General features: G+C 38.2%; 1 long non-coding RNA gene across 1 annotated transcript; it reads right to left on the bottom strand.

Annotated features, from left to right (window-relative positions):
• Window positions 1-7815: 7815 nt before the first annotated feature.
• Window positions 7816-17540, bottom strand: LOC140001417 (uncharacterized). The gene is made up of 4 exons (XR_011806636.1): window positions 17278-17540; window positions 12999-13098; window positions 12434-12544; window positions 7816-10083 (listed from the first exon to the last, which is right to left on the bottom strand). It is a non-coding gene; the product is annotated as an uncharacterized lncRNA (long non-coding RNA).
• Window positions 17541-60948: the final 43408 nt, after the last annotated feature.

The following is a 60948-nucleotide window of genomic DNA, read 5'->3' as shown; positions in this document are numbered from 1 at the left end:
TCCCTTGCTGAACGAGGTGGGTGTCCCCCCCCCCCCCCCCCCCCCGGGACTCCTTGACCCTGGAGGGAGGAGAAGGAGTCTGGGAAGTGGAGATGTCTTCCCTTGTTGACTAGGGAGTGGTTTGGGAGCGTCTGAGTGGGCTCAATGCACACAAATCCATGGGTCCTGATGGGATGCATCCACGTGTGCTAAGGGAGTTGGCAGAGGTGATGGCTGAACCACTCTCTATCATCTTTGCAAGGTCCTGGAGAACAGGAGAGGTGCCTGAAGATTGGAGGATAGCCAGTGTCACTCCGGTCTTCAAGAAGGGCAAGAAGGAGGATCCAGGAAACTACAGGCCAGTCAGTCTCACCTCTGTCCCTGGAAAGGTGTTGGAACAGCTTGTTCTGGATGCCATCTCCAAGCAATTGGAAGAGAAGAAGGTTATGAGGAGTAGTCAGCATGGATTCACCAAGGGCAAGTCGTGCTTCACCAACCTCGTTGCCTTCTATGATGGCATCACCAGCTGGGTAGATGAGGGGAGAGCGGTGGATGTCATCTATCTTGACTTTAGCAAGGCTTTTGATACTGTCTCCCATGACATCCTCCTAGCAAAGCTGAGAAAGTGTGGGATAGAGGAGTGGACAGTAAGGTGGATTGAGAACTGGCTGACTGGATGAGCTCAGAGGGTGGTGATTGGGGGCACAGAGTCTGGCTGGAGACCTGTGACTAGCGGTGTTCCCCAGGGGTCGGTGCTGGGTCCGGTCTTGTTCAACATCTTCATCGATGACCTTGATGAGGGAATAGTGTCTGCCTTCAGCAAGTATGCTGATGACACAAAGCTGGGAGGAGTAGCTGACATGCCAGAAGGTTGTGCTGCCATTCAGCGAGACCTGAACAGGCTGGAGAGATGGGTAGGAAGAAACCACATGAGGTTTAATAAGAGCAAGTGTAGAGTCCTGCACCTGGGAAGGAACAACCACATGTATCAGTACAGGCTGGGGGACGACCTGCTGGAGAGGAGCTCTGAGGAGAAGGACCTGGGGGTCCTGGTGGACGACAGGTTGACCATGAGCTAGCAGTGTGTCCTGGTAGCCAAGAAGGCCAATGGGATCCTAGCATGCATTAAAAGGAGTGTGGCCAGCAGGTCAAGGTAGGTGATCCTCCCCCTCTACTCTGCCCTGGTCAGGCCTCACCTGGAGTACTGTGTCCAGTTCTGGGCTCCCTGGTACAAAAAAGATAGGGATTTTCTGGAAAGAGTCCAGTGGAGGGCCACAAAGGTGATACAGGGCCTGAAGCATCTTCCCTATGGAGAAAGGCTGAGAGACCTGGGTCTGTTCAGCCAGGAGAAAAGAAGACTGAGAGGGGATCACATCAATGTGTATAAATACCTGAGATGTGGGGGACAGAGTGATTTGGCTTACCTCTTTTCAGTGGTTTGTGGGGACAGGACAAGGGGTAATGACGACAAGATGGATCACAGGAAGTTACGCACCAGCATGCGAAAGAACTTCTTTACAGTGAGGGTGATGGAGCATTGGAACAGGCTGCCCAGGGAGGTTGTGCAGTCTCCTGCTATGGAGATATTTAAGGCCTGTCTGGACGCCTATCTAGGCAGCCTGCTGTAAGGAATCTGCTTTGGCAGAGGGGTTGGACCCGATGATCTTTTGAGGTCCCTTCCAGCCCCTTCAGTTCTGTGATTCTGTGATTATTTTCACATGTACTAAGTAAGAACAGAAGACAGAGAAATGCAAAGGAGTTCAGGAGATGTTGCAAACAGAAGACTGTGAACTGCAAAGGAGTGTCTAACATGTTCACATTTAACAAAAGGATAACTAACATGTTAAATGATATCCAGTTAAAATCAAATAAACTCTAATGTATTGTACATGACCAAAGATAAAAACAGTCCAGTTGAAAAGTAGTCTTTGTGATGATTATCGCTATGACTTACAACAACAAATAAGCCAGATTGGGAAAACAAATGTTCAAAAGGGTTAAACCTGTGGAGCCAGCTGTTTTGCTAAATTATCCTCATCCTCTTCTTAACAGTGTGCTGTGAAACCATGCTTCTTTTCCAGACCTCAGACCTGCTGGTTAAATGAGTTGCACAGTAGTTGATTACAGAGTGTAATCAATGTGTTGCAAAACTGAGTGAATAATTCATAATGTGTCATTTATCTGACAAATTTTGCCTCTGTTTCTGTTTGCCAGTTGTCAATGAGAAGATTATGATGTTCTCAAATGCATCCTTTATTTGAATTTATTTGCTGAATAATTTCCACAAATGATTCTTATTCTGTACCTCATCTGCAGGCAGTTTGCTGAGTTAAACACTGGAAGATGCAGTTGTTTTTATTTTTTTGGGCATATGGATCATGTGATGTTCCTCTGTTTCCTGAACAAGTAACAACTAAAGATCAAAACTCTATATTCATTTTTCTACCAATATGCACTTAAAATTTATTTGTTAAACCAGCATGCCTTACTAGTCTACAAACTCCAAGCACAAAAACTGGGAGATTGATCCATTATTTCTAAGCTCACCAAAAGTCACAAAAATAATGCCAAGATATTCAAGTTCACTTTTGTTTTTTACTTACTCTTCAGTCATTCCAGTACATTCAGATTTCAGTTGCTTCACCTTCTGCAAAATATCTATGGATAGATAACTCTCCAATGGAAGGCTATACTCAAGGGGGATCTGCTAGGAGAGAGGGATCAATACATACCCTGTAAGAACAGCCAAAATGTTGGGTCTTACAGTTAGAGACAATACTGTTTCTCCATGTCCCAGTTCTTTTATTTTTAGATGTGCAATGGCCCATTTTCTGTAGACGAAGAGCTTCTCATTCTCTTTGAATTTCTCCCAGAATGTTTTAATGACTCCAATATATTTTCAGGTTTTCTTTTAGATTTTGCCAAATGGATGGTAAAAAAAATAAAATGGTATAAAGATCTTTCTGCATCACTGAATATGTCTGACTAGTTATAGCTACTCTTCCAGGAAGCATCCAGCTCAACAGGATTATGTCTAGAGAAGCTAGCTTTGTACACAGGCATCTCTGCAATGCAAGACCAAATGGATCATTTTATATAACTTAATCGGGTTTCTTTGTTGTCTTAGAGGAATGTATGTGCAGGAAGATGAAGTTAAAGAAGGTTTGATGAAAATGTAATTGGACATTTCTGGAAATATATATTTTATATTCACCTCTCTTTAGAGTTTTATAATGAGCTGTAGTGGTGGTGTGGTTTAGTCCCAGCAGCCTGCTCAAGACCACACAGCTGCTTGCTCACTCTCATATAAATGTTTTACACACACACACACACACACACATATATATATATATACATGTATATATATATAACATAGGTATGGAATATCTCTTTGGTCACTTTAGGACAGCTGTCCTGGCTGTGTCCTCTCATTGTCTTGTGCACCCCCAACATCCTTGATGGCAGGGCAGTATGAGAAATGAAGCAAGAGTGCTTGGCTCTATGCAAACACTGCTCTTCAACAATTAAAAATATCAGTGTGTTATCATCACTATTCTGAGACTCATCATAGAATTGTGTGAGTCTCTATGAAGAACATTAACTCTGTCCCAGCCATAACCATGACAAATGGCTTAATTGAAATTGTTTGCTTTAGGAACAAAAGTCACATGCCACATTTTAAAATTATTTCTAAAGTATAGCCAAATGTGGTAAAGAAGAAGGAAGAAAAAATGACATGAACATTGTATTTCTTTTTGTTTAAGACTCCAGATGCTGATGACTCACCATAACCACTCCTGCTCTCATCAGCACCACCATCACCACAGGTTTAAAACTACCTACTCTAGACCTAGATAAGCAGAGTTGGCATAATGGGTTGGCATAACACCAGGAAAATGGGTAGAAACTAAGTGTGTGTATTTTAATTGAATTGTTTATCTTTCTTTTTATATAATTGCATCTGGGCTAAGAGTGTAACAGAAGACAGAGGCTGAAATGACTAAAATTTTTAACAAAAAAAGAACTAATTTATAAGTATCACGAGGAAAAGTTTGGTATAGTAAAGCTGAAAAGTTAAAGAGGTACTAATACATTCTTCACAGTAGTTTCCTAGAAGCAAATAATCCGCATTAAATTCCAAGGGAAAAATAATAATAATAATAATAATTAAAATTCTGCCAGAATGATGGGTGTAAAATATAAAACTGGTCACAAATATTTTAATGTCTTCTTTGTGCCTTGGTTTATATACAGATGATATAAGTGGCTGTTTCCAACATACGTAGCCTTCTGAAATTGTTTAGAGTATTGATTATTATCACATTTTTATCTTTACATGATCCTCAAAGGAAAAAATGAAAAAGAGACTGATTTCTCCAAACACATTTTTAGGTATCTTTCTAGCTCCAGGATATGGACAGTTAAGCACAGGTGTTTTGAAAAGATCTTGTTAATTGTCCAAGATAGCAGAATTTATGAACAGAATGTTTTCATCTCCCTAGGAGAATTTCCTTTAAAAAAATTCAAAATACTTTCCAGCTAAATGAGAAATAACTAGTATAACAAGATTTGACATGTCACAACTTGCTCCTTCACCCGAATCCAAAGCTGTAGATTTCACAAAGTTTGTAATGTGTTTAAGTATGCAAAAGAACTCAAAACACTCAAAAATATTTTCCTGGTTTAAAGCATGTGCTATCTTCATCTCAGCATTCAAAATATCAAAGTAATGAACCTGTAAAGTGCATCTCTTGAATAATAACTGATACTGATAATGAATTTTCTGAAAAAGTATAGCCCAAAGTATTTTTTTAAATGTAGTCATATTATTTCTCAGACAAGATTACATGGTACTTTGTAATATAAAAGTGTTTTTATGGATGTTTTAACACAGAGAAATAACATTCTTAAAATGTATGCTAGCACTGTATATTCACAGATAAAAAATATATACATTTTGTTAGTAGAAGGCATAGAGAAATTCTAGAAAAAATACTACAAAATACTACAAAAACACATATTCTATGAACATTTACTTAAGTATTTCATAAACATAACTGTGAATGACAATACTCTTAAAATACATGTATTTTTATTTTTAACAATTTTAACAACGATTACATGAAAAAGTGATTGCTAAACTATCAAATTTTCAGCAATTCAAAAAAGTGGCATACAGTCTTTGTGAATAACTGATATTTCAGTACATTCAAGACTACGAGTGGTGAAAAATCAATTAAAAACCTTCTAAATTTGACATATACCTGTTCTTCTCATGATGGAAAGAAAGAAAAAAAAAGTCATAAGTATTTTTTCCAACACTTAAAAAATATAGGAAAAGTCAAGGGAGTAAGTACTGCATTTTAATAACACTATAGGTACTATAGCTATTCCAAATGCAGTATTTCCCCTTTTTGTTCAGGTATCTTAGGGTTTACAACATTCATTAAATATGTTTGGAACCTAACACAGTGAAGTTCTGGTTTAGGTACACTTCTAATATTCTTATTTAAAAAAAATTAAAAAATTAAAAATTTCCAACTGTAGTGGAAGAAAAGGAAACAAAAATGCCTCGTTCAAACTGAAAGCATTTAGACAACTTAGAATGACAGAGCACCTAATAACCTAATATAAATAAAAATCCTCTGGATTTTACTTTCATCTGGTTTGTTTGCCTGATATAAAATTAAAATGAACATGTCCTCTTCTTAAGACACATATTCCTTCATTTTTATTTATTTTGTAGTTGTCATTGTTGTTGCTGTCAGTTTCATATTGTTAACATTAACAATAATGTTAAAACAGTAACATTAAAGGTGTTTTAAAAAAGCTTCAAATTTTTGTTTTAGAAGCTGGTTTTAGTACTTCCTTTATCCAGATAAGTCAATGTAATATAAAAGATAAAACTCTTTAATAAAGCTATTATTTTATAGTCATTAATGTTTAATTTAAGATGAATACCCATACATTACAAAGAACCAGACAATATTTCTCAATTGAAAAAGACAAGTTATATAAAAAGACCTGTGTGGCTTTCTACAGACAGTTCTTTATGGATAAGTAATTTCTTCATAACCACAGTTCTAATAGGCCATCACAGAGGAATCTGTTTAACTGTGTTACAGTCTAATCAGATGTGGCATCTGTCAAATGTGCCTGATTTAGCTCTAACAACTGCTAGACTACATATCAGGATACAGGTTGATCAGTTAACAACAAAATGAAGTCCAAATTGTATTGTATGCAGGCAGTAGACCAAAAGACATGGAAAAAATCACAAAGTCTGAAAATACAGAGGTATTTATTTAAGTATAAACTTTTTATTATTTTCACAGATAAAATTCCAGGCTACTAGCTAAACTTTATGCTACTGTCATTAACCTACCATTTGAAGGGAAGTATCATTCCTCTTGTATGAATTTCTGAGGACATACAAGCAAGACATGGGGAAAGAAATTCAGGAAGCTAAGATTGGGTGGCTGTTCTGTAAGAATAAAACTATCATTGTGAACCCATGTAAAATAACCTTACTAATTTTAATGTCTCTTTCTTTTCCATGAACAAATAGATTTTGCTGAAAAACTGCTGGTGAGATCTACTTTTCTCAATATTTTTCTGAGAGTCAACTAGTGAATCAGTTTGGTAGACCAGGAACTGTACTATGTATGTGAGTCTTCCTGCATTTACTAAAGTATTTGCATGCATTGGGAAAAAAAAAAAAAAAAAAAAAAAAAAAAAAAAAAAAAAAAAAGTAGATAAAGTAGATATGTAGGAATGTAGTGTTGAAATTTTCAATTTTCTGTGTAACTGTGATGTGATTATAACATATCTCAAAACAAAGAAACAAACAAACAAAAAAACAACCTTCTTGGATTGGGTTTTGCCAATAGACCTTAACTCTCACTGTGACTAGCCACCTCTAGAGGAAAGATGTCTTTTTTCAAGTCTTCAAGACCATTTAGAAATTGGCATCTCTGCTTGTATTACCACACAAGGCTGCCAATTAATGTCATTTGCAATGTGGATTCTTGTCCATTAGGAATGGGACTAACACCACTAAATCATTTTACACAAACCCCTGAATAGCTGTCTGAAGGTAACACTTTCTGTCACTACTGATCTGGTATGGATGTGAAGAAGTGACCTAGAGGTGTAATGCTCTATCTCATTACCACTTATATGGGTGATCCATCCTACTTAACTTTAACTATTTACTCCTGTATTACACTTTTTTTTTTTTTCTTTCCTCTTTGTGCAGGAAGAAATGCCCTCAATCTTCAGTAATTGTCAAAGACAATTGAGCTATTTTGAAGTATAATATCAGGCCTGTATATTAGGGAAAGAAAGCTAAGTTTAGGATTCTTCTTCTATTTATGAATCTAAGTTACATATTTTATCTTTTATTTTGTGTTTCATTCTGTTACATCTCCTTTTTCTCATTCTCAAATCTTTCCAAGTGTCAGAATAAAAATGCTATAGCACATAAGAGGATGCAGCCATTTGACTGAGGCTGTTGTAGCTCAGGATTCTAGCTTTATTTGAGGGCAGACTTTGATATCTTGATCTCCTCATGTAATACACTAGAAAAACAAGAACAACAGAAAAATGGGTGGTATGTTTGAAAACCTTTGGGATAAGATGCTTAATTCTAATCATTGTGATTTTCTAACATTCAGATAATGACCTCATTCCTCACCTAGCACTATTGTAGCAAGTCATTTTATTGTGTTTCAAATAATAATTACACAAATAATAATACTAATCCATTAATAATAAAAATAAAATAAAATAAAAAATAATAATAAACAAAATTTTGTGTTTTCAAAAATTTGCAAAACCCCCTTTAGTTAAAATTCTACTGAATACTGATTAAAGCTCTGAAAGACAAAGAGATGGATTACTATTTTTCTAAAGGAAAAAAGAATGAAAGTGTGGTTGGGTGGTACTGATGAAAATTATGTCAGTATAGCCATGAAGTAACATCTGCACCAGTGAAGAAAAATAGGAGCCTATAGGACTATAGCAAAAGTACAAGCAGACACTTCAAAAGAAAAAAGTCACAGGATGTTATCAGAGACCACAGAGGTATAAAGGTAGATCACAAATGTGTTAATTACTGATAAATGCTACTTTGAGAGCTGTGCAGATTCCATGTTTGGGCATAATTTGAACATGTTTGGAAAAGTGTCACAGACTACTGCAGGCACCTGTGACTGATAGCATAAACAGAATAATCTTTAAAATATCTACAGGATAACAACAAAACAAGCTAAATGTAGACATGCCTCTTCCTCGTATTCTGCACTGGTACTTAACTATCTCACTGTTATCATGAAAGTGAACTGTACGTCTTTTTCTTGTATTGGTACAAGTACCCCACCTCTGAGACTTAGTTATAGGTGACAACTCAGTCTATGTCATATCCTTATGGTAGTAATATATTCAGCACTCTTTACAGTAGAGTAGAGTTCACTGGAAACCAGACAGAATCTGGAGCCTGGCCAAACCTATGACTGTTTTGAATTTGATTTTCCATATTTTGAATGTACACAATTAGTTATCCACATTTCTATGAATATTTATTTAGTTAATATATAAATACATATATATAAATATATTGCATTTTCTAACATATAGAACAGGACAAAAATCAGCAAATAACCTGTGAATTAACAGGTTATTTGGTAGTGAGTCATCTGCTCTATGTGCACTTTTCAGACTGTGGCAACAGAAAATAACATGACTTTGTTTACCAGTAAGCCTAGGTTATTTGATATTAACATCTGTTTATTATTTTATATGTACAACGCACCAAGAAAGTACAGACAGGTATTACAATGGATAAATGGTGATCTAATAAGCAATAATAATTTTACACATATCTGAGTCTTATTTTTTATTGAGATAACATAATTGACATTTACCATCTTGGAAAGTAATAAAGTTGTTACAAGCACATGCATAATGAATTTTTGTGTACTCTTTTTCAACACAATTTAGACAGAAATATAGTGTAAACATACCTGTTTTGATTTTACCATGAGGTATCTGTGTTAGGATTTTCAGTTGCTTAAGACTCCTACTGAATTTTTTGAGATCTTTGAATGTCAACATATTTCAATAAACTAAACAAAAACCTGCATTGACAAGTGCTCCAAACTTGGCTTTTCTACAATTTGACCATCTGTTTGTGCTGGACCTGGATTCCTGTGATACTGGCAATGGCCAGTATTGTCTCAGGTGGTGAATGGACGAGAAGAAATGGTGACATATGGTAGCAGGATGCTTAATCCAGCCAAGCAAAAACAAATTGTACTACATAAAAGCAATTACAGATTATATTCTTTGCACTGAACATACTGAATGGTATTTAAAAGATTTTAGTGACTTATGCTTTTTAAGACTTAGTCAAATGACTAAATCATGAAATGAATTTAAGCTGAAAAGAGATAAAATTTTGCAACCTGCATTCTGATTTGTAGAGTAAAAAACCAACCAACCAAACAAACAATCAAAAAAAAACACTCCCTGGGTAATTAATTTATGTCCTGAAAATAGGTCCAATAAAGAGTGTAAAATGTTTCAATTGATAGTCAATTAGTCAGTACCTCAAAAAGGACATTTAGAGCTCCTGATTTAATTTACAGATGCCTTCCTTAAAATACCGTTAAAATTCCTTTAAAATACCCTTTATAGTCTTCAAAGTAGAGAAGTGGAAAATTAATGTTAAATATTCTTATCTCCTTGTAAGATTCAATTGTTTTAAAATCCATAGGTTTTGGTTATCCACAGTTTTGGGGAACAGGATATGGAAACAGGCTTTTTTAAATAACAGAACTGGACTTCCAGAATTGTCAAATTACAGAGAAACAGTTTTACCTCTCATATCCTATAAAATTGTCAAATTTTGCACAGCAATGCAAATTAAGAACATCTTATGCGGTTGTGCTCTGTTCTGTTCAAGATAAATGGTCTTTCTTTTAATGAAATCTTCCCTCTGGATACTCTATCAGTCAAAGCAAACCATATCCAGAGATTGATGTGGTCATTTAGTTTTGCAAATACAACAATTCAAATAATGAGTGGAGAAGTCACACACCTTGCCTGGAAGAAAAACAAAACAAAACAAAAACAAACAACAACAACATCAAAAACAAATAAAAAAAAAAAACACTCCAAATCTTACATTAAAGTCAAAAGAAAAAAGATCTGTCCAAAGTACAATCCCTTTTCTACAATCAATCTCTGAAAAAGGTTAATCTGGTTAATGCATAAATTCTGTAACTGAATTAATTGATAATTAATTAATAATAACCTAATAATTGTTTCCACTTAATATATTTTGTACAGTACTCCACATTCATGTTTTCTGAAGAAATGGTCCTATGGATACAACAGATTCCAATACCTGTGACATTTCAAGGGTTGGGCTTAAGACAATGAAGTGGAATGACATTTAATTACTGATGTGCAGCCATTCAGTTCAGCTAATTATGATATCTGGGGTTTAGTCATCATATGTAATTAACTTTTACTTTCATAAAAGCTTAATGTGCTGCAAAAGCAGCAATGGCTGTGAATGTTACTCTTCAGGACTACTGACAGAATTCAAAATGAATTCTAAAAGATAATTTTTCTCACTAAGTGTTAATATAGCCATCTGCTCTTAAACAATGTAAATTTGTTTAAATAGAAGTGCAGATATCATTATCTATGTTTCTTTTTTCTCTATCTCTCTCTTTTTTCTTTTTTTTTTTTTTTTTTCATGATCACGGTAACCACAGTATAAGCAAGGGGGAGAATAATTCAGCTTTGGATAAGCAATCATAATCTATTCAAATAAAGCTACCAAAAAACTGATGAGTAATTTTGAAAGGCCAGCTGGGTTTTCTTTTAGTTTGTTTTGTTTTTATTCTTTCTGTCATTTTTTTTTTTTTGAGTGTATTTCAAACCTTTGTAGTTTACTAAAATTTAATTTTATTTGTATTTCTGCAAGGTCTTGGGGAATTTTTTTTAGTCCCTTGAGAAAATTAAACATACATGTGCTTAAATACTAAAAGATTTAATGACCAATGGATTGAAGAGAGTCCTACAGCAATAAGCAGATCTACAAGGGGCCTTCAAAGATGTGATATGAGCTTATTCCTTATACAAGTTCGCCTCAGAACCAATCATAGGAACACTAGCATAAGGCACCTTAACCCAATGTTTAGTTTATCCACCAGCATCATTTCTCTTAATCAAAATTTGTCCCTGAGCAGGATCATCACAAAACAACAATGCACATTTCTTAACAGTAAGGGGATCTCCTTCCCTCTGTCCCTGCCGTTCCTGTGTCTGTCTGGTTTAATCTGCTCTGCAATCAAGCCTTCTTGCCTTCCATCCTAGATCATAACACATATACACTGCATAGGTGTATGCAGTGTAACCCTAGAGAACTCAAAGCATGTACCCATATTCTCTATTCATAATATATGTGAGGGTTACTGCTGAGCAAGAACCCAAATCTGGCAATGCTGAGCTCAAGGTCAGGCAAGGGAGGACAGTTGGTCCCAAGGCAGGTGCTGAAGCCAGTGTCATCCCAGCTGCATCTAAGGGGAGCTGTCCTGGTTTCAGTTAGGATAGAGTTAATTTTTTTCCTAGTAGCTGGTAGGGATGAGAAGAGTGTTGATACCATGCTGATGTTTTAATTGTTGCAGAGCAGTGCTTACACTAAGCCAAGGACTTTTCAGCTTCTCGCTCTGTCCTGCCAGCGGGCAGGCTGGAGGTGCAGCAGGAGCTGGGAGTGGACAGACCCAGGGTAGCTGACCCAAACTGGCCAAAAGGGTATTCCGTACCATCTGATGTCATGCTGAACAAGAGATAAGGGTGGCTAGCCAGGGTGAGGGGGGGCTGCTGCTCGGGGATAGGCTGGGTGTTGTTCATCAGGTGGTAAGCAATTGTATTGTGCATCACTTGTTTTGTACAGATTATTATTATTAGTACTATTATCATCATTATTGTTATTATTATTATCATTATTATTATTATTATTATTATTATTGCTATTATTGTTGTTGTTGTTGTTATTGTTATTATTATTATTGTTATTATAATTTTCCTGTCTTAATAAACTGTCTTTGTATCAACTCACAGGCTTCACTTTCGCGTTTCTCTCCCCTATCCCAGAGAGGGAGGGGGGAGGGTGAGCAAACAGCTGTGTGGTTTTTAGTTGCCAGCCGGGTTAAATCAAAACAGGGTCCCAGACCAGATTTGGGTCTGTAGCACAGAAACTTCTATGAAAAATGCCAAAATCATTTTTACTGGACTACTACGTAGTAGCTGCATTGTCCCACTCTGTGAGGGACTGTAGTTTGACAGAAAGAAACTAATTGTAACCAAAGAAAAAAATATATGAAGAAGGTAGTAATAAAAATAATACAGTTTTATAGATCATTATTAAGCTGTAGAATACCTTTTGCCAATGTAACAGAACATAGGTTAGGCCAACGGCCAGGAGCAGGTGCCACTTTTAGCTTGCTGATGGGAACGATCAAAGTTGAAAAGCTTCTGAAACACTGACAGTCTAGCAGAGAAAATACGGATAATTCAAGAAACCACAAGATAACAGGGCTAAGCTAAAATCAGATCTAGTATACCTGCAAATATGCTCCTCACATTACTACACTTCATGTTAGAGATGAACTAAAATTCTATCAATGGTAAATTAAAATTCTGCCTTGAGATGTCTTTCATAACAGACAGGCACCTATGCTGAAATCCCATACCTGTATATAAAATGGAGGAATTACACTGAAAACAAGGTAAGGTTTTCCATTATCCTTTGTACCTCATATAGTTACATTTAAAAATTAAGAATTTACACATTTCACATAATACTGTATATATATATATGTTGTCTCTTAAGTTGGTAATACTATACTTCATACACATATATTTATTTAAACTTTATTGAATAATTTTGAATTTATACTTATTGTTTTTGTATAAATGTCCCAGTATAATTATTTAAAACTCACTTCTTGAAGGTAATTACACATCTTCAGGGCAGGCTTCTAAACACTTCGATCAGGCAGAACATGTGTGGCAGTCAGTTGGCTTGAAGCTTGCACTACAAAACTTCAAATTCAATATTAGAGATACCATTTCAATTTTAATATAAAATATTTAAAATATTTAGTTATTAAAACAAAGCACCAGTATACTTCATGTCTCTATAGAAATTTGCCATGTCTGGATTACCATGGAGAAGTAGAGTTGTAGCTTATAATATTTCATCCTTCAGACAAATTGCATTGATATATCTATGTTAAGTAGTGGTAGTTTCACAGCAATGGTCAGCTGTGGACCACCATGCCGTTCTTCACTTTCCCTCCTCAAAAGAACAGGGGGAGAAAATATGATGAAAAAAGGCTTATATGTTGAGATGACTAGAGGAAGATACACCAGTTGCTGTCATGGGTGAAACAGACTCAGCATAAGGGAGATTAATATATTTTATTGCCTACTGATAACAGACTAGGGCAGCAGAAAATAAACGTAAACTAAAAACAGCTCTCCTCCATTCTCCCTCATCTAACTCCTTCCCTTGAGCAGTGCAGGGGAATGGGAGTTGTGGTCAGTCCATGATGCTTTGCTTCTACTACTCCTTAATTTTTACTCTCTTCCTTCACTCCACCATGGGCTCCTCTCTTTATTACCCAAATAGACTGACTTTTATAGTAAACTTAACAGGGGCGGATAGTGTCTCACACAAGATTATTGGTCAAAAGCACTCAGACAAACAACTACAAGAAAACAACCCTACCTGCAAGAAAACAACCCCCTTGTGATTAGCAGTCACGTAGACCTTGTCCTTGAAGCCAGCTACTGGTAACAATATTTTTCTGAATTCCTCAATTGGGCGATGTGGGAACACTGTCATGGGAACTTCTCATAGTTGCCCTGGTAGCTTGGTTTGCTCAGCTACAGCAAGCCGTGGGATTTTTGCTGTTTCAAAAATTCCTCAACAGTTTACCTGGATTTCAATAAAGCATTTGACACTGTTTCCCACAGCCTCCTCCTAGTCACTCTGCCAATATAAATTTTGGATTGGTGGTCTGTAAGATTGGTATGAAATGGCCACAAGTGGGGTTCCACGGGGATCTAAGCTGAGCCCCATGTTGTTCAATATCTTTATAAATGACCTGGACTATGGGACTGTAAGAACCCTTATCAATTTTGTCGATGGCACTTGACTTGGTGGTCAAGGTAGATACATCAGAAGGAGAGACATCTTACAGAGAGACCTGGACAATCCGAAAGAGTGGGTAAACAAGATCTGTATGAAGTTTAGCAAAGACAAGTGCAAGCTCCTGCAGCAGTGACAGTATAACCAAAAGGCCCAGTACATACTAGGATCTGTGTGGCTGGAGAGCAGCCTTGCTGAAAGGGACCTAGTGGACAAGATAAATATTAGTCAGTGGCACACTGTTTCATCAATGAAGGCAAATCACATGCTGGGCTTCATGTGAAGTACCATTTCTAGAAAAGATAGAAATGTGATCATTCCACTCTACTCAGAGCCTGTCTGTCCACACCTGGAGCACTTACTGTGTCCCCATGATTTAAGGAAGACGTTGGGAGACTGAAGAGGACCCAAAGAAGGGCTGTAAAGATGATCAAAGGGATGGAGAACCTGCCTTGTGAGGAACAAATGAAGGAGTTAGCTCCTTTCACTCTGGGGAAGGCTCATCACAGTATTCCAGTACTTAAACTGTAGCTACAAAGAGGACAAAGGCTCTCTCTTTTCAAGGAGCCACATGGATAAGGCAAGGAGCAATGGGTACATGTTGCACTGTGGAAGGTGTTACCTTGATATAAGAAAGAAATTTTTCACAATAAGAACAATCAGTCACTGGAACAAACTCCCCAGGGACATGATGGAGTCCCCATCATGGACTGGAGGTTTTCAAGTTGCGACTGGACAGAGTGCTATGTCATCTAGGCACCCTTTTCTACAAAAGGGTGTATAGATGATCTCTTGGGGTCCCTTCCCTTGGCATAGAACCTTGGCTGTTCTATGATTCTATGAGAATAATGGTTGTGGCAACTAATGCGAGCCTCTGTTCCTCATCGCATTTTCAAGCTGAGATAAAACCAAGGCACACATCTGTATTAAAAGCTTTGAACCTCATGGTTGTGTGGTAGGTTTAATGCTATAAGTTTTAGGTTAAAAAAACGAACTCCATTTAGGACCTACTGAATCTTAACACCTATCATCCAACTCCAAATTGCTATTTTATCCTTTCCAATTGGGAATATGACATCATCATTTATGATGTTGACCACATCCTGATGTGACTTGGCCCAACTGGCTTGATTACCTTTATCAGACCTTAGATGTTAAATTTAACTAGCAAATTCTCCAAACATGTTTGAATATTTCATTCATTTAAAACTGTTCAAGCCAGAAGGTATTTCTTTCTACTCCTGCCACTGTTATTCCATACCCTGTAATTTATGTATAGGATGGCATACTAACTAATGTAAGATTTGGTATTGCTTTCTCTTCATATTTTATAAAGTAAATATACTGAATTGTTTAATTCCTGGTTTATTCAGTGATTTATTATCTTAATAGTTCTCTTAAGTTCTATTAAATTAGGCTTAATAGTTCTCTCACAGCTCTTTTTAGAAACTGAAAGAATATCTGTTACTTCCATAATTAGCAATGAGAAGTGGTATTTTGATGCTGCTGTCTGTTATATCAGTCACTGTACTAATAAGACAAATCCTGAACTGCATTTATTTTCCCTGTTGCTCAATGACTATCTGTTAAGGTAGTTCCCATATGATATTTACTGTCCTTGATGTCTTAGACATTCCAGTAATAATAGCTGTCCCTTTCTAACTTTTCTGTGAGTTCTACTGATTGCTGTAGTCTTCTTTATTTTTGTAGTTTTATTTTGTTTATTCTCTCTAATACTTACCAAAAGTGACATGAATTTTAATTCGGAAATGAATCTTAGGTGCTTAATAAGACCATGTTTGAAAAGACAAAAAGGCTTTTTTTTGGATGACTTTTTTTTTTTTTTTCCCTCCTAATTTCTACCATCTTAAAGGTAACTATCTTATCTGCCTACCTTCTTGTGTCAGAATTGATTGTATTTTATGCTATCAGATAGGCTGTTAGTGGCTTACTATCTTCCTGCACCACATTGCTACTGTTGTGCATTGTTTCTATATCTGCAGTCTTGTTTACAGGTTTTACTTCTGTCTCTCCAGAGGAGTCTGAAATCTTAAATGACAAAATTTGAGGTCACACTTTATTGAACAAATCTCCGTTAATTACCTCCAGTAGACCACTTGCATCAGTCTAATGAGCTAAGTTATATCCAAAGGTCCCATGCAAATGTGAAGGAGAAAGCTAGAGTTAATTTGTTATCTATCCTAATTAAAAGTGATTGTTTTTTTCTTACTCTCAAATAAAGTCAATATCTTAATACAAAGATATCCTACTTTAACTAGCCACAGGGATTAGCAAGAATAGTTTATATCAGTTTTCACAATAGCATTTTAAATTAAACTTGATGGAGGAACTGTACAGAGATCTTTTATCTCACAAGACCTCTTAGGCAGGGAGTTGAGTGTGTTAATGAACACAAAAACTAGTACAAAAATTATAAGACTTGAAGAATGATGATATTATGCAAACTGTTAAAGTATAACTACGATATTTATTTAGTGAGTACAACGTTAAAATGAGGTTAGGCCTGGGAACAAACCTCCCTGTTGACCAAATATTAAACTAATTATATAGATAGCGCTGTATTGATGATACCATCTGTCTAGTAAGGTGTAAAACCAAATACATGAGAAAATGTGATCTTTAGAGATTCAAAGGACGTTTCAGTTAGAGCAAAATTCTTAATTCTGGTCAAGCTCCAGCCCAGGCAATTATGTTTGAATTGCTTAAACTCCCTCTCTAGTTTTAATTATGTATAAAATAGTACTACAGGTCCTGTCTTTACTGTTGCTTTGTATTTGTGTGGAAAAAACAATATTTTACCCAGTAGTAACTGGAATGATTAAGGAACAAACCATACCATAATATTATATTTTAGTTAATATAAAAACCTTGAATAATTTCAGATGCTTAGAAGCATTTCAAACAGTTTAGAAGCACCGCTTAATGGTTCTGAAGAACACTGACTAAAATCTGTTTCTTTGCAGATAAACTTAATTAGTTTCAATCTTTTCCCTCTGCTATACAGAGATGTTGCTCAGAAGCTGGACAATATAGTGATACCAAGTTACCCCTTCAGGTGCATTCCCCATGGTCGGACTGGCCCATGTTCCATACAGAAAGCGTTCAAAAGCAGTCTCAGGTGGAGATCCAGAGCACGCAACATCCTGTGCATTTGAGTACTCATTTCATGCTAGCACAAATGTAAGCAATCTCCAAAACACATGGAGGTAGGTGGAATGACTTACTCCTGGGCACCTCAGAGCAGAATGTCTGTAGGGATAAAACACATTTAATTCCCATTGCAGTTAGATTTTCAAAACCTTTACTTGCAGGCACAGTTAAGTGAGACACTTACACTTACGTATAGCCTACAGTTGGCTATACGTAACTCCGGCTGTGGCAGAATAACTACCCTTAAAAAAAATAATAAAAAAGAAAAAAAAAAGCACTATAGCCTGAAAACAGTTAATACCAGACAAAAGCATTATCAAGATAAATATAGGAAAGCACGTTGTTCAGACAGCAAAGGCTATGGACTTGTTTTTGCATACTCTCAGCTGTTGGAGATTTTGCAGTTAATTTGGGAAATATCTCTTATCAATAACAGAAAATAAATAAACAAACAAACTAACAAAGAAACCAGCATCCTCATAAGACCATGAAGGTCAATTCAGAAGAGGTTTCAAAGAGAAAGAATGTGGTTTTTCTTTCAGAAAAAAAGATGAAAAATATTTGATCCTACATTCATGCATAAAATTAAGTAGATGAGGTGAGTTTGATTAGATTAGAGAAGAAGCTGGTTTGAATATTACTGTGATAGAAAGAAATAATTAAGATAAAGATTGTTGCTATTGTTCCCAATACCAGCCTTCCCCTGTAGTCGTTATGTGCTATTTATTGAGGAAAAAACAAACAAAGAAAAACAAACAAACAAACCAAACCAAACCAAAACAAAACAAAAAACAGAAAACTGTTTGGCTTTGGGAGATATAAAATGGTAGGGAGTAGAATTTTAGGTGAAAACTGGTATGCTCTAAATTAAAATTGCTTTGTTTACATCTAGTCCTATAAAAAGATTCTGATCAAAAACACAGTGGAAAGGTTGTGTTCCCTCAAATCTTACTGAAAACATATCGTCTCATGCATGCAAATCACAGAATCACAGAATCACAGAATTTCTAGGTTGGAAGAGACCTCAAGATCATCGAGTCCAACCTCTAACCTAACACTAACAGTCCCCACTAAACCATATCCCTAAGCTCTACATCTAAACATCTTTTGAAGACTTCCAGGGATGGTGACTCCACCACCTCTCTGGGCAGCCTGTTCCAGTGCCTAACAACCCTTTCAGTAAAGAAGTTCTTCCTAACATCTAACCTAAAACTCCCCTGGCGCAACTTTAGCCCATTCCCCCTCGTCCTGTCACCAGGCACGTGGGAGAACAGGCCAACCCCCACCTCACTACAGACTCCTTTAAGGCATCTGTAGAGAGCGATAAGGTTACCCCTGAGCCTCCTTTTCTCCAGGCTGAACAAGCCCAGCTCCTTCAGCCGCTCCTCGTAGGACTTGTTCTCCAGGCCCCTCACCAGCTTCGTCGCCCTTCTTTGGACCCGCTCAAGCACCTCAATGTCCTTCTTGTAACAAGGGGCCCAAAACTGAACACAGTACTCGAGGTGCGGCCTCACCAGAGCCGAGTACAGGGGGACAATCACCTCCACAGCCCTGCTGCTCACACTGTTTCTGATACAAGCCAGGATGCCGTTGGGCTTCTTGGCCACCTGAGCACACTGCTGGCTCATATTCAGCTGACTGTCCACCATTACTCCCAGGTCCTTCTCTGCCTGGCAGCTCTCCAACCACTCATCTCCCAGCCTGTAGCTCTGCTTGGGGTTATTGCGCCCCAGGTGCAGGACCCGGCACTTGGCCTTGTTGAACTTCATGCAGTTGACCTCAGCCCATCGGTGCAGCCTATACAGATTTAAGAAGAGATTGGACTGTGCGCTTAGTCACATGGTCTGAACTTTTGGGTAGACCTGTGCGGTGTCAAGAGTTGGACTTGATGATCCTTAAGGGTCCCTTCCAACTCAGGATATTCTATGATTCTATGATTCTATGATCCTCCTGCAGAGCCTTCCTACCCTCGAGCAGATCGACACACGCACCTAACTTGGTGTCATCTGCAAACTTACTGAGGGTGCACTCAATGCCCTCGTCCAGATCATTGATGAAGATGTTAAAGAGGACCGGCCCCAGCACCGAGCCCTGGGGGACGCCACTAGTGACTGGCCTCCAACTGGACTTGACTCCATTTACCACGACTCTTTGGGCCCGGCTATCCAGCCAGTTTCTAACCCAAGGAAGCGTGCGCCAGTCCAAGCCAAGAGCAGCCAGTTTCTTGAGGAGAATGCTGTGGGAGACGGTGTCAAAAGCCTTGCTGAAGTCAAGGTAGACCACATCCACAGCCTTTCCCTCGTCCACCCAGCGCGTCACTTTGTCATAGAAGGAGATCAGGTTTGTCGAGCAGGATCTGCCTTCCATAAACCCATGCTGACTGGGCCTGATTGCCTGCTTGCCCTGCAAGTGCCGCATGATGACTCCCAAGAGGATCTGCTCCGTGAGCTTCCCTGGTACTGAGGTGAAACTGAAAGGGCTGTAGTTCCCCGGGTCAGCCCTCCGGCCCTTCTTGTAGATGCGCATCACATTCGCTAGCCGCCAGTCAGCTGGGACCTCTCCTGATAGCCAGAACTGCTGATAAATGATGGATAGGGGCTTGGCCAGCTCCTCTGCCAGTTCTCTCAGTACCCTTGGGTGGATCCCATCCGGCCCCATCGACTTGTGCACATCCAAGTGCCGTAGCAGGTCACCAACCAGTTCTTCGTGGATGGTGAGGGCCACATCCTGCTCCCCATCCCCTTCCACCAGCTCAGGGTACTGGGTATCCAGAGAACAACCGGTATTGCCGCTAAAGACTGAGGCAAAGAAGGCATTGAGCACCTCCGCCTTTTCCTCATCTCTTGTAACTAAGTTTCCCCCCGCATCCAGTAAAGTATGGAGATTCTCCTTAGTCCTCCTTTTTGTGTTGATGTATTTATAAAAGCGTTTTTTTTTATCTTTAACAGCAGTAGCCAGATTGAGCTCCAGATGAGCTTTGGCCTTCCTAATTTTGTCCCTGCACAGCCTCGCTACATCCTTATAGTCCTCCCTAGTGGCCTGCCCACTTTTCCAAAGATTATAAACCCTCTTTTTTCTCCTAAGCTCAAGCCACAGTTCTCTGTTGAGCTAGGCTGGTCTTCTTCCCCGCTGGCTCATCTTTGGGCACGTGGGAACAGACCGCTCCTGCGCCATTAGGATTTGCCTCTTGAAGAGCGCCCAGCCTTCCTGGACCCCTCTGCCTTTCAGAACCGCCTCCCAAGGGATTCCACAAACTAGTGTCCTCAGCAGCCCAAAGTCAGCCCTCCGAAAGTCCAATACAGTGGTTTTACTGGTTCCCTTCCTGGCCTCGCCAAGAATAGTGAACTCCACCATTTCGTGGTCACTCTGCCCAAGACAGCTTCTGACAACCACATCCTCCACCAGTCCTTCTCTGTTTGTGAAGAGAAGGTCTAGCGGGGCACCACCCCTGGTAGGTTCACTAACCAGCTGCGTCAGGAAGCTATCTTCCACTCTCTCCAGAAACCTCCTAGACTGCTTTCTCTGGGCTGTGTTGTGCTTCCAGGATATGTCAGGGAAGTTGAAGTCCCCCACGAGTATAAGCGCTGAAGATTTCGCAACTTCTGTCAGCTGCTTGTAGAACTCCTCATCCGTCTCCTCATCCTGGTTCGGTGGTCTATAGCAGACCCCGACCAGGACACTAGCCTTGTTGTCCCTGCCGATCCTAACCCAAAGGGACTCGACCTTGTCATTCCTAGCCTCGAGTTCTACAACATCGAAAGACTCTCTAATATAGAGAGCCACACCGCCACCCCTTCTGTGCTGCCTGTCCCTTCTGAAGAGCTTATAGCCAGGCATTGCAGCACTCCAGTCATGAGACTGGTCCCACCACGTCTCCGTGATGGCAACCAAGTCGTAGCCTGCCCGCTGCATGATGGCTTCCAGCTGCTCCTGTTTGTTACCCATGCTGCGTGCATTGGTGTAGATGCACTTCAGCTGGGCCTTTACCTTATCCTCCGGCCTTGCCATTGCTCCCCCTGGCACAGCCCCAACAGTCCTTGCTTCAGCCCCATCCCCCTTCTTACCTAGTTTAAAGCCCTATCAATGAGCCTCGGCAGCTCCTGGCCCAGGATCCTTTTTCCCCTAAAGGATAGGGACCCGTCTATGGCCATCAGGCCAGGTGCTGAGTAAAGTGCCCCATGGTCAAAAAACCCAAGATTTCTGCGTTGGCACCAGCCCCGGAGCCACATGTTTAACAGGTGGGCTTTCTGTGTCCTCTCTGTACCCCTCCCTGCCACCATAGGGATGGATGAAAACACCACCTGCACTCCCGCTCCATCGACTAACCATCCCAGCCCCCTAAAGTCTCTTTTTATAGCCTTCAGGCTTCTCTCTTCAATGTTGTCACTGCCTGCCTGGACTATCAAAAGAGGATAATAATCAGAGGGGCGTACCAGGTTGGGAAGCTTCCTGGCAACGTCCCTGACCCTGGCCCCAGGGAGGCAGCAGACTTCCCTACGGGTAGGGTCAGGCCGACAAATAGGGCCCTCTGTTCCCCTAAGAATAGAGTCTCCAACAACAATAACCCTCCTGTCTTTCTTGATGGAGGCAGTCCTGAGGCGTGGAGTCGACCTCCTCGCCCTAGGCATCCTCCTGGGAACACTTGCTACCTCTTCCTCAGTTGCTGGTCTATCAAGCTCCAGGGCCTCAAACCTGTTGTGTAAGGGCACCTGGGAAGGTGGGGCCGGAAGGGGAAGGCATCGCCTGCCATGTCGAGCAGGGACCTGTCTCCATTCCTCCATTCCCAGATCCCCTCCCTCTGCCCGACAGCGACAGGGCAGGGGGTCCACCCCCATTTGGGGTGTCTCACCTCGATACCTCTCCTTGAGGCCCTGCAGGGAGTTACTCCACAAGTCTATCTTCCGCTCACACTCCCTGATGGCCCTCAACCTTTCCACCTCCTCCTTGAGCTCCGCCACCATGCGTATCAGGTCATCCACCTGCTCGCACCTCATGCACGCAGTGTCTCTGCCTCCCGCCGATGGCAGCAGCAGGCTCTGACACTCCCTGCACCCGGTGACCTGAACTGTTGCATTCTTTAACGGGTAGTCGGTCTGGGTGTATACCGACCTCCGGTATAGCCTCCGGAGAGCGCACCGTGCCTTGTGGAGACCATTATCACCTAACTAACGACTGTCGTTAAGAGGTGTCGCTCGCGCTCCCTAGGGGCTGCTTTTGAACGGCCGGGGAGAGGGCGCTGCTGGCTCCGCCTTCGCCTCGTCAGCCTCCCTCACGAGGGCTGCCGGGTCCTGGCGGCTCCCTGAAGTCAGCTCGATGCCGGAAAGTTAGCCCTGCCTGGCCCGATCCCCCGCTCTGCTGCAGAACGCGTCTGCCCCGGAGCCGATCGCCTCAGCAAATCAATTCCACTTACAAAATCATTAATTCGAGAATGAAGATAGGTTTAATCTTACCTAAATTTAACCACCTGAAACAGTCACAGGATGTGACGCTTACACTAGCATTAGTTTCTGGTGTTCTTCAAGATTCCATACAGTGTCTGAAATATCTGTAGAGATGGCATATATGATGGCATATTTAAAACCTTAGAGACAATACATACATTTTTTAAGAGCTGGGCGAGTATCTAGGTACATATAATAAAAAAGCTAAATACATCTGCCTGAGCAATTCAATATCCAGAGCTATGATTTAATGTGATAAGACACCTAGATTCAGGTGTTTGGACATAAGTAGAGCCATATTAGAGGTCAAAATTTCTGTTTATAGTCAGTAGAAATCTAGCCAACAGAGTCTACAAAACTATTAAATTGGACATGCAATAGGTGTTGACTTTAAAGTGCATTGAGTCTCTGTCTACACCAGTGGAATCCATTGACTTGTGGTGGTGGCTTGGACATAGGTGAAGAGCTACATTTAGAAGATTTAATCCTGTGCTCAGCCTCAGCTCTAAGCTTTACCTTATTTTAATGTAGGGAAGCATACATGTACTGAAAATCACTTCCTATCACAGAAGAGGAAAATATTCTTTCAAAATAGAAAATGTTTGCAAATAGAAATGTCTAGATAACCAACTTTAAATACATACTGATAGCTAAAAGTTTAGCTCCTGCCATGCACGTCACTGTAAAAGACTGGTGCAAAGCCATTTATATTCATTTATCTGAAATTAGTGAATTTATTCAAGACTTGACCCTTGAGATGTATAGAATTGTAGTCATCTAGCTCATAGAAGCAGTGTGTTTGTCATAGAAATAAGATAGAATTCAACATATTTGAAAGGAATCTACAATTATATGTGCTTTTTGACTAACTACAGTCCAGTGGATAATGATAAAACTGTTCTCTCTCTAAGGAAACTTATAGGATTAAGGATTCTTTATGAGATAATTAAAATTTTAAAATTAGCTTGGTTGAAATTAAGGGTTTTTTACAGACATTTACAATAAATTTTGTTTTCTTTAACTTAAACAGAAATTGAAGGAGTAAAATTATATTATTGAAGACAATACCAAACATCCATTTCCTGGGTTCAATTTCATTCTGAACTGGCAAGCACTTAACACTGTCAGCCCCTTGTGCTTTTAACTGAATAAAGGTCAGATAATCAGACAAGTGAAAGGACAGCTCATTTATCATCCTTTGATAAATGTGTCAGTAGCTAATCTTTAGCAGTGGATGATAACAACACACAATGAAAAGTTAATGGATTCAAAGCTCTGAATTTGCCACAACAAGGATGTAATGATGCTGTAGAGCAAAAAGTCCAATTTTATTCCATATTTAATATAAAATTATATTTGTGGATGCAAACATTAATTACCACAATCTAAACATTATTCTGTTAAATTGTGTTCCACAGAGGTCAAGACAGATCTTGATAAGAAATCATAATTATGGAACTGATAGAATTATTATTTCACCAAGAAATTGTAAAATTTCTATCCCATCAAACTAACAGGACAAGCCTCAGCAGTATAAAATTTATTGTCAAATTCTTCTTGTTGTGAACTCATATGCACCATTGATTTATGCCAGGTAGATCATTCATCTAAAATAAAAATCTTAATTTAGTCACCCTAGAGCTCCAGCTGAAGCTGAGAGTACTGATACAATTCAGGTTGTATCTGTCAGCCCTATAGAGGTATTTCCGATATTCTAAAGCACCTCATATGACTGGACATATCTGTTTAGAAGATTGTTGGTTATATATTTTGAGAAAACTTTAGGAATCATTCTGTATATTATTATTATTATTATTTTTTTAATATACATTGCAGAAAAAAAAAGAAAGAATTGTGCTGAAAAAAGTGTATTAAAGCAAGGCATACTATATGCAAGAATTACTGGTTTAACATATTCCTTGAACTGATTCCAGGAGAAAAATGTTTAACCCATAAGATTATATGGGGTCGTGGTAGACAACAAGTTGAATATGAGCCAGCATTGTGCCCTGGCAGCCAGGAGGGCCAACCGTGTCCTGGGGTGCATCAAGCATGGCATCGCTAGTAGGTCAAGGGAGGTGATTGTCCCGCTCTACTCTGTGCTGGTGCGACCCCACCTCGAGTACTGTGTGTAGTTCTGGGCACCACAGTATAAAAAGGACATGAAACTGTTGGAGAGTGTCCAGAGGAGGGCTACGAAGATGGTGAAAGGCCTGGAGGGGAAGACGTACGAGGAACGGCTGAGGGCACTGCGCCTGTTCAGCCTGGAGAAGAGGAGGCTGAGGGGAGACCTCATCGCAGTCTACAACTTCCTCGTAAGGGGGTGTCGAGAGGCAGGAGACCTTTTCTCCATTAACACTAGCGACAGGACCCGCGGGAACGGGGTTAAGCTGAGGCAGGGGAAATTTAGGCTTGACGTCAGGAGGAAGTTCTTCACAGAGAGGGTGGTTGCACACTGGAACAGGCTCCCCAGGGAAGTGGTCACTGCACCGAGCCTGTCTGAATTTAAGAAGAGATTGGACTGTGCACTTAGTCACATGGTCTGAACTTTTGGGTAGACCTGTGCGGTGTCAAGAGTTGGACTTGATGATCCTTAAGGGTCCCTTCCAACTCAGGATAGTCTATGATTCTATGATTCTATATTACTTGTGGAACACAAAAAGCAGGACTCTATCAACTCTATCTCCCTTTGCCTTCATCTTTCTCTCTCCAGAAGTCTATGGTGGAATCACTTGACACATGTAGCTGGTCATTTTTTACTATAATTTATATTATGGCAATCATGGATAAAACTATTAAAGGTATCGACCTTTCATAGACTGGAGAGTCTTAGATTCAGTCTTTAATTCAGACTGAAGAGTCTTAGAAACCAAGTCAAAGCAGTAGCAGAAGACCTTCAAGTAAGGATCTGGTAATCCGTCAGATTCTATGGGATTTACAAGGTTTGAGAAGGTCCTTTACAGGACAGAGGAGATAGAGACAGGATTCTACACTTCAGTGATTAAAACAAACAAACAAACAAGAAAACACTGGGAGACGTCTTAAAAAAAAAAAAAAGTCAAGTTTTTCTTTATTATTTTCTTTACTATTTCAGAGTTAGATTTTTCCTTAGAAAGGGAAAATTCCAGATCTAAGTAGTGCCTGTTCTGGGTTGCAATACCTACAAATATATTTTACATTTGTTACTTCATTTAAGAAAGGGCAAATAAATAGTTGTCTTACTAGTTAAGAGCGACATTATGTTTACTTAATTAATTTTAAAGATGTTTCAAGTAACCATGCAGTTTATTAAACTGTTTTCTCAGAAAATAAAAAGCAGTCTTGATATTATTTGTGGTAAAGTTAGAGATGTGTAAGATAAAAAATACTTTCTCATGCTGTCAAGGGTCAATATTGCAAACATTTCACCACAGTAGTTATAAGCCAATAAAATAAAGTTATATATTTTTTTAGACTAAACTTTTATATTAAATATTGTACCTAACATCTGGAGCTAGTAATTAAGTTCAAGTGGTCAACATTGGATTAAAAACAAAACAAAATGAAACAAAAATTGAACCCATCAAATTATTTATAATCACATATATGCTCTGCTTCATTAGGCTATTGAAATGTAAAACAAAGTGTATGCATAATAATTTTTGCATTTTTCATGAGTATTATCTAGTTGAACTTCATTTTTTATCTCAATTGCCTAATTAAGGAGTTGGGCTATTGTCTTATAGGTTGATCTTAGGTAACATTAATATTATATCATTAACCTGAGATTTGTTTTGGATTATCACTGAATATGAATTCGGAATAATTTATTATAAAATCTGTTTATAATATAATCATCTCTGAAATTTACAATTAGTATCATTTGGTCATAAGAATAAGATTTCTATTCTCTTCCAAAAAGAGAATCAAATGGACTATAAAATGGACTTTGAATTTGTGGTTCATTATGCAAAATTAACTGGAGCACTTGAAAAAAACAAAACAAAACACACACACACAAATAAACAAAAAACCCACCAATAATAAAGGTATTAAAGTTATCAAAGCATACAAAATCCCTAAATTATTTTAGATTAATTAAGTTTATGTGATTTCTTGAATTTTTTTGCTTCCTAGATGGGATTACTTGGAAGTCCACAAACACAGCAACATAGTAAGCTGACAGAACTCCTAAAAATATGAAGAAACCTTTTTCACACTTGAATTGGAACCAGACAAAACACCTTCATTTCGACTGATCTAAAAACAGTCAAGGCATCTCAGTAGAACATCATCATAGAATGAAACCTGATACTAAAAACTTGTGTAAAAATCATTAAAGAAGGTATGTGTTAAGAGGCAAAAGTTTCTGAAACTAAATGCAACTTTTCTGAGCATACATATTTTAAACAAAGAGTTGTCTAGAAATTTTAGGATGTATTTTCCTGGATTCACCTGCACTACTTGGTGCTCAGAGTTTTATCTCTGTTCTGCCACACATTTGTCATACTCCACATAGCAGGTCTATAAAGCTTACCAAGGTGGAGTTTTCTCATGAAAGTTAGAGAGATGTATTTAAGCAACTCATACCTGATTCAGATTACGTACATCATATGAAATCCAAGCAAGGGTTAAAATTCTGTTTCTAACAGTTTAATCTTACAATAGTTTATTGCATGGTTATTGCCGTTGCACAAGCAATGACTTACTTTAATCTTGCTTTAAGGTATATTTCTGAAACATACCCGTGAAAGGCTTTACAGATGATTGGTCTGATATGAAAAATCCTTAAAGTTAAAGTCATTATGTATCCATTGATGTACAGTATTCTACCAAGCTGAAATACATTAAAATTTCAGTTTTTCAGTAGTGCATATCACTGATCTCCCCAGTAATGGCGGGGTGGGGTGGAGACACATGGAGAGGGAGAAGGAAGGAGAAGGAGAATTATATGTTGTCTTATATGGAGGTGCCAGGTGCAAACTTCTACTTTGTTTTTGTAGATCATCTATCACCATGGGGCTTCATTCTGACTAAGAATCCTAAAGACCATTGTAATCATAATGTTTAGCTCTCATGAAGAAAGAAATATATTTTTAAAGTTCTTTTAAGGAAATGGGTAGGGGATTAGAGATAATATAAACTGCAGGATAATGAAACAAGTGAAATGTGAAAACTGAAAATGACAGTTGCTTATGAGAGTGTTGGAAAGCATGCCATCTGTTATGGTTACTTGTTTTCTTTACAATGAACAAAGTATAAAAAATACATCACTCCATTATTTACTCCACAGCATTATTTTCACTCTTTTTCAGCTGTAATCTCCTATACATTATTACTATTGTTACTATTATTACTACTTCTGCTATTATTCTTCAGATAATGTACTGTTAAAAAAAGTGAGAGAGGGGTTTGGAGACATGCAAAATCAAATCTCAGACTATACTGGCTTTGAAAATAATGTACATCACCCTAGTGAAATTATGAAGTGAATAAATTGCAAAGCCATAATGAAAGGAACTAGCCTTCTAGCCTTAAGTCAAATAAATCTCTCCACGTCTTCCTTGAAAAATCTTTAAAGGAAAATAATTTATCTCTGTAGTAAATCTATCTTTATTCCTAGGTGTTGAACCACATCTGCCTGCTGTGGCAATGCTTACCACAGACAGCAATGGGAAAATCGGGAAAAAAAAATGGGAAAATTTTGTTACATTGTCTGAACATTCATACCACTATGTTAAAATATCATTTCTGTTCTCCAGCTTTTCTGTTTCTCTTAAATCCTGTGGAATTAAAGTGGTAGGTTTGAATGGAAAGTACATACATTACAACAACCACCCTGTATCTTGCTATCTCTTAAGTAATCAACTTTTAATTACAGCATCACAGAATGGCTGAGATTGGAAGAGACCTTTGAGGGTCAACTTGTCCAATCCCCCTCCCCAAGCAAGGCCACCTACAGCCAGGCAGCTCCCCAAGCACTCATGAGTGCATCCCATTAGGTCCCATGGATCTATGCATACGCAGCTTGCTTAAGCACTCCAAAACCTGATCATCTTCCACTAAATGTATTCCTTGCTCCAGATTTTCCCTCTCATCTCCAGGTCCTTGGATTCCTGAAGGCTGGTCTCCCTAATGAAGAATGAGGTGAAGAAGACATTCAGTATCTCGTCCTTTGTGATGTCCTGTGCCATCAGCACTCCTGAGCCATTCCATAGTGGGATCGCACTTCCTCCTTGATCCTCCTTTTGTTACTTAAGTACTTATAGAAGTCCTTGTTTCTTTTGACATCCTTAGCCAGACTCAACTGGTGGGCTTTAGCTTTCCTAACCATGCCTCTGCATGCTCAGACAGTGTCACTATATTTCTCCCAAGTTACTCGTCACTGCTTCCACTTTCAGTACACTACCTTTTAATGTTTGAGCTCTGCCAGATTCCACTTGTTCACTCATATAGGCCTCCTGGCATTTTTGTGTTATTCCCTGCTAATTGAAATGGACTATATTTAAGCTCAGAAGAGGTGATCCATGGATAACAAATAACTTTCTTCAGTCTCTCTTCCCTCCAAGACCTTGTCCTAAGGGGCTTCTCCAAGTAGATCCTGAAAGAGTACAAAATCTCCTAAAGAATGTGGCTATGATTTTATTTTTTAAACTTCTCCCTTTTCTCATGAGCCCAAACTCCACCATTTCATGGGCATGGCAGCAGATATTGGGGTGGATGTAGTGTCCTATCAGAACCAAGGCTTGCAAACATGAGGTTACTTCTGCTTTTCTGTAGAAAACCTATCCACTTGTTCTTCCTGATCAGATGGTGTATAGTACATACCCACTACCATGTTACCCAGCCAATCTGCTCTTTATCTCTTAACCGTATTGTCCTGACTTATAAGGATCCATTTAGTCCTTACTCATATTACACATATAATCAATTGTCTCAACATCCATGCCTGGGTAGAGCTCCATGTATTCTGGCTGCTGTCTCCCATAAAGTGGATCTCTACCTCCTCACCTCCCTCTGTTCTTTCTTAAAGAGCCCGGATTATTGCAACACCCCAGTCCCCTTAGACATCCCAGAACATCTCTGTGCCTGTAACATCATAGCCCTGTAACTGCCCACATATCTTTATTCCCTTGTATTTATTCCTCGTGTGCGCACTAGTGTGAGAACCTAATGCAAGCTGAATTAGGTCAGAATCTACAGATATTAATAACTGTTCATGACTAGATCTATATGGATGTATTTAGTCCTTGCTTAGGTTAACAGCATGGACATTCTGATACTCAATTCATTTAACTCATTGGCCCACTAGTAATAACCAAAAATTTCTGCACTTTATCATTTGACCTAGAGATACACTTAATCATGTAAGACTGAGGCAACTCTAAGACATCAGTTGCTTCCAGTCAACTCAGAATATGTTAATTAGCAGTACAGTTGGAAAATGTTAACTGTGTGTGACATGTAAGAGAATATACGGAAAAGCCACTCAGGAACTGATCTGCCATTCTGTGGAAATTTTATTGTTATCTGTGCAGAGACTACATAGAATTCTTCGGAACATATATCGTAGTGATTCAAAGACATTTTTATCAAGAAGATAAGTGTTCTACCTTCTTTTTCTGGTAAAACACAGGTGTAGTAGGAATGTGCAGTGGACATTCACTTCATTATGGGGGGAAAAATCTTTTTTTTTTTTTTTTAACTTCCTGTGTCATATTCCCATTATCTGGTAGATACAATTTGGATTTCCAAATTTATAAACCTTTACAGGCATACCAACAAATAAGTTTGTCATTATGAACATATCTCTGATCAATAATGAGATAAAGTCAAAGAATATATGCTTTTCATAACAGAGTGAGGCATTTCCATAAGGAAAAAAAAAAGTAAAAAATAAAATAAAATATTGCATTTTCTTAGTTGTATCGAAAAAGAGTTCCAGAGTATTTCTTGAGGTTGTTGTGGAATAAATCTATTATCTAAGCAGTCACTTGTGAAGAGTTTTTACAAAAAATGGTGAAGGCCATTTATCATTCTTCAATTAAAGTGTCAAATCTAATCAGACTTCTTGTCAACACCCTGTACCTTATCACAGTGATACAATGAGAGACTTTCCCTTGAATTCCTGAAAAGCAAAGAGGGTAACTGTGAAAGCTCCATGAGCCACAGGGGAGCTGTTCCATAGGATTTTTCAAGTGCAAGGCAGTTAATCTCTCAGCAGTTTACAGCCAAGAAAGTATCTATGGAATTGGTACTATAGCTGGATGAAGGAGAGGTTCATTCTCACAAGACTCCAGATCAAATTGTTCTGTGATGAGGACAGATGTATCCAAGACTCACAGGTTATTTTAATAGTGACTGACACTGTATACAGGTTGTCTGGCAGAGTGGAGATTTCACTTTACATTTTTTGGTACTTGCTTTTAATCTAATATGACACAGATTAACAAAGCTAAACACTAAATGATGTTCTTCCAAAATCAAGATTTCAAGTACAAGCATCTTGCTTTTTCAAGTAAGGAACTGCCAGTCCAACTTGCAATTCTGTCTAACAGAAAACACAGTAAAAAGTAAAATATTACTCTAGCAGTAATCATTTTTTTTTTTTCAGACAAACAGAAGTACTTCCAAAAAAGTAGAAGGAACACTTCATACAATCTACCACTGATAGATATAATAAATTGTAAGAAATCTGTAAATATTTTCTTCTGTTTTCCTGAAAAAATTGAGGTGTTTTATGCAAAAGCCACTCTCTGGTGGTTTTAGTGTTGAACTTTTTTTTTTTTTTTTAATCACAGCTGTGATCCTGTCCTACATTATTTTCTGAACTTTATCAGTGTATTATCCTTGCTATTGTATTGAGTTTACATGGCAAGGTCTGGTTGTGAAAGAGTGACCTTTGTGAGGAGAGAGCAGTGGCTGTCCTTTGTCAGGTAGAGCCAGCTCCTGCTGATTACAAAACAGTCCCACCATTGGCGAAAGATGAGCACATCAATGCTGGTGACACCTCTGTGGTAACATATTTAAGAACAGGTAAAAACTGCTGTACAGCAGTTTCAAGGTTGAGGAGTGAGAAAAATGTGAGAAAAACAACTCTACAGACACCAAGGTAAGTGAAAGAGTGTGAGGATGTGCTGGAGCAGAGATTCCCCTAAAGACCATGGGGAGGACCACAGTGAAGCATATTGTTCACCTGCAGCTTGTGGAGGAACATATTGGAGCAGATTGGAACATATTGGAGCAGATATCCATACTGCAGCCCATGGAGGACTCCATGCTGCAGCAGATGCATACACCCTGAAAGAAGCTGTAGCCCATTAAGAGCCCTTGCAGGAGAAGGTTATCGGGCAGGAACTGCTTCTGTAGGAGACCCACTTTTACTTGGCAAGAAATTAAATGAACATTTCTCCAAGTTAAGTCTGTTTTGTCCATGATGGTAGTTTATATATCCACCTGTTTTTATCTGAACCTGTACGTTTTGTCATCTTTTTTTCTCCCTGTCCTGTTAAAAAAAAGGAGTAAGAGAGTGGTGGGTAGGCATCTGGCATCCAGTCAAGCTTTACCCACCATACCAATATTCTCTTAACTTTCCATTGCATAAGTTTGTTGATCAGTCAAATATTTAATGGAAATTAATATCTCTGTCATCATGTTCCACATATTTTTAGTCTGTAACTAGGAGAATGTTTTACAGTGACAGTCCCTGCTCTGTTAATAGTACAGTTTATCTACAAAATGCACATATGGAGATACAAGAGGTATCAAAAAGCAGACCTACCAAACTCTCCTGCACATCAACAGCTGATTCTGTCTTGTCTTGGATGAGGGAAGAACCAAATATCAAAGAGGGAAGAGCCGGTGAGCATGGTTTCTGTATGGTAGCATTGAAAACCATTTCTGCACTTCCATCATTTTATGGTAAGTGTTTGGACAGACTTCAATCACCAAAAGAATTAACTATGTGTCACAATGCTAATGGAAATTCACTTATTAAGCATGCACATCAGTTGGGAGCCTTCAGTCTGCTAACTCAAAAAGCGAGGTAGCAGCATATGTGGGAAAATGCAGAAAATGGGCAAAGCATCCAAATTCTCCACAAAATCACTCTCTCCTCTTCCCTTCACCAAAATTAAGATGCTATTAAGTCAATTTCGCACTTCTGGTGAAACATGCTCTTGAATTGCAAGTGCACTTATTCTGCTGCTAACAGTTTTCAGCACCTTCTTCTGTTTATGTTTACAGCTCAGATGTGTAGCTGAGTTGCAAAAATTTCAGTCAATGTACCTCCATCACATTAAACCAGCTGAGTTCTGCTTAGCAATAAATCTTTGAAATTATTGATTTTAATGTGATTACTTATATGTGTCATGATTTTACTGTACAGGTGTTATTTACTAAGTGATTCTCAGTCAATCACTTAGAAATAGTACGATTTCCATTAGTGAGTACACACATGACAGCATACATATGGAATTGTCAGCCAGTAATTTAGATAATGAGCAAAACAATATGTGCCCCAAATACTTATTATTTTAAAATAATGTATATTATTTTAAAAGTATGTATAGAACAGTTTACTAACAAAAATATTGAAGATTATAAAGCATACATATTTCATTTCTGCAAAGACATGCAGCTTAAGTAGAATTATATTCTGACAAAGTTACCTTTTCCAAATTAAAACTATTCCAATTTAGGTCAAGTGTAAATGAAAAGGTTAGAAATTTTGATATATAAATCTACATGAACGGATATTTCTGTATGAAAATTATTAATAACATTTGATAATTGATTTGATAATCAAGAATACTTGATTCATGTACCCATGAAAATACATCTGTGTAGACATAAATAGATCCTGATTATTCCCTTTCCCTCCACTACCATACATGCTTTAGAAGGTCTTTGATATTAGAGTCTGATAACAACAAAAAAAGTAAAGGGACAAGTATTAATGTTAGCATGAAAATGCATAGACTGTTTTTGATAGCATTTCTATTTACCTCCGAAGTGTAATGTGCTTGCCTTGTTGGCTGGTTACAGTTTAAAGTGTTCTTGTTTTCTAAAACAGAAAAAAAAAGAATAAAAAAATACATATCCAAACTACAATCATGAAAGAGTGAAGTGTTAATTACTGCATCACTAGCATCAACCAGCATCAGTTCATTCATGTCTGCAAATGACTTTTGGAAACCGGTTAAGAAGTACTAAGAAGCTACCTTAAAATATCATCCCACAAATTACCTATCATTTTTGTACTATTATATCTTCTTATCTTTCTGTGGGTTTACACAACAGAATTTTACTGTATTTACTGGAATGTTCTTTATTTTATGAGTTTTCATGAAAGCAAATGACACTTTCCTTATATTATTTGCTGTTAACTTTTATTCTTTCAATAGAGATGTTGTGTGAAGGGAACATTCACTGCTTAAACACAGCTTTCTCTGGGGTGCAACACCGTAGTTATTCTCTATAACAAAACTTAAAATTAAAAATAAATAAATAAAATAAAATAAAATAAAATAAAATAATAAAATAAAATAAAATAAAATAAAATAAAATAAAATAAAATAAATAAAATAATGAGATGGAAAACGATGAATAACCTCTCCATACAGAAGTATAGGTGTATTTCAAACAGATAGAAATGACTTAAATAAACTGGATTTTCACCAGCAAAATGGGATCAATACCCCTTTTCTTATGAAAATGTCTTGAGATTTCTTAATGAACATTAGTTTTCAGGGCATTGATAACAATTTCTGAAGTAATTTCTGTCTTTCAAACACAATTGTCAATTTGGTAAAACACAATACTGCTACTTGCTGGGAAAGCAAATAGTTTTGTTTCAATCTTCAGATAAATCACTCTGGTGTTAAACAAAAAACAGAACATTTCTCTATATAGTAGCTGGCACTGATTTAAAATCCTGTCTTCATCAGTCCTTGTGGTCAAACTATGGCTCTACTGTCAGGATCAACCTGACACAGGACAGCCACTGCTCTCTTCTCACAAAGTTCACTCCTCCACAAACTATGTTATGTGGAAATATTGCAACATCGTTTAAAAATTCAGATCAAATTTTCCTGTATGCTATGTGTTTTGTTGTTGTTGTTTAGTTTGTTTGTTTTTATAGGAGGCCATACAGATATTATGCAACTTATTTAAATGCAATTTTTTTGAACTACACACTTCTTTTCACAACAGCTAAATTATTTCAATAAAGTACTAATTATGGCAATTATAGATATTAGTATAATTTCCTATAGTTGCCTAATGTTTCCAAGAATAACACCCCTTTCTACCAATCTGATTAATTAAACAAAATTACCTAAACTGAAGTCACCTGAACATTCAACTCCTAGCATTATGTATGCTCAGAGAAAAACAAACAATAAACTCAAGCCCAAATAGGTTAGATATTTATCTGAAAGAGGCAGAAGGTGAATATATGGGTATTTATCTGTGTTAAATAAATCTAGAAAGTTCTTAAAAAAATTTTGTGCATCACTGAGTTGAAATTTGTCAGGAAATATAAAAAATAAGGAATTTTCTACGTTTGTGAAGAAACACACCGTTTAGTCAAATTACATGTTTTAAAAAAATGTAATTCACATTGAAAAAAAAAAAAAAAAAACAAACAGAATTTTACAGCTCTATTCCCTAAATGTTCCACATGCACTGAGCATGAATCACAGTTGCTGTATGTGTAAGAGGATGTAAAAGGATTGTACCTCCTGAACAACCAGTGGCAGGTTTAGATATGTGCTGAGGCAGCAGCAGAGAGGCAATTCAGAAGATGAGGGTGCAAACTGTCCTATTTGAATTCAGTCAAGATAAAAGACATATTTTGGAAGCTAGATGACTAGACAGAAATTAAGAAGAGCATAGGAAGCTCAGCCTCAAGGAAAATGCATACTATGGTGCAAAATGAGACATATTAAATAAATGGCAAGGGGATTGGGATTTAATGATTTCTAAGATCCCTTCCAACCCAAACCATTCTACGATTCTATGACTCTGTGATTCAAAATGTTAACAGGATCCAGGTACATAAGTTCAGAAGAGCAGTTCAGGTATCAGAAATTAGAAATAAATGGAATTTAGGAAATCTGGAAAGGTTAGACAAATGTTTATGGCTATAGTATAGTAAGAAAAAATATCATTGTTGCAGATCTGAGACTGTCTATGCAAAATAAAAAGGATAATATAGTAGAAAACAAGTGAGATTAGATGTAGAACCCAGAAATTAAGATATTTTTTTTTATTAGCTGAGGACTATTGGAAAGACAAAACTGAAGGTCAGAAGTCAATGAAGGAACCATGACGAAATGGAAGGAGAGAAAGTGGAAATTAATGGGCAAACAGCAGGATAGTATTCAGCAGCATGAAAAGGTATCTAGTATAGGTTGATGACTGACAATATGAGGAGGTATGTATAATATTTAATAGCTTATGTTGATTGGAAGCATAGCTAGCAAATACAACTACAGTTCAGTAACATTCAAAGGTGGGAGAAAACAATAAATAATTGGCAATCATGGTGACAAGATAATTATGAATGTACCAGCATAAAAATATATATATAGTCATACAAATCATAATATAACTAACCAGATTATGTCAATAACAATGGATAACTGCTATGAACACAGTATCACACTATCACCAAAATAGTAGTAGAAAAATGGTGTGGTTATGATAAGTACCCTCAGTTGAAAATCCCTGAGCTCTCTAAGCTCACACAAGTTCACAAAACCTGTGTTTTGGTCCTTGGAGTTCACAGTCCTGGTACAAATGAGCCAGCAGCACCTTGCTGGAGTGTCAAGGTGATTTGGAGAAGGTATTTGCCTCCACAACAGTTGATTCTCAGCCACTGATATCTTCAATCCTGATCCTCCTTAATTTAAAAGTTTAGTAGTCTTTTGAGTTGTCTTTTATCCAGTCAAAAGACTGATCGATTTTATTCTGTTCCTTACTTCTTCAGCTTTGCAGACTGACTGTTGCTTTTGCTGAGTTAGCTTCTCAGTCTTGAGCTAATTGATCACTGTGTCCTCAGTCACTGTGTCTTTGTCCTCGGCATGACCCTCTGGGGACTCAGTTCCTTTATACTAACCAGAATTTAGCGTTCCTTCCTCCTTTTTTTCTGCAGCTGACATAACTACATCATTATACCACATTTTTGTTGTTGTTGTTGTTGTTTTTTTATTATTTTTATTTTTATTTTTATTTTTATTTTATTTTTATTTTTATTTTTATTTTTATTTTTATTTTTATTTTCTTAATGTTCAATTTATTATGATAGTTCAGAAGTGCATTAGTTCAACAGTTATTGTAGTCTGTAGATATACTACAATCTAAAATTTATGTTTAATCAGCATTTGTTAATCCTTATCTAACACTAAAGTTGTTTGTATAGCGTTAGCAAAAATTACACCAAGGCTCACCTAGACTTCAGTGATCACCTTTTCGCTGCTGGCTAGCCAAGTGTTAAGGCGCATCTCAGATCAGTACTTTATTTACTCCACAACAGCAGTGTATTAAGGTTTATTCGTCTATCCTTACTTGGATAATAGGCATATCCTTTCTCCTGATATAGATGTCAGATCTTTTTGTCATTCCTAATTTTTGCCTTACACAAGCAAAACAGAAAATCAACAAGGGGAATATTAGCAGAGAATCCAAAATAAAAAATGTTTACTGACTAGTTGAGGAGGGTGGATCTTCAATAACAATATGTCCTAGCCCATGATGTGGAATTCAAGATGGAATTCAACTAACGTCAAGCTAGTCTTGGGGCAATAATTCAATTCTACTTTATGAAAAGGATGTGATCTTCTGTAATAAAGAACAACTTTCTGAAAGAAAGAACAACTGTAAGGAATTTATGTGGTTCACATGACAGAAGGCTGTGAGATGACACTATTCAGATAGTCTCTTACAAGCTTATTAAAACTCTTTCAAAAATAATCTGAAAATAAAATATTATGAAAATATTATTTATAACTAACTTTTTTCTAGTCAGCTGATGACTCTTTAAAAGTAAAATGAAAAATAATAATAATAATGAGGAGTATGGCCAAGCCACTTCCCCATAATTCTTTGACAGATGTACAGGTTTTCAGCACTTTGCTGTGGATTTTGTTTGCCTTGTTGATGCTTTGTTTGTTAGTGTTTCCTTAGTCATAACTGTGTATTGTAAAGTTTGCGTTAAGTGGTAGCTCTCGCACTTGTGATTCATCATATTGTCTGTACATGTTCTGATTTTTTCATATGCCTATTTATCAATGAAATCTCATTTTTTTCACTGTCAGTGAGTTCAGAATTTCCAATGCTGATCAGAAATCAGCATTTCTGAGTAGAAGAACTCATACTGAATGTGAGAGAACTGTAAACAACTGTGAAGCAATTAATAATCCCCCTCGTGCTGGGGCAATGAGTGTAAAACAAGAGGCATCTGAGGGTTCGATGATTAATATAATCTGACTCTAAGAGACCCTGAATTATCTATCTCTGGGAAAAAGCAGCCCCTCAACATACGTGATGACTGAATTCTAAATTCAGGTGGGATGAAGAGCAGCTTATGCCTTAGTGCCTGGGACGTCCCACCAAGGAAAACCAGACAGTAGTAATTGGAACACTTAAAAACATGTTTACAAGAAATGACTGCATTCATCAAGAGAATATTCTGTTCTTTGATTTTACGTCCAGTGGTGGAAGTAAACCAAAAAAGCTTACACTGTGTCCCTGATGAAGATGAACAGATGGCGTTTTTCTCTTGTGCCATGAATAATATTTTTGTGCATACATTTCAACAGCAAACCTCCATTCCCTAATCTCTCTGGGAAAAAATAAAATACTATATATATATATATATGGGAAAAAAAAAGTCTGTAAAACATGGATGATGGTGAAAGTCTAAAAAATCTTATTGAATCTGTTTCTTAGTTGATGCCTTGTTTGGTTATAAAATAGCAATGTTTATTATAAGATTTAAGCACTTAAAATAATATCCTGTTTTCAGGCAGAGTACCATCTTACTGTACCATCTTACTTACTGTACCATCATTATGAAATATAACTAAAATCTAACATGACAGATGTAGAACAAACACCTTGCACCCTATAGAAACAACAAAATATTCAGACATCATTTCCCGTCATCTTATGCTTTTTGCCTCATCCTCTCTTCCATTTCTCCCACAGCTTCTCTTTCCAACTCTTTAAATCTTTTAATATCCTATTCTAAGACATTTGTAATTGTTGTTGTTGTTGTTGTTGATTTCCACATAACCTTCATAGGTATTTTATTGTCTTCTACCAATAGAGAGAACTCGGTGATATTCCTCAAAGATTTTTACTCAAAGGCAAATATTTTTTTCAAGGTTAGTGAAAAATAGAATCTTAAATTTAGTATCAGATTTTAGTATCAGTGCTGAAGTTAGTATCCATTGATCTGATCTGGGTTGGAAGGGACCTTGAAGATCATCTAATTCCAATGCTCCTGCAGAGACACCTTCCACTAGGTCAAGTTGATCAAAGCCCCATCCAGCCTGGCCTTAAACACTTCCTGGGATGGGGCATCCACTGCTTCTCTGGATAACCTGTTCCTGTGCCTCACCACCCCCTGAGTCAATAATTTCTTCTGAATATCTAACCTAAATCACCCTTCCTTTAGTTTATAACCTTACTCTTTGTCTTACCACTACACTCCCTGATAAAGAATCCCTCTCCAGATTTCTTGTAGGTCCCCTTGAGGTACTGGAAGACCCTATAATGTCTCCCTGGAGCCTTCTCTTCTCCAGGTTGAACAACACTCCAACTCTCTCAGCCTGTCTTCGTAGGAGAAGTGTTCCAGCCCTCTGATCATCTTTGGATCTTCCACCAAGCTAGCATCCCATACATAGTGGTTATAAAACCATTCTTTACATGTAAAACTTCTAGATGAATTTTCTGACTACTGATTAGAAAGAAGAAATCTCTTCAGTTTGTATCTTAAAAGGAAAGAAAGATATGGAAGTGTCTTGAGGAGAAGAAAATGACACTGTTGATAAGATTTTGCTCTTATTTAATTCTGCAGAAACTGTAGGTCTCTGCACAGAAACAATGCTTTATCAAGAGTCTTTAAAATCTGTTATTGAATATTCATAACAATAGGATTTAAAAAATGTGCACTTATCCAGAAAATGTATAGGGCTCCCATGTGACCACTTTTAAAACATATGACCATTTACCCATCTCCACCAAAATCCAGGAATACTTTGTGGTTTCCTTAGTCTATGTATTTACTACTTCGATGGACATTCCTTTGACATAATGGTAGGGTGATGTCTACCTTTACTTTTACAACTAAGACAAACAAATGGGGAGGCTAGAGTCAGGACAGGGCTTTAAAGAGTTGGGATTCATGTTATGTGCTTTTGGCTCTGTGACACTGACAGGTTGAACATTGTAACTGATTTTGTCTGTTACAAAATATGTTATTTATATATGTTATTTATGCATTATATATTATTTTAATGTTATATAATATGCCTTTATTAAATGAAATTAGAGCATTTTTCTCACTATAACTTTGGAACTGACATTTGGTAAGTTGTATTATTTTTTCATCAAAGGTTATAATAATTTTGAATTCTGATTTTATTTCCTTTACAAACACTATTGCTAAATTTTCCCATTTTACAATCCCATGACATGAAAATAAAGCATTAAACACTTTCCAGCTTCTCAAGGCAGAATTCTGCTCTACTTGAGCTTAGCCTTGTTATCCATCAATCAGTTAGACTCTATTTTATGTACAGTAATGCAATACAGAATGAATCTCAAAGTGCCATGCATAAAAGCTGTTAGTTAATAAGAAAAAGCTACTCTCAGTTGATGAATGTTCACCTTTGTTTCCCGTTTACCTAAAGAGTTTCTAATAACCTCAGGGATTAACTTTCATTGCTGCAGGGCATACGCCTGAAATCTTAGTCTTTGTATTTTGGGCAGCTACATCCCAGATCACTAAGGAATAAAATGAACTTGTTTTTTAAATAATGGCATTAACTGTTTATTTTATTTTATTTTATTTTATTTTATTTTATTTTATTTTATTTTATTTTATTTTATTTATTTTATTTTATTTTTAATTCTTTTTTCCTATGTATCAGAACAGTGACTAATTACATCTTTGTGATTTAAGAAGTTACCACAGCTACTGGCTAGGTAAACTGTTATAAATAGATCAAAGTTATGTTACTGAACCGTTATCCATATAGTAAAATTAATCATACCTACATTCTTTGCAGCTAACACATAGATGAAGACTACACCTGGGGAAGGTTGCAATGTTCTTATGTAAAACTGAAATAACTGAAATTTCCCCACTAGCTAGACTAGCATAATTGCTAAATGACAAACCCTACCCCTGCTGACATCTCCTTCTGGGATTTTCCATCTGCACTTTTCCATTAAAATATTTTTTTGTTGTTTTTTGGTCAAAGTGAATGGGGGTACTAAATAAGCCCTATGCTTACAGAATTGTTAATACTAATCAAAACCTTTAATGTCACATATTTTTCCTTCCTTCCTTCCTTCCTTCCTTCCTTCCTTCCTTCCTTCCTTCCTTCCTTCCTTCCTTCCTTCCTTCCTTCCTTCCTTCCTTCCTTCCTTCCTTCCTTCCTTCCTTCCTTCCTTCCTTCCTTCCTTCCTTCCTTCCTTCCTTCCTTCCTTCCTTCCTTTAAAAGAGTTTGCCATTTTTTTTGTGGGCAAAATATAGACAGAAGAACAGATGTCAGTGGACACAAAGTGGCAACTGCGGAAATGGCAACTGCGGATGTAAGGTTTGACAAGTGTTTGAGACCTGCAAAATTTCTCTTGAAGTTCTGTGTGAATGCTATTATTTGTAGCAGAAAGCAGAACTAAACCACTGTAATGTAAACACCTGTTGACTCTGCTAGTAACAGCTTCTGTATAAACATGTGTGTAACTTCTATTGTTGGATACATTTGAGTAAGTTCTGGTATAGGCTCATTTTCCAAACTACATGTGTTCACGTCTGTAATAATGATATTAACAATTAGGGTAAGTAGCAGTTATTATTCCAACTCAGATAAAAGTTCTGCAGTTTTTTGTTTTGTTTTGTTTTCACTGGAAATTAGTTTCTATTTTCATCTAATAGATTTCTATAGAGAAATTTAGACCTTAACGATTTGCAAGTAAGTATTTTCTCTGGTAGATTCCCTCCAGGGAATCTCTGTATTTTTTCTGTATGTCTGGTGAAAAATTATAGGGAGCAAGGTAGCATGATACTGTCGTTGACATTCAAACATTTTGTTTGTTTGTTAGTTTGTTTGTTTGTTCGTTTACTTCCTCTTTTTATTTTTTTTTTCTTAAATGTGCTTTTGAGTGATTCAGAGTTCAGAAACAGAATGGTACAGAATAAAGAAGGTTTTTCTATCTCAAAAGAGAACTATAATATTTGTAGATAAAGCTGTAGGCATAATTTGGCCTTCAGATCTTAAATTGTTAGTAAGTTTTGTGAGGTAGAAGTTGCTTCACTGAAGTGGGGAACCTGAGCTCATAACTGAAGGATGTGAAAAAAAACACAGAAAAAACAGAGAAAGTCATTGATACTAAACACATTTTGGGGAATATTTTGCACATTCTTGTCCCCAAGGCAAAATAAATACTAGTAAGTTTTTAGTGCACCAATTCAAACATTGTTGGAAACACTAGGAAACAAATTTGTTTAAAATAGTAGTACTTCATAGAGCATATTCAATCCTCAGGAAGAATTAGTATGCCAATCCAAATTCATCTCCATCTTCTTTAAAAAAGATATAACGCTTACTAGCCATATTCCAGTTAATGAGCAGAATGCTTACACTAATTTGCACTTAAAACGGAATTATCAATCAGGTTCTTCACTGTTAATGGAATGTAATTCTGCACTTTATTATGCCTTTCTATAGATTGTAAACGTATGATTGTTCATTTTTCCTAGTTGAATGATGGTTTTCTTTATGAAATTTTGCACAGGATGATAAGAGACATACTCTACAAACAATGATTATTAAATATATTGAGTGTAGCCACTAGATTTTAGTTTTTTTGTTTGTTTGTTTTTTACGTAGGCATTCTCATTATTTCTGATACCAAAATATCAAAAAAAAAAATATTTGCTTTTGCTGCTGTTGTTGTTACAACTCTCATAGTCTATTCAGGTGCAAATAAACAATAGTCACAAGTCTTGGAAGCATTGGAATTGAGGCTAACTGATCTCTGCTAATAATTGCTATTTCCTTTGTGACAGTTCTGGAGCTTGAGGAAATAAACTTGCTCATAGGAACCAGTGTACCTGATCCTTAAGGGAAAACATATAATAAAGTAAGTGCCTGGTACGTAATCACAACAGCCAGCTGAGCCTTTCTGACTGTCATTTTGTCCTGGTAACTTAGGTCAGTTCTATATCCAGGAAAAATAAAATAAAATAAAATAAAATAAAATAAAATAAAATAAAATAAAATAAAATAAAATAAAATAAAATAAAATAAAATAAAATAAAATAAAATAAAATAAAGAAAAACAATGCTTGCAGTTCATTGTAGCATATTCATGCACCATATTTGCAAAACTATGCAGAAGAATAGCAATGTTTCTTTTCAAGCCAGTGCCCATTAAAGTTTGAATCAATCTTTCTGCAATTTCTAGCAGTAATCTTTAAAATATGTTTGCTTGTATGGCTTGACATCAATGAAAGATTGGCTTCTGAAAGCATTTTTTCTTTTTTTTTCCCATTCCTGTGGTACTGAATTGGTGTTAAGGAAAAATAAAAAAAGTGTTTTTTAAAAGTGTTAACCATTCACTTCTAATCTGGTTATGGTCTGGAAATGATCTTCCTTTGTGACATCTTGTTGCTAAACAAATAGCAATTTTGCTTTCTGCAGATAACTTGTATGAATTATAAATCAAGAAGAGAATATCAATATCCTGCATATATATTGCGTTCACTAAACCACTGCAATGAAAGTCTCTTCCACCCAAAATAATTACTGGATTTGAATTTGAAATAAAAACTAATAATGAATAGTAAGTGTTATTACAACCCAAGGGGAAAGAAAAATGTGAGGTTCCTGTGTTGGATCCTAACCTTCTAAGGAATAAAATGAGTGTCTACATGGCACACCAGAACCAGTAAAGTTATTCTGTTTCTTCATCAAAGAGGATTCCCATGCCTGAAGATGTTAGTTTTAATACAAAACAGTATAGAGCAGACATTGGATGTGCTATTATTTCTATCAGTTGTGGTTGTCTGCTTGCTTCCTTTGCAGCTTTTATTTATTTATTTATTTATTTTTGTATGGAAACAAAACATTTAACAGACAACAGAGGTAGTAAGTTGAAAAAATTTCAGACTTTTTATAATATCACTATTTTTTTATTGAAGAAATAAGTACTTTTCTTACAAATCTTTTCAGTAGTTGCATTACCATAATGCCTAAAATACTGCACTTCAGAAAGTTTACTACCAGCACCACACCTGTCTTTAACAAGAATTACCTAGTCCCAGATATTTAGTAATATCGAAAAAAAAAAAAAGCAAATAATTTGAATCTTGCCTAAATATTGGAAAGTGTATTTGTGATGTGTAGACTGCAGAATATATCCCTCCAGAATGATAAATTGAGAAAACTGTTTAAAGAAGTAAGAACAGATCATTTTTATGGCTAGTTATATGATAACAGATGGGTAAAATACTGTCAAAAAGCAACACTCTCAACTTTTACCTTCTAATATTTAGGTGGAAAACTAGATCCTAGATAACATTGAGATGTAGATTCACAGATGATATTATGATGTTTGCATACTTCATACCCATAAAGACAAAAAAAAAGAGTATTAGAGAAACACGAAACACTCAGTCATCCCCTTGGCATTTTGATTTTTTGTTTTGATTTTATGACTTTTTTTTTAATCTGTTTACAAGCAGATAACTGATTAGTTCTGGGATTGTCAAAATTATAAACTGCTGAAAGAAGTTCACAGGTTCAGGCAGACATGTCATGTACAAGTGCACACTCAATTTTGATTTCATTACCTACCAGAACTGAAGTGCAAAATGAACAGCTTGAAGAATAATAATGCTGATTTAAAGTGAAGTAATTTATTCTTTTGAATTTATTCTTTGACATTGATAGCTTATGTTGAGCTTTTCATCCATCAAAACCCCTAAATCCAGCAGGGCTGCTCTCAATAAGTTCTTTTCTCAGTCTGTACTCATGTCTGGGATTTCGCCAGCTCAGGTGCAGCACCTTATGCTTAGGCTTGTTGAACCTCATTAGATTCATGTGGGCCCAATTCTAAAGCTTGTCCAGGTCCCGTTGGATGGCATCCCTTCCTTCTATTGTATCAAACACACCACTCAGCTTGGTGTCATCTGCAAACTTGTTGAGGGTGAATTTGATCCCACTGTCTAGGTGATAGAGATGTTACACAGCACCTGTCCCAAGACAGACCCCTGAGGAACACTGGCCTTCACTTGGACATAGAGCCATTGACCACTACTCTCTGTATGCGACCTTCATGACAACTCCTTAACCACTTCTGTATGACATGATGGGGTCCACCCATCATGTCATAGCCTGAAGTATAATGCAATGCCTGGTTTCCTTTTGTATTATGAAGTATGATAGGGATTTTCTTGCTTAAAATGAGTGTGCTTAACGGAATTATAATGGTTTGATTCCTTTTCATTGTTTCTCTTACTTTCCTATTTGTTTTTAAACCACAATAGAATAAAAGCTTTTAGCAGTGCACAACCAACATCAAGATGTGTTGTCTGTGCAATTGTCACAGCTCAGGGTGATTGATGTCATACCTTTAATTTTTCAATTCCTAACCACCTCATCCTCCCTTTATTTCCAGAACAATGATACTTTTCATTGTAAACATAATCCAATACGCTTTTGTATTAGATGCAATGTGAAGCCATGTATGGAGTCTTGTTCTGTAGCCACCATTAATGGTAAAGTATATATGTATATACTTTATATGCATATATGCATGTGTATATATTTAAGTAATGAATTAGATAAAGAGTAAAACTGAAGTTCTCAGATATTATTTGCCATTCTTCTAATGCTAAATATCTTCTTATTTAATGTCTGATACCATTGATTTATTTGAAATACTGACAAGAGAAAAGTAACAGAGATTATCAAAAGTCAAATACAGAGAATAAGCTTGATCTTTTACAAAAACTACCGATTTTATTGAAATTAGTAGAACTCCAATTCAGACTTCACAATTGCTTATAAGAATATGTCTAAGTACAGGATGAAGAATCTCATTGCAAAGATACTGAGATTTAAAACTGCAAAGATACTGAGATTTAAAATTAAATCTTTCTATTTCATGAATAGGTGTTTTAAATATCCATTCTTATATTACATTTTGTGTTTATCCTTTGTTAAATATAAGAACATGAGGTAATGTTATGAAAAGTTCAACAATCTGAAAAAAAACTTCAGTCAAGCCATTTCCTTATTATCAGCTTTTCTATTGTACTTGAAACAGTGTCAAATGCTCGATTTATTTATTTTTTTATTTAACTTAGACAAAACCTTGCTAAACAAATGAACTGGGCAGGACTAGCTATAAGCATAAGATTTCAGCAGAATATTTCAATACGTAAGCACTCATTAGTATCAAAGAATGCCAGATGCTGCTCATTTTCAGAGACCTGCCAAACATTTTTAATGTTCTTTAGCAAGACAAAGCCTTGTTAAACAAATGAACTGGGCCGTGCTAGCTGTAAGCATAAACTTTCAATGGAAAATATGTGTGTGTAGGCACTCATTAGTGTCAAAGATGGCCAGATGCCACTCATTGTTAGAGACTTGCCAAAATTTTCCAATGTTCTTTAACTTCCTCTTTGTCATCCACTCACTAAATATCCCTTCATTTTTCCTTGATTTCTGCCTGAAGAGCCACATCAGCATCTTACTTTCCTGTACATTCAACAAGATGAGAGTCCAGATTTTTTTTTTTTTTCTCTTTTTGGAACCACAGATCTCATCTTTCCAGAATTATTATAAAGTTAAACACATTTTAAGCGTTTCATTGAAAATGGAGTTATAGGTCCCTAAGTTACTGTGATGCATTTGAAATAGTAATTAGTATCTGTCTTTTTCTGCAAAGGTGAGAACAGCAATAGGAGATCTGCCTGGGGACCATTACAATTTGTAAATCTTCTTAGCTTAAAAACGTGATAGATTATAGAAAATAGAAGGTACAGAAGAAACAAACAAACAACAACAACAAAAAAACCTCCCTAGATACTTTAAAAAAATAATAATACAAAACTTAAGGGAATGAGTCCAAGTATGAAGCATTATGGGCATTATGAGCAGGATTCAGAGATTAACCCATTTTTCCAAAATCAGAATTCATAAGAACTATTTCATTGAAGTGCATCAAAGGAACACAACACATTATCAAGTATTTAAACTGAAAACAACTTAAAATTACTTGGGTTTGATTTTTTTTTTTATAGCTTTATTTTGTAAAAGGAAACATAGATGTAAGTCAGGATTTGGAAAAATAAAAAATAAAAAAATTGAGAAACAAAGTCTAGTGCTTTTTTGCTGGTTGGAATTAGATGATCTCTAATGTCCCTTCCAACCCAATTCATTCTATTCTATGATCTGCTGTGTACTTATAAATGTATAGAGTTCCAAAAGTACTGGACCAGTTTTAATGAAATTTGGGGAGCATAGCAATGAATGTCAGCTACCTTGTGTTGCTGTGCTAAGGCCTGGAGTCTGTTACAGGCTGTTCTCTTAAGTTCTGTGTGCCTTCTCTCCAGAAGTCCTGAATAGGCATATCAGAATGGCAGCTACAAAATAAAAAAGATAAAAAAATAATAAAAATAAAAGGTCATTTTTGTACAGTTAAGACAAAAGGTATTTATTATTTATGACATTTTTTTCTAGCATATCATACAGGCTTGGATGATAAACCTAAAAGATAAAACCATCTTCCTCTCAGTGGTTTAAAATTAAAGAAATGCTCAAACTGTGTTACATCTGGGAGGCAGCAACATTGCATCCTATTTTTGCCTTCTATTGAGGTCAGTTGGTCAGTACAACCCAAAAGTTTAAGGCAACCTGTTCAACTATGTGTAAAGAGAACAAGACCACTAAAGCACTCATGTATGAACCACTCAGGAAACAGTAACTGAATATCACACTCTGGTTGTAGGGGTCCTCCTCTTTTGCTGCACAATGAAGTTTCACCATAGATAACTAAGGATTGTATTCACTTTGTATTTGGAATGACTTACTAAATCCAACTAAAATTATTGAAATTACTGAAAAAAAAAATAGCTCAAAAAATGTAAAGACTTGGTCAAGAATTTTTGTGTTCCTTCACTAACCATTCTTCAGGGAAAACAGATTTTACAAACAAGCAAAGAAACAAAACAAGACAAAACAAAAACAAAACAAAAACCATATTGTTCACTTTACCACTTTTACCTAGTAACTGTCCATTTCAGTTTTTCTCAGTTCTGCTCTCTCTTTATGAAACAGTCATCAAGGAGATCTTTCCAATACATCATCATTGTATTTTTTTTCCTTAGCACAAATGAATTATTTCTAGAAGTACTGATTTTTCTCAGATTTCAAATCCTTAATACCTCAGACTTTGCAAGGACATTTTATATGATCTTATAGTAGATTCAAACAACACATGTAGCAGAAATCTGCTATAGAATACAGCATGATATAATAAGTATATTGAAGGTTCAATATCAAAACTCAATTAAAAACTAATTAGAAAAAGTTAAAAAGAAAAATTAATAAATTAGAAAAAAAAAGCTTGATTAAAAACAAAACTACCCAGACTACCCTTGGTACAAATGAAGCCAAACTAGCCTAACAAGCCTAACACCATGGTAAATCTTCACTAAAAATATATTGTTAGAAAACATGTTGCCAGCAGGTATTGGGTGATACTTTCTTCATTCTGCTCAATTATTAAAAGTTCTTCTGGCATTATAAAATTTAGTATTGCAAACTAGTATTAAAACTGGTATTAAAAATTCTCCATTGTTTACGTAATCTATTCACCAGTTTGTTCAGAGAACTTGCTATGAAAACAGCTTTTTTTTTTTTTTTTTTTTTTTTTTTTTTTTTTTTTTCTGATTTGCTCAGACCACTAACATGTAAAAATTGGTAATTTCTTTGGATGAGCTATGGTTATACTATAAGCTCTCCCTGAACCCTCACTCACTTTACAAGTCACATTATTATGTGCACTATATCAAGATATAGGTAGTTCCTTTCATTTCAAAGGAACTCAACCATTGCTTTTTTTGTTTCCATCACTTTCCCTCCTCCATTCTCCACAGTCTGACTACCACCATCACCCTATCAGATATCTTGACAGTATAATCGAAAAAGAGTATCAGTAAGAAGGGAGATGTGTCAAGGAAAGCTGTAGTTCATCTGAATCTTTCTTCACAAACCTTCTCTTAAAAGGTCATATTTGTACAATCAGAACAAGCATGATAATCTGTTTCAAGAATCCTGTCAGATGTTTCTAAGTTTCTTTGCTTGAAAACTGGAACTATTCTCCTTCCTAATGTAACCCTCAGTGATTTATTTCCTTTTTAGATTAGAAGTAATAAAATAATTTTAATTTAAAACGTGCCTTCTTGTGACCAGATGGCATTTGAAGGTTAATATTAGTTATGAGGTTTCAATCAACAACAAATGTATGTAATAAACTGTTTTGAATATAAGCATTCCACAGTTCATAAAGAGCATAATTTATCAGGTGTGGCCAACCTGCTTGGAGTAATTAATTTTTTCCTTATTTAGAAAAAAAAAAAAAAAAAAAAAAAAAAAAACAGAAAAGTTTTGTTCCTATTTCATTTAAAAACTCAGCAAAAAAAAAAATAAAAAAAAATTCAGGATCACAGTGACCAAAAGCAACTTTCTGTGTGATACTGTTATATTTTTTTAATTTTAGAATTAGTATCAAAACTCTATATTCTTTTGATTTTTTTTTCTTTTTTTTTTTGTTGTTCAGATTGGTTATTTTTTCAGTGATTTTCAGAATTTCTATTTCCATTTATCTGCTTTTGAACATCCTGTGATCTTGTGGCCATTACCCCATTGTGGCCATTAAAATAATTGCCACATTTGTAATTGCCACATTGTATTGTGATGTGGCCATTACAATAAATGTAAATTATTCAGATTTAAGTTAATTTGCATAATATGTCATCTACTTTCAATGTCATATCTAAAGAACATTTGTTTAAAGAATCAAAAATATCACCATGAAGTCAACAACAAATGAACAAATTTTCTCTAAATCCAGTCAAAAAAGTTGGTGTCATTATTTACTCAATGTAACAAAACCCCTATTCCCTACCTTCTTTTCTCAATTTCATTATTTATATGTATTGATAAACCATTATCAATACATCTGTGAAAATGGAATTAACTCTATTTGTTTCTTCAGTATATATAATGTTTTTATTTTATTTTTATTTTATTTTAGGTTGGCTTGGTTGTTTGGTTTGGTTTGGTGTTTTTTGCTAGCTTTTCCTTCCTTCCTTCCTTCCTTCCTTTCTTCCTTCCTTCCTTCCTTCCTTCCTTCCTTCCTTCCTTCCTTCCTTCCTTCCTTCCTATGGAAAGAACCTAGCACCAGGGAAGAGAATAAAATGTGAGACACTTTTAAGGGTTCTTATTTTGCATAAATGAGCAACAGTAAAAGACACTGGGAATGAAATGTCATTATCAAATCTAGATACAGAAAACATATAGAATGCCTCTGATGTAAAGACTCTGATGGAATTAATTGCTCTCAAGTTACTGAGTTAGGTAACAAATATTTTATAGTACGGACTACTTTTTAAGAGATTTTTATATATATATACATATATTTAAGAATAGAGTTTAAATCTGTAATTTTAGGAACAGGAAAAACAAGTGTAGTGTTTATATCGTATATTGTATGTATGTATATTGTGTCCCTTGTAAATAATGGAACAAAATATGGGAAGGCAAACATGAGTTCATAGACATATTCCTATACGTATGTAGATTATAAACAATTATTGGTCCATGTGAATTAAATAATCATGCCTTCTCTCTGTAAAGGGCAGAGGAACTAAGGAAGATTCCTTCTGCATTGTCATATAGCGTATTGACATTTCAGTAGCATAACAGACCCAGTTTTCCTCTGTTCTTGAGTCAGATTTAGAAATATTTTGGCTTTGGCACTGTTACATGACTCTTAACCACAAACCTTACATTACTGAGTACTAGCTGAAGAAAAAGGGAGTTTTGAAACTGGTAAAACAGTTCTTTTCCTCAGCCTTATTAAAACCAGATCCTGTTATCATGGGTTTACTTTGTCTGACTACCAAAATAAAATAAAATAAAATAAAATAAAATAAAATAAAATAAAATAAAATAAATCCCCGGCTGTTCTCTCACTCCCCTTCTTCAACAAGATGGATGGAGAAAATAATATGCAAAAAGCTCTTGGACTAGGTTAAAGACAGGGAGATTACTTAGCAGTTACTGTCCTAGGCAAACAATGCTCCACTTGGGGAAAAGTAATTTAATTTACTGTCAATTAAAATAGATTTGGGAAAAAAAAAATAAAACTAAAACACCTTCACATGGCTCAACTTTATTCTTTTATTCTTAAGTCCTCTACCTCCCAAGGGATCTTTTCCATGTGGTGCAGGAGAATCTCTGATCCAGTGCTTGGAATATGTTCTCCTTCTTCCCCACTGAACTTGGTGTTCACAAGGCTGTTTCTCACACTTTTTATCCTCATCATTTACTGATGGGTAATGTTTTCTACCCTTTCTTGTTGTTAATGTTTCTGCCCAGATACCACCATATTGGCTACTGGGCCTACCCACACCTTGCCATGGGTTTGGTGTCTCTGGCTGGAACTGTCTGGCATAGTGCAGCCCCTGTCCTTTCATCACAGATGCTGCCTCTGCACTGTCCCTGCTGACAAAACTTTGCCACAACAGGCTGTCCTGGTTTCAGTTAGCACAGAATTAATTTTCTTCCTAGTAGCTGGTGGAATGCTGTGTTTTGGCTTAGGATGAGAAGAGTGCTGATAACACCCCGATGCTTTAATTGTTGCAGAGCAGTGCTTATACTAAGCCAAGGACATCTCAGCCTTTTGCTCTGTCCTGCCAACGGGCAGGCTGGGGGTGCAGTAAGAGCTGGGAGGGGACAGACCCAGGACAGGTGACCCAAACTAGCCAAAGGGGTATTCCATACCATCTGACGTCATGCTAAACAATATATAGGGGTGGCTAGCCGGGGGGAGGGGGCCGGACTGCTCGGGGTTAGGCTGGGCATCGGTCAGCGAGTGGTGAGCAATTGCATTGTGCATCACTTGTTTGTACATACTATTATTACTTTCCTATTATCACCATTGTATTATTATTGTTATTATTTTTATTATTATTTTGTTATTATTATTTTCCTGTCTTATTAAACTGTCTTTATCTCAACTCACGGGCTTCACTTTCCATTTCTCTCCCCCGTCCCAGAGAGGGAGGGGGGAGGGTGAGCGAACGGCTGCGTGGTGTTTAGCTGCCGGCCGGGTTAAACCACGACAGCCTTTTTGGCGCCCAACGTGGGGCCCGAAAGGTTGAGATAACGGCAGATCTGACCAGAGTGTGTTAAACTAAAATTGGTGTAAGGATTAGACCTGCTTAATAGTCACTTGTCATGATGCTGATTGCTTTAATCTCAACTCTGCTGCGCCTGTTTTCCAAATTGAGTATTATAGTACATTATTTTCCGTATTTACTCTCTGTCGTGTTGTTTATCCTCTCCGGGCCCTGGTTTCAGATCATTATGGTGCTGTGTGTTGTAGCAATGGCTTATGAGACGATGAAATATGTGGTCATGACTCTAACTTGTTATTTGTATTCAGTAACATCGTCGACTCTGTACTTTGGAAACTGTATCTTGGAAACTATTAGCAATTATACCTATTGTTTTTTTCCATTAGGGAGTCAAGCTGTGGAGGGGAAAGGGGAGGATATTTTTCCTTACTTGCTTACTCTCCCTTTCTCCTTCACCACCCCTGTATCCTCCTGGGTCACTCTGCCTTCCTCCTTCACCACCCTCTTATCCCCTGAGCTTGTCACAATAGCTCTCCAAGATATTGAATATTTCTGGAATACTCAGAATACCATAGTCTTGTTGTTCTGCCTCATGAATGCACTTCAGGTTCTGCTTAAAGTTAAACAACTACTTGGGAAGCTCTTCTGGAGATCTGCCCGGGGGCAGGATAGTTGTGGGTGGCAGGGAGTATGGGCGGATATGGGCAGGCACCTAGAGCAGTTGGCACCCCCAGTGTGTTGGAAATTCACCCCTGAACAATGGCAAAATCCTCAAAAACTGGCAGAATGCTTGAAAAAAAGGTGTCATGATTCTGGCAGTTCTAAAGTAACACAAATCATTGTAACGTGCTGGGGCCTGGCTCATGCCTATCGAGCTGCCATTGATACTGCTATCAACTTAGTGACAGATCCAACGGCCACTGTGACCCCTACGGTGGACTCGGCAGCCGCTCCAGATCCGGTTCCTGCAGCCGCTCCAGATCCGGTTCCTGCAGCCGCTCCAGTCCCAGCTCCAGCTCCTGCAGCCGCTCCAGCTCCAGCTCCTGCAGCCGCTCCAGTCCCAGCTCCTGCAGCCGCTCCAGTTCCAGCTCCTGCAACCGCTCCAGTCCCAGCTCCTGCAGCCGCTCCAGTCCCAGCTCCTGCAGCCGCTCCAGTTCCAGTTCCTGCAGCCGCTCCAGCTCCAGCTCCTGCAGCCGCTCCAGCTCCAGCTCCTGCAGCCGCTCCAGCTCCAGCTCCTGCAGCCGCTCCAGCTCCAGCTTCTGCAGCCGCTCCAGTTCCAGTTCCTGCAGTCGCTCCAGTTTCAGCTCCGGCCGCTACTCCAGTCCCAGTTCCTGCAACTGCTCCAGTCCCAGCTCCTGAAGCTGCTCCAGCTCCAGCTCCTGCAGCCGCTCCAGCTCCAGCTCCTACTGCTGCTCCAGTCCCAGCTCCTGCAACTGCTCCAGCTCCAGCTCCTGTAGCCGCTCCAGCTCCAGCTCCTACTGCTGCTCCAGTCCCAGCTCCTGCAACTGCTCCAGCTCCAGCTCCAGCTCCTGCAGCCGCTCCAGCTCCAGCTCCTACTGCTGCTCCAGTCCCAGCTCCTGCAACTGCTGCAGCTCCAGCTCCAGCTCCTGTAGCCACTACAGCTCCGGTTCCTGCAACTGCTTCAGCTCCTGCAGCCGCTCCAGCTCCTGTGGCCGTGTCAGAGAAACGAGCAGTAGCAGTGCAAGCTGCCCCTGTAGAGAAGGTGAAAATATGGTATAGAAATTCAAGTCGTTTAGAACGCAGAGAGTCTTCTGCCAATCCAGGTAAGGCTTCTGCCAAAACTAAGTATAGAGATGACGAAGATGATGACGACGCTGGGCCATCAAGGATTCAGGAGGAGGAAGATGAGGATGCCGAAAGAGCAACAGTAACTACCCGAAGCCTAAACGAGCGCGAGCTACGAGATGTGCGAAAAGATTTTGGTCGCTGTATAGGTGAGCAGCTTGTCACCTGGCTGCTCCGGTGCTGGGACTCTGGAGCCAATTGTGTGGAATTAGACGGCAGGGAAGCCAGACGGTTGGGATCCCTTGCTCGAGACGCCGGCATTGACAAAGCAATTGCAGATGGAGCACGACCCACCAGCCTCTGGAGGCGTCTCCTCTCAGCTGTGAGGGAAAGGTATCCCTTCAAGGAAGATATTTTATGTCTACCAGGCAAGTGGACCACTATGGAGAAGGGAATCCAGTACCTGAGGGAATTAGCCGTACGGGAAGTGATTTATGAGGATCCAGACCAGACACAAACATCCAAAGATCCAGATGAAGTCAAGTGTACACGACCCATGTGGCGGAAGTTTGTACGGAGTGCACCATCATCATATGCCAGCTCATTGGCAATAATGGCCTGGAAAGAGGATGAGGAACCCACAGTGGATGAAGCGGCTAAACAACTCCGGCAGTACGAAGAAAGTCTCTCCTCTTCCTTACAGGCCTGCGTCTCAGCTGTGGAGAAACTTTCTGAAAAGGTTCACCAACTTGAAGAGAATCTATTGTCCTCCCCACCTGAACCAACCAGTGCCCACCGACCAAAAGAGAACACCTGGGAGAAAACACTTTCTGAAAAGTTTCACCAACTTGAAGAGAGATTATTCTCCTCCGCACCTGTACAAAGCAGTGTCTCAGCTGTCAGGGGTAGGCGTTCACCCACACAAGGAAGACGATATGGTGGGTACTCACCCCGTGCCACCCTGTGGTTTTACTTACGAGACCATGGAGAGGACATGAGAAAATGGGATGGAAAATCTACCGCGACCCTAGAGGCACGGGTACGTGAGTTGCAAAAGAAAACAATCAGGAAAAAAGGATTCTCCGAAAAGTTTGCTGCTCCAACTTCCAGCAGACAATCCTTCAAACACAGAAACGAAGAAGATTCTGACCAGGATTAGGGGGGCCCTGCCTCCAGCCAGGGGGAGGAAAGGGACAATCGAGTTTATTGGACTGTGTGGATTCGATGGCCTGGCACATCACGCGCACAGAAGTATAAGGCTTTAGTAGACACCGGTGCACAATGTACTATAATGCCATCGAGCTATAAAGGACCAGAGCCCATCTATATTTGTGGAGTGACAGGAGGATCTCAGCAGTTGACTGTATTGGAGGCTGAAGTGAGTCTGACTGGGAATGAGTGGGAAAAGCACCGTATTGTGACTGGCCCGGATGCTCCATGTATCCTTGGCATAGACTATCTTAGAAGAGGATATTGCAAGGACCCAAAAGGGTTCCGGTGGGCTTTTGGTATAGCTGCCTTAGAGACAGAGGGCATTAAACAATTATCTACCTTGCCTGGTCTCTCAGAGGACCCCTCTGTTGTGGGGTTGCTGAGGGTCGAAGAACAGCAAGTGCCAATCGCTACCACAACTGTGCACCGGCGGCAATATCGCACTAACCGAGACTCCCTGATTCCCATCCATAAGCTAATTCGTCAATTGGAGAGCCAAGGAGTGATCAGTAAGACCCATTCACCTTTCAATAGCCCCATATGGCCAGTGCGAAAGTCTAATGGCGAGTGGAGACTAACAGTGGACTATCGTGGCCTGAACGAAGTCACGCCACCACTGAGTGCTGCAGTGCCGGACATGCTGGAACTTCAGTATGAACTTGAATCGAGGGCAGCCAAGTGGTACGCCACAATTGATATCGCTAATGCATTTTTCTCCATCCCTCTAGCAGCAGAGTGCAGGCCACAATTTGCCTTCACTTGGAGGGGAGTCCAATATACTTGGAATAGGCTGCCCCAGGGGTGGAAACACAGCCCTACCATTTGCCATGGGCTGATCCAGTCTGCGCTAGAGCAGGGGGAAGCTCCTGAACACCTGCAGTACATCGATGACATTATTGTGTGGGGTGACACAGCAGAGGAAGTTTTCGAGAAAGGGAAGAAAATAGTCCAAATCCTTCTGAAAGCCGGTTTTGCCATAAAACAGAATAAAGTCAAAGGACCTGCACGAGAGATCCAGTTTTTAGGAATAAAATGGCAAGATGGACGTCGTCAAATCCCAATGGATGTGATCAACAAAATAACAGCTATGTCTCCACCAACTAACAAAAAAGAAACACAGACTTTCCTAGGTGTTGTGGGGTTTTGGAGAATGCACATCCCAAATTACAGTCTGATTGTAAACCCGCTCTACCAAGTAACCCGTAAGAAGAATGAGTTTGAATGGGGCCCTGAACAACGACAAGCCTTTGAACAAATCAAGCAGGAAATAGTCCATGCAGTAGCCCTTGGGCCAGTTCGAACAGGACCAGATGTAAAGAATGTGCTCTACACTGCAGCCGGGGAGAACGGCCCCACCTGGAGCCTCTGGCAGAAAGAACCTGGGGAAACTCGAGGTCGGCCCCTGGGGTTTTGGAGTCGGGGATACAGAGGATCTGAGGCCCGCTATACTCCAACTGAAAAGGAGATATTGGCAGCATATGAAGGAGTTCGATCTGCTTCGGAGGTGGTCGGTACTGAAGCTCAGCTCCTCCTAGCACCCCGATTGCCGGTACTAGGCTGGATGTTCAAGGGAAGGGTCCCCTCTACGCATCATGCAACTGATGCTACATGGAGCAAGTGGGTTGCATTGATTACTCAGCGGGCTCGAATAGGAAACCCCAGTCGCCCAGGAATATTGGAAGTGATCATGGACTGGCCAGAAGGCAAATACTTTGGGATATCATCAGAGGAGGAGGTGGGTCGTGCTGAAGAAGCCCCACTGTACAACCAGTTACCAGAGAATGAAAAGAAATATGCCCTGTTCACTGATGGGTCCTGTCGTATTGTGGGGAAGCATCGGAGATGGAAGGCTGCTGTATGGAGTCCTACGCGACGAGTTGCAGAAGCTGCTGAGGGAGAAGGTGAATCGAGTCAGTTTGCAGAAGTGAAAGCCATTCAGCTGGCTTTAGACATTGCTGAACGAGAAAAATGGCCAGTTCTCTATCTCTACACCGATTCATGGATGGTAGCAAATGCCCTGTGGGGATGGTTACAGCAATGGAAGCAAAACAACTGGCAGCGTAGGGGCAAACCCATCTGGGCTGCTGCATTGTGGCAAGATATTGCTGCTCGGGTAGAGAACCTGGCTGTGAAAGTACGCCACGTAGATGCTCATGTGCCCAAAAATCGGGCTACTGAAGAACATCAAAACAACCAGCAGGTGGATCAGGCTGCTAAGATTGAAGTAGCTCAGGTGGACTTGGATTGGCAGCATAAAGGTGAATTATTTATAGCCCGATGGGCCCATGACACCTCAGGCCATCAAGGTAGAGACGCAACATACAGATGGGCTCGTGATCGAGGGGTGGACTTGACCATGGATGCTATAGCACAGGTTATTCATGACTGTGAAACATGTGCTGCAATCAAGCAAGCCAAACGGTCAAAGCCTCTTTGGTATGGAGGACGATGGCTGAAATATAAATATGGAGAGGCCTGGCAGATTGATTACATCACACTCCCTCAAACTCGCAATGGCAAGCGCCACGTACTTACAATGGTGGAAGCAACCACCGGATGGCTGGAAACATATCCTGTGCCTCATGCCACTGCCCGGAACACCATCCTGGGCCTTGAAAAGCAAGTCCTATGGCGACATGGCACCCCAGAAAGAATAGAATCAGACAATGGGACTCACTTCCGAAACAACCTTATAGACACTTGGGCCAAAGAACATGGTATTGAATGGGTGTATCACATCCCCTATCATGCACCAGCCTCCGGAAAAGTCGAACGATACAATGGCCTGTTAAAGACTACCTTGAAAGCAATGGGCGCTGGGACGTTCAAAAACTGGGATACGCATTTAGCAAAGGCCACTTGGTTAGTCAATACTAGGGGATCTACCAACCGAGCTGGACCTGCCCAATCAAACCTGTTACGTACTGTAGATGGGGATAAAGTTCCTGTAGTGCATGTAAAAAATATGCTGGGTAAAACAGTCTGGGCTACTCCTGCCTCAGGAAAAGGCAAACCTATTCGTGGAATTGTTTTCGCTCAGGGACCTGGATACACTTGGTGGGTGATGCAAAAGAACGGAGAGGTCCGGTGTGTACCTCAAGGAGATTTAATACTGGGTGAGAATAGCCCATGAACTGAATTGTACCATGTTAAATAGTATATTATACTGTATGTTATCACTACCATGATTACTATAGGTGACTAATTAGAATGTATGGAAAAGAGTGTAACCTGAGCATGACATAAATGGTATGGAATAAGGGGTGGATAGATGTCCTGGTTTCAGTTAGCACAGAATTAATTTTCTTCCTAGTAGCTGGTGGAATGCTGTGTTTTGGCTTAGGATGAGAAGAGTGCTGATAACACCCCGATGCTTTAATTGTTGCAGAGCAGTGCTTATACTAAGCCAAGGACATCTCAGCCTTTTGCTCTGTCCTGCCAACGGGCAGGCTGGGGGTGCAGTAAGAGCTGGGAGGGGACAGACCCAGGACAGGTGACCCAAACTAGCCAAAGGGGTATTCCATACCATCTGACGTCATGCTAAACAATATATAGGGGTGGCTAGCCGGGGGGAGGGGGCCGGACTGCTCGGGGTTAGGCTGGGCATCGGTCAGCGAGTGGTGAGCAATTGCATTGTGCATCACTTGTTTGTACATACTATTATTACTTTCCTATTATCACCATTGTATTATTATTGTTATTATTTTTATTATTATTTTGTTATTATTATTTTCCTGTCTTATTAAACTGTCTTTATCTCAACTCACGGGCTTCACTTTCCATTTCTCTCCCCCGTCCCAGAGAGGGAGGGGGGAGGGTGAGCGAACGGCTGCGTGGTGTTTAGCTGCCGGCCGGGTTAAACCACGACACAGGCCTTGAAACTGATGTCTTGATCACTGCATCCTTTTAGGGTCAATTGTTTTCTTTTTCCTTTCTAGGCCAAAGACATTCAATAATTTCCTCGATTACAACTTTTACACAGTACTCTTTCTTTTTTTGTCTTAAGTAAAGGTCTCTTCTCCAGTGTCACCTCACAGGTATGCTATGTCTTTCTTTGACCTCTTTCATCCAGTCTATACCCAGGCATTTTCTTCCAGCTGAGAAGTCCTCTTTGCTCTCAGGAAGAAGCAGGTTTGAGAAACCAGTTGGGCCCTGCATAGACAATGCAGACAAATAGCTTTCTGCTGCTCAGCCTCTGCTTTTTAAATAGAAAATAATGTGCAACATATGAATTCTATGAAAAGAATTCAACAGTTATAATCTGTACCCTGACATACAGATAAATAATGCAAAATCAACACACAAAATAGATCTGGACTGTAGGCCACCATTTAAAGTATTGTCCTGCATTAAGCTCAGAATAGATAAGCAGACATTGTCCTTTTAAAGATTTGAAAAAGCTTATGAACAGGATTTATGTATAATACATTTGAAAAGCAGTTTTGAATGTTCCAAATTCATCCAGTAAGCCACAGTCTTCTGATGAGAGTTTGAACGCACTCACAGATGATGTTTGGAATTATGATGTGTTATGTATTTCTCATGATGGAACTTTAACTCTTCAAAAAATCTATATTATAGAAAAATGTACTATCTGCATCTGATGTGATATGGGCGTCTCAGAGACTTGGAGTAATCAGTATCTTTTCCCAAACTTTGTTGTTTCTGATGTTTGGGTCAAGCTGCTTTTATGATGGTGATGAAGTGACTGAGAATACTGTTCAGTCAAGGAGAACAAAATACATACAGCTGTAGAGCCACAGCTTTAGCTGTGCCAAAAGATCTTTAATTTCCAGTCTACGTGATGATCTTTTAAACAGGTCATCACCTTACACTAAAAACAGAAATAAACAGTTCTTTTAAAATTGTTTTTCACCTGAAATATGTTGAGAATTCTTATTTATTTGGGGAATATTCTGCTCTTTTTGATTAATTTCAGCAACTATAAATTGCTGAAATCCTGCACTCAAATTAGGTATATTTAGTAATAAATCCATTCCAACTTTCCAACTTCACAAACCATTTTTTTTTTGGTTTTGTTTTGTTTTTTTTTCTTCTCCTTTCTGTCTATCAGTAATCAGCATCAGTCCCCTCTAACTTTCCAATTGTGGTGCTGCCTCATAACGTTAAATATAGTTTTAAGTGACTTATCAAATATGATAGTAGTAGCTTTTCAGCAGCAGCAGCAGCACCCATGGGGTTATCACAGGACTTGCAGACCTCAAACAATCCTATCAGTCACTGGTGTTTTATAGAGCTTCTGCCATTTAAATTCCCCTAAGGAATCCACAAAGGTTTTCCTTCCTGTGGAGAAAAGATTTAATTTATAGGAATTAAAATTAAAAGGTGAAACCAGAGAAGTAGAATCATAATAATAGTGTATATATATATATATATATATATGTTTGTATATATATATAATAAATTAATCCAGCTTTTCCTCAGTCATTAATATGAACGACACAGGGGCAACAAACCAATCATTCTCTTTCCACTACTTTCAAGAATTAGTGAAAGCA

Source organism: Anas platyrhynchos, chromosome 1 (assembly GCF_047663525.1).
Source record: "Anas platyrhynchos isolate ZD024472 breed Pekin duck chromosome 1, IASCAAS_PekinDuck_T2T, whole genome shotgun sequence".
NCBI lineage: Eukaryota > Metazoa > Chordata > Aves > Anseriformes > Anatidae > Anas > Anas platyrhynchos.
This window is presented reverse-complemented; position numbering and strand designations above follow the sequence as displayed.